The sequence below is a fragment of the Vicugna pacos genome, unplaced genomic scaffold (assembly GCF_048564905.1).
Source record: "Vicugna pacos unplaced genomic scaffold, VicPac4 scaffold_134, whole genome shotgun sequence".
NCBI classification, from domain to species: Eukaryota; Metazoa; Chordata; class Mammalia; order Artiodactyla; family Camelidae; genus Vicugna; species Vicugna pacos.
In genome coordinates, this window is record NW_027328814.1 from 95690 (window position 1) to 157362 (window position 61673).

General features: G+C 45.9%; 2 protein-coding genes across 2 annotated transcripts; both read right to left on the bottom strand.

The window, feature by feature from the left end:
• Window positions 1-7133: 7133 nt before the first annotated feature.
• On the bottom strand, window positions 7134-43214 carry LOC140695091 (uncharacterized). The gene is made up of 10 exons (XM_072958010.1): window positions 42938-43214; window positions 35512-35671; window positions 34831-35107; window positions 32154-32434; window positions 31549-31627; window positions 10558-10584; window positions 8692-8750; window positions 8342-8459; window positions 7682-7805; window positions 7134-7400 (listed from the first exon to the last, which is right to left on the bottom strand). Exons 3-8 carry the CDS (start codon window positions 34901-34903, stop codon window positions 8454-8456), a joined length of 525 nt encoding a protein of 174 aa, XP_072814111.1. The 5' UTR covers window positions 34904-35107; window positions 35512-35671; window positions 42938-43214; the 3' UTR covers window positions 7134-7400; window positions 7682-7805; window positions 8342-8453.
• A 13-nt stretch (window positions 43215-43227) lies between these two features.
• LOC140695090 (uncharacterized) lies at window positions 43228-55488 on the bottom strand. Its single transcript, XM_072958009.1, has 10 exons — window positions 55215-55488; window positions 55005-55096; window positions 51694-51780; window positions 51289-51359; window positions 50018-50105; window positions 47683-47815; window positions 47236-47289; window positions 46765-46961; window positions 44887-44996; window positions 43228-43490 (listed from the first exon to the last, which is right to left on the bottom strand). The coding sequence occupies exons 4-8, from the start codon at window positions 51325-51327 to the stop codon at window positions 46904-46906; spliced, it is 372 nt and encodes a 123-aa protein (XP_072814110.1). The 5' UTR covers window positions 51328-51359; window positions 51694-51780; window positions 55005-55096; window positions 55215-55488; the 3' UTR covers window positions 43228-43490; window positions 44887-44996; window positions 46765-46903.
• Between the last annotated feature and the right edge of the window lie 6185 nt (window positions 55489-61673).

Consider the following 61673-nt stretch of genomic DNA (forward strand, 5'->3'; position numbering starts at 1 on the left):
GAGAATGTAGAGACATCAACAAATTGCATGGAGGAAAGCAGTTTTGTAAAGATGTAAGTTCTCATCAGAATAATTCAAAACTTACTGAAAACTCCCATGGCAACTCCAATCTGATTTTTTTTAACTTGAGCAAAATATTTTGGAATTCTTCAGGAATAATAAAATCATAATACTAGACAAGAAAATTTGGGATGGAAGAAAAGAATGGAAAAAATTCAGACTGCCAATTATTAAATAAATTTTTACAATATGTAAGTTATGGTGCTGGAGTAAGAAAGGCAGATTGACAGAAGGGAACCATGAGCTCAAAAAGAGACTCTAGTGTACACAAGTATTTTGTAAAGGTGGGATTTCAAATCAAAGAGAAAAGTATGACTTCAGTAATTGTCCTGAGACAATCAGACAATCACCTAGAAAGAATAAATACTATTCCTCTCATAAGGACCACAAGATAATTTACAGACAGTGATGTAAATATAAAAAAGTACTAATAACAGCAAATACAACACTTTGCTCTTATTAACTCAACTAACCCTTACATTAACAAGTACTATTATCATCTCCATCTTAGAGATTAAAAAAAACCTACAGAGGAGATTTATTCCAGTATAAGAAATTATTTTTAAGAATAATTTCAAAGATAAAACACATAAGGAATACATTTATTATCATAAGAATATTTTGAGACACTACCAAAATAAAAATCCTCCTAAACAAAATGAAAGGAAAGAAATGACAAGAAAAAGCTCTGTGATACATGTTGTTGAAGACAAGAAGTTAATGTTCATAACATACAAAGAGCTGTCACAAACCAACAAGAAGCTCCCCCACTTAAATGTGTGCAAAGGATAAAAGGAATCATTCATTTTAAAAAAGTCAAATGGCTAATGAGTGAAAAATGCTCAATACCTCACTGGTCATCAAATGCAAACTAAAACAATGAAAAAGCACTTTTGCTCATCATATTGGCAAATATTTTTAAAAGATATTCTATCTAGTGTCCATCTGTGGGAGAAGAAACCATGAGCGACATTTTCAGAGGACGACATGTCAATGGATATGTAAACTCTGAAAAACGTACGTACACAATGACTCAACACCACTTCTAGGAATCGTTTCCTTTAGGAAAAAACAAATTAGGTCCAAAAAGATGTACCCATCAGGGCATTTACACAGCACTGTTTACAATGGTGGGAAGAAAAACTGAAGTGAAATCATATCCAGCAATAGAGAATTGGTTACATAAGTAATTGTGCATCTTTTCATTCCCCTATGGAAGGAATTTCTAGAGTTACTTGAATGGAGTCTGTGATGAATGTAAATGTCACATCCAGGGACTAAATTTCCAGAAGCCTTAACTAAGGGAATACTCATAAAAGATCACAGGAATGTCTGTACAAGAAGGATGCCAGTCAAATATCCTTTCTGACAGTGGAAAATGGAGAAAATTTAACTGTCCACCATCAAGACAATGATGCGGTAAATCACGACGAGCTGCGAGCAATGAGGGAGCCAGCGTTTCACCGTGGTCCAGGGCCTTGTCCACAGCATTCTCTCACCAAAGGTGTGCGTGGGAAAGAGACCACACCCGCAAATCAGGAGACCCCTCCACTCTATCTGAAAGGACCGGGTGAGTCTGGAGTGGGAGGACGTCTATGATATACACCTGAGTGATTAAAGCGAGCTGCAGAAAAACATATAGTATGGTCTCATTTTTAAATAAAGCATATATACACACACGTATACATGGAATTCTCATATGTGTGTATATATGTATGTCATAGGCATAAAGGTCATGAAATATATATATCAAATTTTCAACAGTTTTTACTCTTCGGAAATAAGGGGAAGGGAGGTAGGGCCTTCCTGTACCACCACAGTTCTCTTTTCAGTATTTCAGTTAAGTATACTTGGAATTTAAAAGTTTATTTAAGTCCGAAGTAAAATTGACAATGCCTCCACAAGACAGAATGCTATACTGGTCATCAAAAATCATGCCAGAGGAGATAGAATATTGTAGAAAAACATATAAAAAGCCAAATGGAAAATGGAGGTGTCCACACAGTAAACAGTCACAGAGTGCTCTCTGGTTTTTTATGACAGAGGTGATCCACACTGATGAAAATATACGTTAACGTCTTAATTATTATCTTTGAATAGCGGGACAAGGATAGCCTCTTTTGCCCCCCTTTTCAGAGTTATTATTTTAAATGCACATTCTTTTTCATCTGAAAAAAGCATTTTTGGGTGTGTAGTACTATGCATTGGAGAATAATACAAGAATACTTAGAGAAACAAGTAACTAGGAGACAAAGCAGCAGCATCACACAATGTAGGACGGGCGATCCTGATTAACACCGCGCAGTTACATAAGGACCCACAAAGTGAGAGCACCTGCTGTAACAGGGCGTGGCCCCCTTCTATTTGTCAGCAGTGTCTTCAGGGCTGAGGCAGTTCTGAGCACGGCCAGTGTCAGTGCTGGTGTCTTGATTGATGCTACTGGGGGTGAGGGCACCTGCAAGCCGAGAGGAAGAACAGAAATCATCCTCTGCCTTTTCTGTCTTGTTTCTTTGTTACTTTAAAAGAGAGCCATATATAAGATAAACCGTGTATCTCCCCAAATGAAATTTCAGTAATGAAACCGTTTTTAAAGACTTCACAGCTTATATTCTGCCTATAACTGTCTTTTCAACAAAGATCATATTTATTAAATGTTAATTAACTCAGTTAATTAACTCCCTGTTGAAACATTCTAGTAAAGAACATGAAATGCAGTATGTAAAAGAACCACACCTGCAGTGACTAGCTCAGCTGTCTTGACGGCAGTGCAGTCAGCCCCCACCATCCCGTGGCCCTGAGCTCCTGATGCTGGTAAGAGATTACGCTGCCGCCTCAGATGGAGAGAAACGGTGAAAGCATTTCTTGAACCCTACAGCACTGACAAAACATAACTGACAAATCCCAGGCCGCTTTGAGGCTCTCATTTTCTGTTTCTGGCCAACCCCCATCAATGAGCAGAACCACCCAATCCCCGAGCCATGGGACTCACGTGGGAAGCAGTTTTGGAGAAATTTCCAGGTATAGAATGTAACCAACTATACATAGAACTCTGAAAAAGAAAAGATGCCATACTCTGATTTTGGAAGACACTCAAAATATTCTCCTAAGCCTTAGTAGCTGGAAAGGCTGGGCTTCTCCTAAGTCACTTATTTATTTCACAGCCAGTAAGCATCTCCCTCAAATCCTGCTTCCCTGTGTCTGCTGGGAGCTTGAAGCACACTGCTGCTGTCGATCTTATAAGTCACATGGCAGAGACATGTGTCTCACGCCTGCAATCCTCACACAGGCTCGCCTCCTAGCCTCACTGTCTGAACTGGGCCCCATTTTCTCACCTGTTTATTTGGTATCTGTTCTTCTGTAAGCTACCTGAAATGCGTTTTGGAACATGTCAGAAGAAGCAGTGGGTTGAGAAATGGACAGATTGAGAGGTGAGAGATGGGCAGACAGAGAGAGAGACTCCAAGAAAAGGGGAACAAATAAAATTTCCTATGCAAAACCCTCTTCTAATCAGGGAAGGAAACCACCACGGAAAAGTGTGAAGAGGCAGGTAGCTTAGGACTGTTTCCTGGATTCCATGAAAAGTAATACCAAGAGATGAGAGGGTAGAACTTTAAATAGTAAAAGAAAAAAAGCACGCATGCTTGAAAAATATATCTACAATATGTACTTTCTAAAGAATAGACTGAAATCAGCAGGGCCCAATAACACTACACTTGGGTATTTACAGAAGTGAGAATCCCATCTCCAAACCACAAGGCATCCCTTCAGAGCACTGACAGTCTACATGGGGCGGTCATAAAGCCATCACCGCAAAAGCTATGCTACCCTGCACTTACAAGGAATGAGCAGCTGTGCTCAGGCTGCCCATGCGCATCATTTACACCCCACAGCACCTCTACGGGGGGGACGCCTAGCGAGCCCCGTCTCTGCAGGACAGAAAACCAGTTCTGGAGAGGCTAAGCCGACTTACCAGTTCTCCATCTCACAGGACTGGTCTCTCCAGAGCAGGACACGAACTCGGACCCACGATTGTAACCATGGTACTACAGTGCTTTGTGTGCTGTTTGTGTGTATAATACATTTGTTTCTATCATGAAAGGTTATTTAATAAATGATCGGTTGTCTTGTCTATCTCATTAGCTCACAATCAGTCTTTATACTGTTGAATTGTACTCTTTTCCCCTGAAGAAAGGAACGGAAACAGCGGGGGTCAGAAAGAGGTGGGGCTCCATTCTTTATCTGGGATCTCATCTCATCGAAGTCTCCAAACAGGGAAAAGGAGCAAATGTTCTCTTTATCTTTTAAAGAGAGGGCTCCAGTGATGGTGACTTATTCAATTACAAAATCAAGGCTGGGGAAAGGGCACATGCAGCAACTAGAGCAGTATCAGCTGTAGGAAGGTCAAAAGTGCTCACGGGAGGGCTCAGGGGGCAGCCTCATTTAATTTCAATCAATAAAACAATAACAAACTCTAAAAATACTGGCCTACAATGGATTAGCTCTTTCTTGACATCTAGCAAGTTTCCACAGCCCACATGTAACATTATTGGGAACCAGTGAAAGGAAGAGTCCACAGACAAGGAAAATCAATGCCACAGGCAGGCTGAAACCCAGGCTGGAGTTTAGGAAGAGAAAGGGCATAGTTAAGAACTGGGGAAAGGCTGGGGAAAAAAATCATCACAAGGACTCTCAAGCATCATCCAACAATCATATAATCATTCATTCAAGAGAGAGTTACTGAGGTCGTATTCTGTGCAAGATTGTACAGCGGGTGAAGCAAGAGCGCAGCGTCCATGGTGGCAGCAAGTTGCGGGGCTCAAATACACTTCTGATCCCAGTACCTTGCACACTTGTCCTCAATATAAAGGCAAAGATAATTAAAGTAAAATAATACTCTGTAAACTCAAAGCATTGTTGAAAAAAAAAGTTAAAGAAGACCTAAATACCAGGACAGACACTCCACACACATTCCCCTATCAAAAGAAAGTGCTCTTGGAATGGCAGTGCTCCCCAGAGCGATCCGTATATTCAACGTGGTCTCGATCACAATCCCAGCGGGCTCCTCTGCAGAAACTGACTATCTGCTGCTACAATTCATATGGGAATTCGAGGATCTCAGTAACCAATACGTACTTGAAAAAGAAAAATTTGAGAGGACTTATAATTCTCAATTTCAAACCTTACAACTGTATCTCCAGGTGAGATTAGAGGCCATTGTGAAGTTATTACTGTGTTAATCCTTATTTACTAAATTCTCTACAATGAATATTACTGTTACAATAAGAAAAATAAAAAGTAAGTTATCCTTTAAAACATGCACACCGATTCATTCATTGGGAAAAAATTATTCTATCAATTAAGAGATAAATATCTATTGAAAAAGGACAACTTAAAAACAAGAGTGCATTTGCATTTTTCATAAATTGAAAACTGAAAAGCACAAAGACGTCAAGTTTCTAGGGAGACCAATGCAACATATTAATAGTTATTTTCAGAAATTCTAATTTAACAATGAAAACTCTGGAAAGGGAAAATCGTGACTGAGAGCCAACTGCAAACACATGGAGAGCAAAGGCCTAGAAATCACAGTTCCTTTTACTCTGCTCCTAACACAATAGGAGAGGAAATTCCTCACTGAGGGGACAGTGGAATCCCATGCATAAGACAGGATACACAGTACAAACTGCACTAGAATTGGGGGTGATTTCCATAGAAGAATTCTAAAGTTACAAAATTGCTGAAAAACTATTAAAACACTGACAGAAAGATTAAAACACACAGTCATATATATTATATAGAAACATATGTAGTCTGCTCCCATGTTGCATTTAAATACAAATATATTTGTTCATTTATGGGCACTTATGACTTTATCCCTGGTAGAATATTTCAACTAAAACAAATAATCAATATAACCCTCCTTTTGTCAAATCTACTTGATAAGTTACTCTGCTATGTAAACATAATGTGTCTAAGATAGATCTAAAATTAGTGAAAAAGACCTTTGTATGGCTTCTTGAACTATTCTCAAAATTCAAAGCTTAATTTTAAAACAGATCTGAACAGTAATTCTATATTACCTTTCCCGTCGTGAAATGAACAACACAGTCTGTTGTCAAAATTCTGTCCTTACAATGATTCACGAGCACCGTATCCTCACAAAACTGCTGGACAGCAAGGCACTATCCAGACACTGTGACCCAACAAATGAAACACAATGAAGACAGTGACCCTATTCTGGAGGGTTTATAGTCTGTGTCAACACCAGGGTTTTATCTGATTGGTTTGATTTGTTGGCAAAATAAAATCAATCAAGTACTTTCTTCTTTGAGCATTCTATAAGTCATGACTCTGCTGTTAGTGTCATGAGCAGGAAAGACTTAAGCATGACTTGATTAGATCAACTAGCAACAATCATCACTGGAGAGTGAGTAATAAAGAAGTTAACTGATAGCAATGCTTCTCCCTACATGAGACCTAAAATAAATCGACACTGATATCCGAAAAGAAAATGAGAATTTGAGGTCCCCAATAAGAAAAAAATCTAACAAGAAATCAAAAAAGTAAAGATTTTTTCATTAACGTTTCCTGGAAAGATTGGAGCATGGTGGTGTTGAGCTCAGATGCTAGGGAAAAACATGAGGGTCTGAATTCCCACAGCACTGGGTAGCTTTGACACTAATATGTCAGTCAAATTCTCTGCACCTCAGTCTCCGATGCATAGACTGGGGACAACAACCGCACCCATCTCCTAGAACGGTCCTAAGAATTAAGTTATTTTATATATACAAGTTTTAATAAAATACATCAGATATTAAATATTACCCCAAAAGCACAAGGAAAAATGAAAACAGAGATAAATTGGAGTTCATTAAACTTTAAAACTTTGCTTCAAAAAACACCATCCAGAAAGTGAAAAAACAACACTCAGGAGAAAATTTTTTCAAATCATTTATCTGATAAGGAATTTGTGTATCAAAAAAAAAAATTCCACAGCTCAACAATAAAAAGGCAACTCAATTAAAAAATGAAAAAAGAATCTGAAAAGATATTTTTCAAGGAAAATATACAAATGGCCAATAAGCACAATGAAACGGTGTTCAATAACATTAGCTCTAAAGGAAATCAAGTCAAAACAACTAGGAGAAACCGCTTCACATTCACTACAATAGGTTAAAATCAAAAAAAGATTAACAAGCACTAATGAGGACACAGAGGAAGCAGAGCCCGCAGCCATTGCTGGTGAGGATGTAACACAGTGTGACCACTTTGGAAAACATCCTGGCACGTCCTCAGAGAGTTGAACATTTGGCTTCTGAATGATCCAGCAATTCTGCTTCCTGGGCACACAAGTAAGAGAACTGAAAACAAATGTTAACATAAAAACTCCTACAGGAATATTCACCATTACTTTTCGCCATTAATTTTCAGAGCCAAAAAACAGAAACAACCCAAATGACTATCACGTGATGAATGGGTAAATAAAGGGGCCCAGCCATACAGTGAAATATTATTCAGCAATAGCAAAGCATAGAGTACTGACTCAGGCCACAACATGGACAAACATTGAAAACGTTACTCAGTGTGAAAGAAGTCAGTCAAAATAGATGGTTCCACTTACATGAAGTGACTCGATTTGCATGAAATGTTCAGCACAGGCAAATCCACAGAGACAGAAGAGTGGCTCCCTGGGGCTTGGGGAGGATGGGGAAGTTGATAATGTCTGCTTATGCGTACTGGGTTTCCTGTTGGGGGGAAGAAAATATTCTAAGATTGACTGGGATGCACATTTCTGGGCATAGAGTAAAATCCGCTGTACATTTTAATGGGTGATTTGTATTAAAACTGTTAAGAACAAAAGCACCTCGGATTAGTACCTTCCATAGTAAATGCAAATTGCTAACATTTATTACAGGAAGAAGAAACTGCCCTCAGCATGAAAGCAGGAGATCAGCAAATATTAGTTAACCGAAATTGGACAAGAGCATTTCACTTGAAACTGTTGCTGAGTGTACAAGAAATATTCAGACATGACAAGGAAAATCAGTTTGACATCACGAAGAAGCATTCTGCTTCAAATGCAAATCAAGGATTCGGCAAGCCCAGCTGCTACAAATGACCAGAGAAGAAACCTGGTTCTTAAAACAAGCACCAGAGCCAACAAGGAAATGGTGGTGAGGAAAGCAGGCGGCCTAAAATCTGGAACAGTGTGCTACAAATAATTTCTCCACTGAAAATTCAAAAATAAAATGAAAGTGATGTAATGCTGTGTTGAACTCACGTGAATGGGCTTCCTGCAGTGCTTGACAGTTCTGTAACCCCGAATGACTCAGGAGAATCAGCATGGCTCCTGGGAGTCCCCAAGTAACTGCCCATCAGCACGCTGACCACCATCACATCTGCCAGGGTTGAATTGCAGAGAAGAGAGCAACCTCTGAAAGGCACAGGGAATGTTGACAAGGGAATAAAAGGCTGCGGTCAATCCTGGGACAGAGGCCCTGTGAGCAGAGGCCAGAAGGCTGCAGGTGAACTGGAGTGGCCCTGGGGCAGGAAGGGACCACAGGGGAGCATATCTCAATTATCTCCTCTCTCTCCCTCGGGTAGGAGGGATAAAGCCTGCATCCTTCTCACCTGGAACTGTGGGTTCTGGCTGGCGGAAGTCTTACCGACACGGAATGAATTTCTCAAGACTGTGGAAAAAGGAAAGAAAGCGAGAGGGATTAGGGAGCCAAATCCACGAGTCTCTCAAATGCTCCCATATTTATTGTGTATAATCAAAGTAAAAAGTCAATAACAGTTGTGAGATAGTAGGCAGGAACTTGGGGAAAGAAGGGATGAGACAGAGATTGTAGACTCCACCATGAGTACTAAGGCTTAGTTTACCTTTAGGGAAGTCATGGGCTGAGGGGAACAAGATACATTTTTTAGACATGTTCATTACAAAGCAGACCACCAGACCAGCCTGGTCCCTGTTTTGGGGATAATAGACTATCTAACACCACGCAGGCCTGGCGTTTATAGCTGAGGGCCTGGGTCATTGCTCTGCAATAAGCAGTGTGCTATCTATAACCTCAAATATGCAAGCAAGGCATTGTCTCTGCTTTTTATGGCAAGGAGACAGGAGTGAGGATGCACAGGTGTTTGCTTTAAAGCAGTTAATAAGCACATTTTTTTTCTTAAAGTTGACAGGCGGCTGCGATGTGTTACAACTTGTTAACTCAATCATGGGCTCCCACATGGAACCATTATGGAGGACATCCTAGGATGAAAAATCCTGGCTCTGGATCTTTTCCTGCCAGCTTCGGCCACTCCAGCAGGGTCTAGACACATCCCTGAATAACGATCCCACAGAACCACCTAAACTCTTAACTCCTGGTGCTTGAAACTTAATTTTAGCTCTACACAACTTAATGTAGAAAAGTTTCAGAAATAAAAGATATTATATTCTTTTTATATCTCATCATAAGACTGATTTTTCTGATTGCTCTAAGCTGCTTCTACATGGTAAAGCACCTAATTCTGCAGGTGAATTCAGTACTTTCCTTTGGGCATAACTAGACAGTCTGGGCTGTCTGACTTCTATTAGTCAAATAGCAATACACTTAATTGATTTCTTTGTTCATCAATTTCAGCCTGGAGGTGAGGGTCTATCACTATTTTCCTCAGCCCACCCTCTACTCTTTTCTCATCAGCATCTCAGGCCTCCTGAAAACAAAACAAAGCATTTGTTTCCCTTCATCTACACTTTCCACAAAAGCAACAGGAATCATCATGCCTAGAGAATGAATTCAACACAAATGTTAAAACAAAAATCTATAAACCTGAAGCAACTCCATCTCCGACTCATGATACACAATGACATGAGAGTAAGTGTGTCAGGTACAAAGCATGCGTGAGCCTGACCACCTCATTTCTATTCTTCAAAGGAAGGAAGGTTTTCGTATTTTTTATTATCATTCTTTGTCATTGTTTCTGATTAAGCCAAAAAATTTTTTATGAAATAATTAAGCACTGCAATAACAGATTTTCGCTGTATCAATTACAGAAGGAATTCAGAGGGGATAGGAAAACCCACCTCTGTAAAAAATGCAAAATTCCTTCCCCTGTTAAGAACACGAATACAAAATGCAACAGAATTCAAATTCTTGTGGAGAGGACAAAAGCCACAGAATCAAAGCAAAGTCATTATTATGACTCAATCCAAAATTCACTGGACAAACATGCTCAATGCATTCAAATAATTTTTAAGGCACACTGCAAACCATTCACTTAATTATCTACAGGCTAGAGGAAGAATTTCCCTCTATAACAGACAACATAAATCAATAGGTTGCCCCACCAAACAAGGAACAAACATCAGGTTTTTTGCAGTTCTGATAAATCAGCAAGTTTTAAAGATCAAAATCCAGAAATTTTAAACATTCATTCACACCAGAATGAATCAAGCACTTAAAAAAAATAAATAACCCAAAGAAACTAAACACATTGATCACGTACCTGGATCAATGAGAAATTCTTGTACAGCTGGAAAAAAAGAACAGTCTATAGACTTATACTTGAAAAATAAAACTACTTTTAAAGATAACTGCTAAAACACATTTCATCATTCATGTTGCCTTGAAAAATCTGAGGCACTTGTCTCTGATCAGAAAAGCAATTCTGAGTATTAGTATGTTACAATTCAGTGCCAGTTTGCTTTAGAAGAAAAAAGAAAAGCTACTGTTTCTCATCTTGCACAAAGTTTAAAGAACCTCCCTGCCTCTATCTCCTCCCATTTTCTAAGCTCATGCTCCCCAACCCTTCTGAAACAATTATGAGAACCTCTTATTCCCACCAATATGCCAAATCACAAAAGAGTATCAATTTATTTGTGTAAATATATACCTACACCTTGAACTGGAGGAGAAAGATTTCAGAAGGCTATATGGAACTTATTGCTACATTCCTGAAATCACACACATACACGTTCACAGAGACACAGACATATACAAACTGAATTACTGGGCACTTCACAAGCTAAGGACTTACAACTTCTAGAAGATAACTTTGTAGTTAGTTTAAAATACAAAACGGTCAGCTTTTGAAAGCCTTGAACATTGCAAAATCATCCAAATATCAATGAGATCCAATTAGCCTTCTCTGTAGAATGTAATTCCCCATGATGGCAAAGCAGACCCTAAGAAGTAGTGGATCCAAGACTCGTGTTTTTCACTAGCTATGATCGTTTTAAAACATGTAAACAGATTTAGAAAGGTATGCCCCATGACATTTATTCTTATTGAGATGGCATATGTATTCAATTGTCTATGCAGAAAATAGGACCCATGATGGTGTTTAAGAAATATTTTGTGTATTGAAATATTTATTTTTAAGTGCAGACAAGGAGGGTGGGTATTACTCCATTGTAGAGCACCTGTTGTGCACGCACATGTTCCTGGCTTCAATCCCCAGTACCTTCATGAAAATAAATAAATACAAGTGCTTACTTAAAAATAGGAATAAATTTATATAAAAAAATAAATGCAGACTAAAAAGCACTGCAATCTAGGAGCCACAATTATAATAAAAAACAAGTGTTTCTATCAAATATTGACTATACGCCAATCACAGAGACAACCACAAATCACACCTGACAACCATCACGTGTGATTCTCAGCAATCCTACTAAGTAGACACGGATGAGAAACCCGGCTCTGCGGATGAGGAGACGGAGCTCGGAGGAGCCGGGGACACTGACCGTCCTGCTCCCCGTGACACCGCGTCAGCCCAGGGCAAGCGCTGACAGAGCTGCACTGAGGGGACACCCAGCTGCATGGAACCATGGGGGATTGGGGAGTCCTAGAAAATACTCAAAAGTGTTCAATGAAAAACCATCTCAAATATATTACTCTGTGCCCCATCCTCTAAACACAGAACATGTCTGGGACCTTTTTGATGCCTCCGTGTCCTTTCTGCCATCATCAGTTACGTGCCCTCTCAGCGCGACCAGTCATGAACTGGACCCCATACGAAGTGCACTCAGATGGAAGAGCTTTAAAAGCTGTTTTATGAAGTTTGTAAGACTCTGTCTATTCCTCACACAGGCGGTCATCCAGCACTACTCACCGGTGCGGATGTACCACCTGAAATCACACCTTTCTGCTTTTTAAAATCCCTTCATGTAATACAGACTTTTAAACAGCAAAGAAGCAGCTCAACCACAGACAGTGGACAGCTTTTCACCAAATGGACTCGAACAGCACATCTGACAACCTGGAAGCCCTTGTCTTCTATTAAACCCACTTCCAGGTACTTCATCATTTTCGGATTGGTGGACTCGGCCTCTGAATGGCCTACTCAGAGAGATCCCATCCTCACATCCGGGGGTGGGAGAGGACCCTGCTGCTGGGAGAAATCAGTGAGGAAGGTGGACATCCTCCAGCCATTTCTGCACGGGTAGAAATGCCACATGCTCAGAAATTATACCGTCAGCACCCCTGGGCTCCCATGGACTGGTTTCACATTAAGCAAACTTATGACACACTGATGCAAGAAAACCAGAAATTTAATTTATTAATGTAACAGGAGATGTGAAACTACAAACCAGATTGAAATATCAGAGTTCAACCATGAGTACAGATTCTCCTCCACGGCCCAATCTCGGGCAGGCAGTCACATGGCAAGCGTGGACAGAAGCAGAGCAGGAAGGGTTTCTAGATTAACTCAATGGACTAAATTTCTGTTATAAGAACAGATCTACTGCCTGGAAAACAATTAATGCCAATCACGGGGCACACTCCATGGACAGTGGCTGAGACACGACTGTGAGCACCTGTATAACTCCACTTTCCCTGTCCTTTCTGGTCTAACTGATGCAGAGGTACAGAGATCCAGGGATGCAGATACCTGTAAACACCCAAAGCCCATCCCTGGGAGCCTGGAAACCAGATAGCCAGGATTTAAATCCCAGCTCTGCCACTTACTAGCTCTGTTACCTTGGCCAAATTACTTACCCTCTGTGTGCCTCAATTTCCACACTGTAAACCTGGGATAACAATCAAATCTTTCTTACTCACTTGTTGTGAAAATTGGAGGATTCATTTCTGTAAAACTCTCAGAAAAGAATGTAGCACATTTTTGGTGCCCAACAAATTTCAATTTAATAAGAAAGTGATTTACAAGTCTCCCATCTAATCATCTTCTGTGTTTCATGACTATTCTGAGTCCCAAAGGAAATCCTTATTTCCCCTCTTATAAACTCTTGAGGAGCACCCTTCTGTTTCAAGCCACCACCTGTTTAAACTGAGGGGGGATTCCCTCCTCCCCACTCCTCTGGTCCATGGGAGACTGCTTCTCCCTTCACACTCCTGACCACTGGCCCACGGCTAGCCCTCCTCACACTAACAGATTGAGGTGTGAGTCCGGGGAGACAAGCAGGGCATATGAAAGCTTTCCTTCCCCTCCAGTGTTGGCCACCCTTAGGAAGCAGCCGGGATGCTCAGTTCCATGGCAAGACAGTCCTGTGCATTATGGGTCAGAATCTCTCAAGGGAATGCTCGCTGTGGACCAGAGTTACCTGGAACTGCGTAAGTCTCTAATTCTGGGACATAGTGTCATGACACTCACTCTCCCACAGCCCTGAATTTCATGGAGAACGTGGCTTCATCAGTAATAAAGGAGACATTTATCGCCTGCCTGTTCTTCTTTGTCATCTCTCAGTTGGCTGCTGGACACAACATGTGTATAAGTATTGGGTCCCCTTAAGCCCCAACATATATGAAGTAACAAAAATTCTGTGGCTTAACATTGGTTCAGGGCGACTGTGTAACTGTCCTGACTCTGCTGATGCTAAATTATGTGTATAGGAACTATGGAACCTCCTCAAATATCTTTCATCATAAAACCAGCTTTTCTTATTTTCCTGTTTCTCAGTAATTGCCAAAGACTATCAAATGATGGCTTCACACCAAATAGCAGTTAAGATTATGAGCCCTCTTGTCATACACACTGTGCTAAACACTTTACATAATTTCTAATTCTCACAATTCTACAAAGCAGAAATGAGTGTCCCCATCTCACAGACGAGGGAAAAACTCAGAACGAACTGACTCAGGATCACGTAGCTCAGTGGCAGCGCGTGCACACAAACCCAAGTCAAAACACCACACCCCTTTGTATATGTACCAAATCTCCTACCACCCATTGACACACAGCGGTGGGGATAATACTTAGGGAACTCAGTACACTTTTCAGCTTTAAGGTGCTCCAGAGGCCGCTTCTAGCTCTTTTATAAAATCCCGGCTCACTGGTTTCTAACACTGCAAGAAAAGTCCGATGTTGCAACTGTTTGCACAGGAAGTCTGAAATGTTCACAGCGAGATGATAGAATAAAACTAAGACATAAGCAGAATAATAGTTCCAGGTAGTCAGACATAATGGACATTGTGCTACCCTGAAGCATTAAGCAAAGGAATCAAAAAAAAAAAAAAAAAACGTTTAAGACTTCCTTTACAAACAGGAAAGTTAAGACTGTAAGAAGGTGCAACAGCGCCACCTATGGCTTAAAAGGCCTTCCTGGTTGCCTGGAAAGGTGCAACACAAAAATTGCCTGTGGATCAGAAACAAGAATCAGATAACTAAAAGCTTATGTAGTACATACTGCTCTCCTAGTCTTCATGTCTTGCACTGTAGCAAAAACCAACAGACCTGTACTAGGCCTATATTCATAAAAGTCATGTCTGTATTTTTCCAACAGGAGGTAATCTAAGTATCTTGCAAAATACTTCTCAAAGAGCCAGGAAATCATAGAAGTGTATTGAAATACAAAAACATTTATTTACATATTAAAACAGCATGAGCTTTTTTCTATTAAAAAAGCTGACATGTCAAATCAATGTTTTGATATTTTAAAACCTATTAAGAGTGCAGAAAAATAAATCAAAATTTTCTTTAATCACAAAAGAGAGAAGCTTATTCCCTGAAAATGATCAATGTGGATTTTTCTAAACTTAATGCTTCTGGTCAGAGTCCTACGAATTTAAATGTCTGAGTGTATAGTTACACGGCAGCATGAACACTGAGTTGTAACAATACACATTCTGTGTAAATAATCTTCAAGGTCGTCTGCTTAAGTCAATTTAACTAGTCCCTGTCTCAATAGAATGATACAGATTTCATTAAAACTTCATACTGCACGCACACACACACACAAAACCCTGAATCCTTGTTACTTTAAGCCATATTCATATATATCCATATTGAATATGCATCAGAAACAAGCCACCCTCTTTAGTATTCACAGTTGATCCTTCTAAACTATCTGTCATTGTGACAGCACATTTTTACTAAGCAGCTCTTGGATGCTTTGTATACAAGGCGTCTACCTCTCACAGTCAGACATGGTAAACGGCATCACTCAAATTTCACAAATGAGGAAATATACTTAAGCCATGGAAACAACGTACATATTTATCATCAGGAAAGAAAAGAGTAAAGATTTTACTTTCAATATGCACTGACAAACTTTTCCTCCATACTAAGACTACATACATAAAACAAATTCAGTCATTGTAAATTATTCTGTCAATAAACACCACTAGAGAAAAACAAGCAACATCATTAGCAATGATTGGACTTTCAAAGCCCACTCCTATTTTGCACTATAATCATTTTTAATGTTTTGTTTTTAGTGCTTACATAGCACTAATATAAAGAAAACATAAACTATTTAAGTCATTACCTGAGAATGCAACATTTGTGAAAATGTACAATTTTAATTTATGCCGCTCTGTCTCACATTCTCACTGGTGTCTCTCCTTTGAAGGCCTCATCAGGCTGAGATCGCCAAAATCGGTCATTTATGGACTCACAGGAGTTCGGGAAACCACTCAACGGGAGGCTGATCAGAGGAGAAATTGAGAATGCATCCTGTGCAGCCTGGGTTCCAGCACCGAGCTAGGCACCGCCAGCTGCGTTTGATTTGGGACAAGCTGCCCACCTCTCAATCCCTCAGCTGCAAAAAGGAGACATTGATACCTACCGTCAAACACCTGCTTTGAAGTAAAACATGAGAAAAACAGTTTAGCCTTTGGTAGGTGTCCACTCACAGCAAGCTTGGTCATTATGATGATGAGGATTACTTTTAATAAGTTAAGCTAGACCAAAAATTAGAAATCACCATAAAGGAGAAACATTTTAACTCAATAAGCATTTCCTTTTGAATGGATTGATAAAAGTTCTAATGATTTTTTTAATAAACCAAATTTTGTCCATTAATTTTAGATTTACCGGTTTATGGACAAGTCTCCAAAAAAAGAATTAGAGGCCTCTAACCTCTGAATACTAAGAAAGTAAAGTTTAAAAAAATTATGGGGGAGAGTATACCTCAGTTGAGAGAGTATGTGCTCAGCACGCATGAGGCCCTCAGTTCAGTCCCCAGTAACTCCATTTAAAAACTTTTATTTAAAAAAAAGGAGAATTAAAGGAAAAAGATGGAGGACTACAGAATTTTTTTAGAGAATCCACTCAGATTTAAGATGGGGAAAAAATATCCATTTCTCACAGGAAATCTTGAGAACTATGTAAACCGGATCTGAGTTGTCTAGTCTTTAACATTATTCATGAATTCATATTACCAAGTCTTAAAACTACCTGATAACCCACAGTGGTGATAGTGATCATAAAACCTGACAATGCGGATCGAACTCTGGCTAGGACTGCTCTGTTCTGACATCTCTGCCCCTGAGGCCTCACCAGGCTGAGAGCACTAAATTTTGTCATTCATGAGCATCTCGTGTAAGTCTTCCATTTATGCTTCTCAGTCTCCTCTCACCAGCCCCTCTGAGGGAAGCACTGTTATCATCTTCCCCACACGCAGATAAGGTCACTGAGGTACAGAAACTAAACCTGCTCCAGATCACATCGGCATTAAAGGACGTCTGTATTTCTGCTGTTTTGCGATTGACAAAGGAATCTGAGATATCAATACAAGATAGACTGTTAAATAATCAAGTCTGTCAGCTCTTCACCTCAAAGAGCAGATACTATAAATTCCTGATGTAGGATGAGGCTGCCGCCACAAAATGACTCAGCTAGAAATTAATATCCAAGATGAAGCAGCGGATACACATAAATATTCATGACTGTCAACTCCTCTCACGGGTCTTGGCCCTTCACTGCCTGAATGGGGGTGAAATCCCCACCCGTGTCTGGGAGGGTAGCGCGGCTCTTCCAAGTCTCACCCAGGCTTCACAGGCTGTTTCCCCCTACAGACTGTCCTAAATGATTAAAAAGCTCACAAGATTTTTACACCAGCCAAAACTGAAAGACATTTCTGCATATGGAGCACTTTCTCAGGCTTAAACCATTTTTGCCTACACTCAGCAAGGGGGAAAAAAGAAACATGACTCTGCAAAGTCTCTTAGCCTTACCACTCACAGGAGTTGAATGGTCTCAGCACAAGATGACCCTTCACACTACAGGATGAGAACAAAATAAAGCCGCCCCAACAACAAGCACTCCCAGAGACAGCGCTCAGCAGTCTTCTGCACACTCACGGTTGTGCAGCCCTCACCACCATCTATTTCCAGAACACTTCATCACCCCAATAGAACACCCCTGTCACTAGCAGTCACTCCACAACCCCCCTCCACCCAGCCCCTTGCAACCATCATCTGCTCTCTGCCACTGCATGAGCCAATTCTGGGCATTTCTAAGATCACTGAAATCAACAATATGTGGCTGTTTGTGTCTGGTTCCTTTCAGTTAACGTGCTGTTATCAAGGCTTTCCCATGTTGAAGTGGTATCAGCATGTCTCTTTTTTTTTGAAAATGTTAAACTTTATTAGAAGGTGGTAAATACTATCAAAAATAGTAGAGTGGGGTATAAGGGATGGGGTTTCAAAGGGAAAAGGCCGGGTTGAGCAGTCAGGGTGGACTACCCAGAGCAGATGGCTTTTTTCATATTCCCCTTTATTTATTTTTTCTTTTTTATTCACTCTTATGTCTGAATAATATTCCACTAAATGGAGATACTACATTTTGTTCTTTCATTCAGCAGCTATATATGGATGAGGTCCAGAGGAATGAGTGTAAGTGGTGGCTAGCAGGGATGGCATTTAAGCAAAGGGCAAGATGTGCTTTCAAAAAAAAAAGTGAACAATCAGAGGCACAAGGAAATTCAGCGCGTTTCTGAGAAAGTGCATGGTTGCTTCAGTAGGACTGCCATGCAGGGCTGTGGGGGATAGTGACAGGAGACACAGTGAGGGAGTCACCTAAGAATATCCCCACTGCAAGCAGCTCAGCCAATTCTCCTCCCTCATCCTGTATTTTAGAGACATTTTTGCTAGCTTTTCTCTTATTTCAAGTAACAGTACTTTAGTTACACATCTGATCATCTGCATCAGACCACATTAGCTCCAAGCCACAGAAAATCATTCACTGACCGGAGCAGCTCCAAGACATAACATTGATGGACCAGGGAGTCCTGCAGCATCCCATCCTGCAGGCACAAACCACACATGTTCCCTGGTGATGTCCGGAAAGTAAAATGCATGGAAATATCTCACTGCTGCTGCACGACATCTGCCCACAAATTGCCCCCAAATCATGCTGGCACAGCACTACTCAACCCTCGCACTACCCCCCCAAAAAAAAAAAAAAAGAGAGAGAGAGAAAAGAAAAGAAAAGAGAAAAAAAGAAAAGAAAAGAAAATATAAGAAAAGAAAAGAATAAAGCTAAGAAAGCAAATTTAGGCTCTTCCATTGAAAACCAGCAACCATCACTGCCAGTATCTGAGCTGGAATGATCCTGACTTCAAAAACCACTGTGCAGTTACTATTCAAATGTGACAGACATATATGTATTTCACTTAGATGATATTACAATAGGATTTTTCTTTTCAAAATTTCCAGTTGCAACAATAGCACAAGAAAGTTTATGTTTCATTTTTTAAAAAAAATCAATTATTTTCCACTTTGTTAATTTTGAATCTATTATTATTTTATAAAGGGAGCTATGCTGCAGATTATAAACCAAATATCTGGCTTCTGCAAACAAGACCTATATGACTTCACTATTTCAGAGCAAGCTTTAATGATGCTTTCAAATTGGGGGCGCTCACTAACAGCTCTTTAAATACTGTCAAAGATGTGCTATTATGTAATGCAAAGGGTCTACCTACACATCAACTCAGAAACCAAAGAAACTACACGAAAGCCTTAGTTTATCATTTTAAAATATTCCTATTATTTTGAATATTAAATTTCTTAAAAGATAAGATATTTTTTGAGAAAGACATCAGTTGTATTAAATTTCCTCTCACCAAGAAAGCAATCTTTATCAAGAATTACTACCCCTATGAAAATCCAAAAGACAGGACGTTTCTAGCTAAGTTAACTTACAGATCTCAACACAAGCCTAAATCCTATCTGCTCTCACTTGAACGAGCCCAGCAAAGTCCTGGGCTACTCTGGAACTTAGCTCTTCTGTTCCATATGTTGGCAGAGCTAAGATCATCACACAAGGCAGGGAAGGAGAGAAGAGGTAAGTCCACCTGGCGGCCTCCATCTGTTTACTTCCAGCCACAAGGTGTCGCTAGAGCGACCCCGCTAACAAGCCCTCCACACAAGGAAACCCGGCATCCACTCTGCCCCTGCGGTCCCCAAGCAGTCCCGACGCCCCTCTCCCACTGGTGGCCTCCGAGCCTGTGAATGGTCTTCTAATGACCCTCCCAGTTGGTGACACCCTCCCCCTCTTCCCCGCTACACACACACACACACACACACACACACACACACAGCCAAGGCAGCCTTCCCAAAGCACAAATTTGATTACATCTCCCCCACTTCAAACCCATCAGAGGCTCCCTGGTAGAGTTCTAGCCCCACCCCCGACCCTGCTTGTCCATCCTCACCTCAGTACCAGGTCCCCAGTGACCTCAGGGGCCCCGTGACCTGCTGCTACTTCCCACTAGCCTCCAGGCTCATTTTAACTGTTTGTCAAGGAAGTCTTCCTTCCCTCCAACCTCCGCACTTTGGATTAGGTGCCCTGCTGTGTTAATAAAACATTTTAATCTAAGTCAACTTCTGACACTGCTAAGCTCTCAAGAAGCAAGTACATTTTGCTTACTACTGTAGGTCCACCCCGTCTCCCCTAGACACTCAGAATTGCGTGTGTTGTGAATAAAAGAATGAAGGGGTGGGACTCAAAAGGACAGGCAGAGCTGCTCTCCTAAGGGTCACTTCCTGCTGACACCCTTCACTGCCTCTTCTGTGTCAGTTCTAGTAAAAACCAAGCTCCTCCAAAGCCCTCCACCCCTAGGCCCTCTCCAGTGTCCTTCAAAGCAGGGTCACCCACCACCCTGGACCACACAGGGCAGTCTCCCCGAGTCCTCACCCCACAAGCCTCCAGGCCTCTACCCAGGCTGCTCCTGCCACCTGAGTCACCCTCTTGATTCCTTCCCCTGGCTGACTCTTACTCTGTCCTCAGAACTGAATGTAGAGCCAATTTCTTCCAGGAAGTCCTCCCTGATGATGTCCTTTAGCTCTTGGCTGGCTCCATCTACAGCAACACTGCTTGGCGACCAACTGGTATTTGTCCACCTGCTCCTATGAGACCATGACCTCTTGGAGGCCACGTGGGAAAAAGGAGTGAGGTGACAAGAGGGGTGGGAAGAGCAAACAGGAAAGTCGCAGCTCAAGTCCCAAATTCAAGGATTCTGTCTCAGATAAAAAGAATAAACTGTTTCATACGTGTGTCATTTGGCTATGATTTTTGTGGCTCATGGAAAACAAGAGCTTGGTGTTCAAGCCTGAAATCCAAGTTACATGCAAAGAAATGTATATATTCATATCCAAAGGAAACCAGAGCTGCTCAACAACACTTTGCAGTTAAAATCCAAAGGAACTTTGATAAAGGCAATCTCCCTCTCTCTCTTTATTTTTATTTATTTATTTTTTTTTGGTATCATATAGTTTTAGAAGTATTTGTATAACTAAGTGATGGCTACAGCCTATGATTCTGCACTGGAGTGTTTGGGGCTAAGGAAGCCCAGATTACATGCACTGTGTAAATGCAATCACACCAACACAATGACAGGCGCCCTAGTGGCTGAGCTGAAGTTCCAAAGCAGAGAACCTTATGTTGGAAGACAGCTCTCAGTAGAAAGTAAGAAATGAAATGTTCTGTACTCAATCTCATTAGCTTTATGAGCCATTAACAGATAGTATGTCTTGTCTAATGAAACCCCAAAATATATTGTCATCTTCGATTTTCTCCATCTGACTGTTTTATGCTAAATTTGGATATCAAACCCTCACTCCATACGGAAAGCTCAGGCCTTAGCTGCAGCACAGTTACATCCCGTGGAAGAAAGCCGATCAAGGGAGAACAGGAGAGTTTCCCTTCAGAAGCTGCTAAGTGTGGTTTTGCACCTGTATGTCATTTACAACCACGCCATCGTCAAAGGAGTAAGACCTTACATCTGTGGGGCAAAAAGCACTGCGGTGGTTCTGAACCATGAAAGAACACTGAGCTTTGTGCAACAGTCCTGAGGCACTTAAAGCGTACTTTCTCTGAAAGGCTCCGAAACTGACTCACTTCACCATTTCAGGTACAACCGGAATTAGTAGAGAGAACATGCCCTTGAAGTCTGACAAGGCCCTGCTGGAATCCTGCTACAGCATTTACTAGCTGCTAAATGAACCAATTCCTTAAACCTCTGAGGAGGCTTCCCAATCTTCAAAACGGGGCTGCCACCGCCCACTTGGGAGGCATGGATGTGAATGCAACACGCAAGTAGGGCGGCCGACTGGTACGTGACACGGGGCCTGGCTAGTTTCCCTCCGCTGCCCTTCTCCCCCTTTAAACTTGCACTGTTCCCCCTGGTAAGGGTGAAGCCCCAGGAACAGACTGCCCGATTCTTCTGTATATCCCCGGATACATACCTTACCCTTAGGAGGTCAGAAAAACAACTGCCTCCTCCCCAGTCACTGTCAATATTCTTAAGAGTCTGGGTTTTTTTAACTCTATGTTTCAGGGAGACTATTCAAGAATTGTTCAACCACCGTTCTCCAGGTTGGCTCCTCTCCCAACGCCCATCCCTTCTTACCTCAAATCTTCTGTCTGATTGCCTTTTGTTCGTGGGAAAGAGAGTCCGCTAGGGTGCGGACTCCCTAGGCCTCCCTCCCTTCATCACAGGAGAGTGTGACTACATTCTCCCAACTCCCCACTCCGACTCCAGCTTCTGAGGAGTTTCCCCTTCTGGACCCTGCAGCCTCTGGATCGTCCCAAGACGCGCACACGTGGCCAAAACCCTCTCTTCAGATTTCTTCCTGGGTGGGCCTGCCCACCCCCCAGAACCTTAAGGATAAATGCCATTGCTCTGAAAATCACAAACGCCGCTGTCTGACACACCAAAGCTGCATGGTCCGGGCTTTCCTCCAAACCAGACACAGCCCTGCCCCCCCTCAGACACAGTCTGCACCTCTTGAGATGAGCTGATCCACTTGCACGGCTGTGAACACCAGCTAAGAATGACGAATCCCAATGTGTATCTCTAGTCCAGCTCCTTCACCTGAGCCCCAGGCTCATAGACACGAGTGCCTCTTGGAAGTCCTAACTTGGATGACAAATGGCATCTTAAAAATGCCATATGTCAAAAAAAAAAGGCCTTATGTCCACCATTTACTCTAGACTTCGATTCCTGGCAGGTACCTCCCAGGCTCCCCATTTTAGTAACAGCCCCAGCACCCACCTAGGTGTTTGAGGTCACATTCAATTTCCACTGTTCCCTCCACCTGGCCCTGCCCTGGAATCAGTCTTGTTATTTCTGTCGCTAAGCCAGTCTCAAGTCTGGTTCTGCAGGGAGCACGATGGAAACCCACAAGCTCACAGCAAGGTGCACTGAGTCACAGTCCTCCGAAGGGCGTTCCCTGGAGGTGGAGGCATCTCCTGCTGCCAGTCACCTCAGAAGGCACTGGATTCTCACAAAGAAGGACCAGAAGAAGGGACTCAAGGATCTCCCGTGATCTGAGGTTTGAAGGGCCCGAGGTCTGGGGGAGCTCCTAGTTAGCTGACACTCCTGTCAGTGAGCAGATGAGGATGGTAGGAACCCAGGCAAGTCTTTTCTCGCTCCGACCCCTTTTCTCTCGGGAGCCACGGGAAAGGCCAGTTTCCAGGGCACAGACCGGCCATCACAGATCCCAGCCTGCATTTGCCAACCCAGACAGCCTAGATTCCTACTTGCGACTCTTACTTCTGTTCTGTTCCCCCCCAGAATGTGATGGACTCTTTCAGAAAGTCTGGACTGTCTCAAGCGAGACCAAGTCAGTGAAGGATGAAGTGTCCACATTTGGACCAGAGCATGAAAGGAGAAACAAGGCCTCATGTCCAGCATGACGGTGGTGGCCAAGCCCTTTCCCTGGGTGAGATGAACCAGGGTCGGGGTGAGAATGCAAGGTCCCTTCACGGCTGACAGGGGTGTTGGAGACTCACTACCGCAAAATAACCACACGGCCGTCAGTGGTGGACATCAGCTGCAACAGACACAGAGTCAGCTATTTACTGCCAAAAAGGGGTAAAAGTAAAGGCCGGTGCAGGGAGGCCTGCACGGCTGCTGAGGCAAACCACAGACCCGGCTCTGAATGCCCACTGGCTGAAGCAGAGAGGAAGCTATGGTCCCATTTAGGGGTCCCTGTGTCCACCAGATCCAAGTGAACCAGCTCCTTAGGACAAGGCAATGTTTTCCTGATACTTAGAAAAACCAGTCTCATAAAGGGAACAAAAGAGTGCCATGGTTTTAGGCCCGCTCCTGCCCCTCTATGAATGCAAAGTAAAGTAAATGGCACTGGGAAGGTGAATGCAAAAAAAAAAACCAAAAAACAAAAAACCGGTGACTGCTTCCTCCAACAGCGTCCCCTGCAGCTGCTCACCCCCGAGCCGGCCACTTCCTCACCAGTGACCGCCGGCCAGGAAGCGCCGTCACGCACGTCACACAGCGACAGCCAGGAACCGTGTGCCGAGCACGTTTGTGTAAAAGCCAGAATCAAGCAAGGTGCTGCAGATTTTGACTTTCCAAGTTTAAATACTCCATGAAAAAAATCCCTCAGCAGCCGCCTAAATCAATTCGCATCTCACTTCTTCAAAACAAATAAACAAAATTAGTAAGAGAGCATTTGTTACCAAATATAAGGACGAACTAATAGGTTCCTCAAAGCAAGGACTTTAACATATATCAAACTCCAGTGGGTGATGTGCTAACATAGCAAAAATTCCAAAAAAGTAGAAAATAAGATGACTAGGATAATATACGAATCATGGCAACTGTTAAGTTTTTGCTTTTTATAGCGATGGAGACGGCACAGAGGGCGATCTGGCTATTCCAATGCAGGGTGTGCACAGCCCACATTTTCAGACCGAACAACATGCTCACGGGGTGGTATAAGGGATAAAGGAAAATAGAAAAAGGAATAGAGGAACAGCCAAAATTAGAAACACACGAGAACAAAAATGACTTTGACAGCATTTACAAGAAATTACGTGAGTGTGATGAGGACAGGGACGCGGGGACGGTGAGACCCACCCTCACCTCCTGATCCAGGGAAGGCAGGGGCCTGAGGGGAGCGATGCTGCCGGGGGACCCCAACGTGGTCAGCGCCCCAAACCAAAACTTCACCTAGATGCGTGTAGACAGCTTTTGAGCTACAAAATGTGGTCGCATTTCAAGCTGGACAACTTTACTCACTCCCACCAAGAGGAACAGGGGAGAATTAGGTTCTGCTCCTGAGCCAAAGCATTGTTTAAAAAATTAATGACTGTGTAATAGTAAAAGCAACAATGGAGTAAAAGTCACTGGAGGAGAACGTGCTTGACCCGAGCTCACTGGCCACGTTATCTCACTGACGTTCAGATGCTGGCTGAGCCCTTATGGTACCAGAACAGACAGACCCACCAGGAGGGAGGTTTAATGTGCTGCTGTATTTTGATGCCGGCAGCCATGCCTGGTACACGAGGTTCTGGGTAAACAATGGTGACAGTGTCAACCACTATGGGCTAAGCACACATCCAGCTACTCCGCCAAATCCCAAGGGCAGACTTCAAAATGCAAAAACAAGCTGGCATTCTCTGTTGGCTCTGCAGAATCAGAGCCAAGCAGTTGCTGAGCAAAAATGTCACCAGTGCCTCCTATGACAAAATAGGAGGCACTGGCGTGGGGCTGGGGCAGGGCTCCAGGCTTCCACTGATCACCCACCAGTCTGTCCAGGGGGTGAAGGAGGTCCCTGCTTTCATTGCACCGATGCACCTACCTTGAATGACGCCTTAGGACTCAACAGGAGGTGACAGGTGAGGTGAACGGAGCCAGCCTTGGTGTAGCACGGTTCTGGCAGCTATGCCCTCAGCAGTGCCCAGTTTCCTAAACCTGACACCTCATCTCCAAGGAGCAGAAGTGTAGTGTGGGCATGTAGATCACAGGGCCCTGTGAGGACAAGTACAGATCATGGCCACGACATGCCTCTCCCCTTCCTTAAGCCATAGAGGAATGTCCGGGGAGGAAGTGAAAATTATTCCAGAGCCTGCCAGGCACCACACGCAGGTGGGACACGGATCCCCTGTGTCTGTCATTCACAGGACTGGTGTGGATTTTCTTTTTATCAATTCTCTGGCATCTTCTCCTCCATCTTACCAACAACAAGAAAGTAGAATCTGACCTTAGAATCACAGAGAATCACAGAGCCCCTCCTGCACAGCGGGCCCGGCAGCACGTGCCATGTCCTCCGACCGTCACCTGTGGGACCGCCATGAGCGCTCTCCAGACTCAAGGCCCGAGGCCGTAGGCCGGGGAGACACAGCTCACCTCACTCTCCCCAGTAAAGGGGGACCACCTCTCGGCAAAGACGTCTCACCCTCTTCTGCCCGAGGGACAGCTTGAAAGATACACAGGGAAACATAGTAGAGGGTGAGGGGTTAGGCAGCCCAGAAGAGATCGTCTGCACTTCCAAGGCAGAGTGGGGTCTTTGACCTAATCACAGGGACAAAGTGAGGACGAATTTTTCCCTGCTGTGTCCCATACACCGTGACATGCCTTTCCCTGCGTAAGGAGCTAATTCGGAAGCCCCTGGCAGTGTTTCTGATGCCCTAACTTGGCATGGTGGCTGTCAGGCAGGGGAGAGGGCCTGAGCCGTGCTGGTGCTGGGCCTGGGAGGCAGGAGACATCGGCTCCACCCTGAGCTCAACCAGCACCTCGTTCTGCGTCTCGGGATTCAGAGTCTCATTTATAAGCAAAGGGATGAAACTGTCCCAGGACAGGCTGTCCAACAGGAATGAAATGAGAGTCATGTAAATAATGTTTCTCAGTTGCCACGTTTAAAATGTAACAACAAAAAAAAAAACCAAGTAACTGATTTTAAGAACAGACCTTACTTATTCTACTGTATGTAAAATACTATCATTTTGACGTGTAATCAATATAGAAAGTAACAAGATAGTTTATATTCTTTTTACTAGACAAGTTTCAGCGTCTGATGTGCATTTGACCTACAGCACATCTCAGCTCAGACCGGCCTCCTCCCCAGCACTACTAACAACAGTAGCTGTGGCTACTCTATTGGACAGCAACTCCAGGGGTCCCCCCAAGTGTCCTGGCTGAAAGAGGGGAGTAAGTGTCCACACTAACCCTAAAAGGATCTCTCTGAAACAAAGGCGGATTTAGTTTTAAACGTCTGAAAACCGGCGGGCTACACCTCCTTCCCGCCTTGGCTACAAGAAAGCCCTCCTCCTTGATGATCCCATTCTGGATGTAGGGAAGCAATCTGTCACACAGCCAGGGTGGCCCGGCCTTCAGGTTGACTTGCCTGCTGTCTGTGTCCAGTCCCACGAAGTCCTCCTTCTCAAATAGGATGTAGAGGAGGGGGGTCTTCTCCCCAGAATTTTCGGGGTCCCCATCCAGCCACTTGGACTTGGGCAAGATGAAGAGTGACTCAGTGAAGTCGTCGATCCTCTTCTCCACCACCCTGCAGTCCTCGTAGATTGAAGGCCACGTCGGTGTGCGGCTGCTCGGCCACCTCCCCATACAGCACAAAGACAAAGAGCTGAGAGTCGTAGAGCGTGGTGCCATACAGCTCCTCTGTGCGTGGAGCTTCTAGAAGGTCTTGGCCAAGAGGCAGTCAGTAATGGTGACAAGGCCCATGACATTGCGGTGGGTCTGGAAGTCACTCCATCCATTCTCGGGCGCATAGAGATACCTATAGTAGATACAGAGTGCCCACTGGGAGCCGCATGGTCTGATCTGGCTCACCAAGGAGATTCCATTATAGATGCAAAAGAAATTCTCTAAGATGATCCCCACGGGTTGGACCACAATCGGGAGAGTCTGGTGGTCCTCAGCGCACTGCATGTAGTCAGGGGCGTTCATGTTGCAGGCGCTGCCGAGAAGGGAGGGTAAATCGATGTACATACTGTGCTGTGGGCTGCGGGCCTCACTGGGATGCGGCGACCTGGTGTGCACCAGCCAGAAGGCAAGGGAAGTCCAAGCAAATCGGGGATAAGTTTGTCCTCAGCGTCTGCACATGGCTACTGAAGCTCAGATCACATTACCCAGCTTTTGGTCTAGGCTTCCATCCCCTGCAGAAAAGGATCATTTCTTGTTTTCTGTTTCCAAGCACCTAGGCAGGCCCTGATGCAAAGTCGGTGCTCAAAACTGCTGAATAAATGAATGAATAAAGGAACTGCTTCCCCACCCCTCAGCAGGATATAATGCAAAGAACCATAGTAGGATCAAAATATCTGGATTTCAACGCCAATTTATTTGAACTCCTAAGGTGCAGAATAATGGGTAAGAAAACTTGCTTTGGGGAGGAGGGTACAGTTCAGTGGTAGAGCACGTGCTTAGCATGTTCAAGGACCTAGGCTCAATCCTCAGTACCTCATTTTAGAAAAATGAAACAAATAAATAAACTTAATTAACCCCCTCAAAAAATATTTTCTCCATTCAAAATTCAAAAAAAAACCACCTTGCAATTGACACAACATTGTAAACTTGACTATACTTCAATTAAAAAAAAAACTACTTGCCTTACAAGAATATATCTGGATTATGGAAGTTTGCAAATGTAAAATGCCTAGGGTACCATTTGCATAAGAAGAAGGAACTGTACAAATGTACTATCCCTCATTTATGAGCTATTTTTCCTTTGGGGAGATTATAACCTCTCAGAGATATTTTTCTCATATTAAAAAAAAAAAAGAAAAAGGAAACATTACCTGATTCTCCATACTGCTGAAGAATCAGATAACCCTATGAAAGCATCTGACCCACAGAGTTTATTCAATAAATGTTTGTTGAATGAATGAATAAACAAGCAAAGTGAATGCTGCTCCCTGCCACAGACCATCATAATGGTACTGCTTGGAAATGCCATGCCCACGTTCCACCCAAATCTTCACTAACCACGTGGGTGACCTGGGCAGACCTGTGTGCTTCTCTCAACACCAGTTTATTCATAAATAGAAATGAGGGCAATAACACAAACCTAAAAGGGTTAGTGAGTCACGAATGAATAGTACCCCAACTTTGCAAGATGGAACTATTAAAGAAAATTGGGCAAAGAGTCCATAGGCCCTCTCCATATTATCTCTTACAACTACATGGGAATCTACATTACATCTAAAAATAAAAAGTCTATTATTTTAAAGAGGCTATTGAGTTTAAATCAGCTCACCGTCTCAAATAAGGAACACACAGTACAAATAAGAGAATGCGCAGCCCATGAGATGCACTCAGTAAATATTCCCACTGAACCCACTGGTCCCTCCAAATTCAGAGCATGAGGATGTGTCCTCGTGGCCAGAGGCCACTGCACCTGAAGCTAAAAAAGCTAATGGTCCCCACTTTCAAAAGCCCCTGCCACCAACCTAGGTCTAATTTTGTATTTGTAATTTTTTTTCTTTTTATAAAATAGAAATCCCCAATTGCATAGCCTTCAGGTCACCAAAACCTGACCACAGAGATCATGATGGCAACCCTCCTTGGTGAAACAATAAAATGAAAAGCCATTTCCACAAGACCTGTGTGTAAATCTACTAGGGAACTTCATCCTGGACTGAGAGGAAGAGGACTGGGGAGGAGGGGGCAATCTGAGGCACACAGACCCATGGGCCACCTGTCCCACGATGGACATTACACTCAACCCTCACCCTCCAGGAACTTCAAAATACACACAGACAGAGTGATGTGGACAATATATATGTATTTTTAAAGAAATTCCGACTCTCTAGCAGGTCTTGTATCTACCGAGACACAAATGGCTTATGTGTATAATGTTTCACAAAAGCCTTAAAACATTACCACCCCAACTTGACACATTAAGAAACTAGGGATAGAGGTTTATCACATTGTGCAAGATTAGAGAGATGCCACATCAGACACTGTATTTAAACCCAAGCCTTTGCTCCAGTGCTCACACAAGAAAGTGTGACATACTGCCCCTTTCCTGCCCTCTCCCTGCAATAAATCTCTGAAGAGTCTTTTCTGTGCCACGTGGAATCACAATCACATCAATTTACCACAAAGAGCTATGTGACTCCTTGGAGGACGTGTCAAAATCTAAAGGGTTGTGATGGGAGGAGAGATTTGAATTTTCTGTTTCTCAAAGGAAACATGGCTTTAAAAGAAACTGAAAACCACTTATCTAGTCTAAGCCCTCATTGTGTAGAGAAGGAAATGGGGGCTCAGAAGAGATGAGGAAAGGGACTTATTAACAAATATTGCCTCAGTGCAGCACCAAGCCAGCCCTGGGCCCTTCTGGGGGAGTACCTGGAAGGCCCAGGAAAATGATTGTTAGAAAAAGGAAAGAGAAGAAGCATACAAGGCCCTGTCTCTACACCACCATACCATGAAGTTCCACCAAATTATCCAGTATTGGGTGCAGCCAAAATTTAGGTGGGCTAAAGAGGTTATAGAAACCTGGAAGTCTCAACCATAGTGGAAATTCCAACATTTACTGTTTTTTTCCAAGTTCAAGCATCAGTTCAGTGGGCGCTCCATACGAGGGACTACACGAGGCCTGGAGTTCTCCCAAATACAGATCTCTATTATCACGTGTGCAAACCACACACAGGCCCACCAGAAGAAAAACGCCCACACATAAGATGGAACTACTGAAACAGAAAAGAGCCAACCAGCATATATTGCTAGCAAAAACGGTGCTGCTAGAAATAGACTCATGGACATAGAAAGCAAACTGTTGTTAGCAGGCAGGAAAGGGAGGATTAACAGATACACATTAATAAATATAAAATAAATGACAAGGACCTACTATATAGCACAGGGTACTATTTTCAATTTCTTGTAATGTACTAGAAACAATCTGAAAAACATTTATATACATATGCATAAGCTTATAACTGAATCTCTGCTGTACATCTGAAGCTAACATGGTAAATTTACAACACTTCAATAAAAAATAATTTTATATAATAAGTAAAAATAAAAGCAACGCCATAAAAAAAAAAGTAAAAGAACACGGTAATCCCCTTAGCTGTAGGTGGTGGAGAACTCTGCAAGCACCAAGTCCACTCGAATACTCCAGCACTGGCGGTCTCTCATTCTAACCATCAGAGAATCACTTGGCTTCTACGAGGTTACTTTTCTCTTCAGTGAAAGGCTACAGTTCCATCTAATGATGTATTGAATCTCATCATTCACAAACCCAAGAATTAATGAGGATTTCCCAGAGGCCTGGCTCTGGACAGATGAAAAGATAGGGTCCCAGATATATTCATGTGTAGAAGAAGTTTATGCCATAAAGACATTAATTCTTCCTGCTTTGATAGACAGATTCATTGCAATTCTGATTAGAATTCCTCCCAGATATTTCATGGAATGTAACAAGTTAATTTATGGTCAGGAACAGCCAAGAAACTTCTTTAGAACCACCACTGGGAAGGGGTGGATAGGTCATGCATTTCAACTGGTCTTTCTGATGTGATGAAAACGTTCTGGAATAATAATGGTTGCACAAATGTGAATATGCTAAAAGCTGCTGAATTGTAACATTCAAGTGGGTGGACTTCATGGTGTGTGAACAATATCACAATAAAGCTGTTATATGAAAAAATCCTTCTTGCCAATTATTTTTCCCTCTATACTACTAGTCTGTCCCACAATTTAAGTAAAACAAACAAACAAAAAAAAACAAAACAAACCAGATTTTGCCAGGAGCTCTTTAGGAGTGCAATGTCCCTGGGTCTCCAACGCCTCAGGTTGTGCTGTTCCTGTTAACACATAGTAGCTGGGCTGGACTAGTTACGGACTATAAGTATCTTTTTAAGATCGACGGTCTCACGTTTCACCCTGGGAGAGTGAATGATGGAGGATGAGACAGCCTCATGCCTTCAGCTCATTTTTAACTGAACCAAGCCCTGCTTTCACCACTGTAATCCCTCTCAGTATAAAAACATGTGACATCAACAAGCACCGCCATCATAACACCTGAAAGTGTTCAAGGTACTTACCTGGGGCAGAAATCCTGATCAAGGAGACAGAAGCTCCCTCAGCACTGCCGCTCCCTTTTCCCGACTCCACCTGGAGAAGCTGGGAGTTACAGCCGCGGGCTCTCAGCCTGGGGAGCAGCGCCCACGCCGCTAATCTGGACCTCAGGGATCGGGAAAGGGAGAGGAAGGCAGCCCCGGGGTCGCGGGGCAGGGAGAGCGGGGTGGGGGACGCGGGCTGCAGCCCCGCTCGGAGGCCAGCCCCAGCCCCAGCCCAAGCCGCCCGCCCCGTCCGGGTGTGCAGACCCCGCCCGCCCGGGACACAGCCCGCCCAGTGGTGGGGACGGGTCGGCGGCCTAGGAGAGGAAGCCCGGGAGGGGAGGACTCGCCGGCGGGAGAGGGGAAGCGGATGCCAGCCGCGGACTGAGGGGAGCCCGGCAGGGTCAAGAGGCGGCAGGGGCACACCTGGCCCTGGGCAGCTGTGGCCGGGGCGCCGGGGCAGGTGGCGCGGGCAGAGGGGTCTGGCCCGAGCAATCCAGCTGAACACACGCTGACTGGCGCCCTGGGGGGCTGTGACACGCCGACCGCCCTCCCGCAGCCGCCTCACCCCTTTCCCGATATCCCCTCACCTTGCACTTCCACAGCCAGAGGCCCCGGCCCCAGGCAGTAGCCAAAGGCCTACAGGGCGACAGAGCTGAGAAGCCATTGGGGCCGATCCCCGGCTCGGAGCTGGAGCTTCCAACCCGCGGTCCAGCTGGCAGCAACTGCGCATGCGCAGGAGGGCCAGCGATCCGCTCTGGGTCCTGAGAAGGAAGGGGAACCGAGGGAGGGAGAATAGGGGAGGAGGAGGGGAGGCGGGGAAAAGTGGAGGGAGACACATGGACAGGAGGAGCAGAGGGAAGGCAGTTATCTGGAATTGGGAGGGGAGTAACAGAGATGGGGAGAAAGCGTTTTACCTCTTGTGGCACCCCGAAGGAGGCAGCAGTCCTGCCTATACACCCTTCTCTTACCCGTCATTGCCCACAGCTCATATTTTACGTCCCTGGCCCAGCCCTCCAGCTAAGGTCTCTGCAGAAACCCTACGGGTATCATACCCGTTGCCCCCACAAGGAGCTAGGTTTACTGTTGCTCAGGGAACCAAGCACCCGCAGGTGTTGTTTCTCAGAACTACCTTGGGAAGAGTACATATTCCCCTTTTACACGCTGGGAAACAGGCAGGCACGATCTCTGCCTTAGCTCCACTGTCCCAAATGTTGGGCTGGCAGGGAGCGGGAGGTAAAATGTCAGAGCCCCAGAAGGAGCAGACTGCCTGAGTGTTGGTGTAGAGTCCCCATCCCTCCTGGGTAAACCACACCCCAACCTCGGGGAATAATCAAGGGCTCACCGTAGGCCCCTGTGTGTGGGAGAGCTGCCCTCAGTCCCAGTGTCCAACTTGCTAGGTAGGTAGAAGTGTTATTCAGTCCAAATTCATTCTCCTCAGTGCAGGACAGGCCAGTAAGTTGGGAGACCAAGTGTTGGGGCATGGAATAGCAAGTTTCTGTAGACCTAGATGGCAAACTAATGTCCTGGAAAACCATCTCCCCAAGTCAGAATTCAGGCTGCTTTCCTATGTGCTTGGTTTTTGCAAACTTCTTGGTGTAGGAATTCCTTCTTGTTAGAATCCTTTGTTCTTGCAGCTATCTCCCTGGGTCAGATCCCTGTAAACCTCCAACAAAACAAACGTTATTTTCTATTCTGCAACGTGTTATCTTTATATGATTGGAAAAGTGTTAAATACCCTTAAAGGTCAGAGCCTTCAGAATAGGCTCTCCTGTATATTTTAGGCTCTAGGCAACATTGTTTTACAAGCAAGAAGAAGCCTAGGAGACAGAGCACAGGGTTAAAGTCAAAGGAACAGATCTAATATGGAGTCAGATTTCTTCTTTTCTATTACTGTGGCAGAAGCCACTTGAGGATTTAAATCCCTTAAAGTTAAAAATAAGTAAAACTTTAAAGGAATTTACATACATTGGTGGGAACTTGCATAGCATATCTGGAAAAGCACACAAAGGATTGTAAACATTGGCATCTCCAGGGAGGCATGTAAGAACAGAGGATGAGGGAAAACTTCTTTCACTTGAGTATTTTTTGCTCTGTTTGAATTTTTTTAACCATATGCATATATTTCTTTTTCAGTTAAAATAAATGTGTAATGGAGCAAAGGAGTAACTAGTTCAGCAAATACAGCAGCCATAGACTCACTGAGTCATCATTTTCGATTTAAGCCAGGAAGCATTGATTGTCTCTCTCCTATGTGCCCAGTGCTGTTTTAAAACTCTTTTATATATTTTTTTAATAAAATAATAACATGCTATCCCTCACCCCTGCTCAGGGCTGGTGGGAAACCACCTGAGTTTTTATTGAGTTGTTTTCCAAGGAGTAGAGATGAGTTATAAACAGAACACAACTTCAGGGCAAAACAGGCGGACTGGTTTTCCAGCAGGCCAGATAGCGATGACGGGTTTTCAATAGAGGCGCACAGAGGCTGAGAGAGAAAGCCTCCAGGACCCTACAGAAAGCTGCCCACAGTGCCTTCTCCATGGCACTACTGAAATAGGAAAGAACAAATCTGACTCCATATTAGATCTGTTCCTTTGACTTTAAACATGTGCCCTGTTTCCTAGGCTTAGTCTTGCTGTTTCTGCACCTTTTGTGAAACAATGTTGCCTAGATCCTGAAATATACAGGAGACCCTATTCTCAAGGCTCTGACTTTGAAGGATATTATCACTTTTCCATTCGTATAAAGATAACAAGATACAGAATAGAAAATAACATTTGCTTGTTGGAGGTTTACACGGATCTGACCCAGGTGAAGAGCTGCAAGAACAAAGGATTCTAACAACAAAGAATTCATACACCAAGTTTGCAACAAGCAAGCATTCCCGCTTCCCCTTTTTAATATATGAAGAGCCTGAATTCTGACTTGGGATGATGGTTCTCCAGGACATTGGTCTACCATCTTCTCCGCTGGCTTTACAAATTAAAGCCGCTATTTCTTGCCCCAAATCCTTGTCTCCTGATGTGTTGGCCTATAATGCACGAGTAGAACAAGCGTGGACTCGGAAACACAAACATACATTGAAAGTACGCATTTGGTATATTAAATGACCTGCTTCCACTCGTATTCCTGAGGTTTTCTTCTCTTGACCACTCCTACTATATTTATGAAAAACCTGTCATGTGGACACATTTCCTTCTCTAGCCACTACCCTTCCATGTAAAAACTGATGCCAAGAAGGCAATGGAAGTTGCTAGAAGGTATTACCTGGCCAAAAAAGAGCAGAAGTGGGTTCTGGCTGATGTTCAGGAGCAGGCCGGGGCACCTGACAAGATGTCATAAGTACGGATAGACAGCTGGGCACCAAAGGAGAAGCTTCTAAACTTCCATGAGGGAATTGTTGGATAGGAAGGAACAGTCCCAGACTATAGCTCTGATCCCACCACGAGCTTCCTGGGCAAGGCTGGGCAAGTCATTTAAATTCTCTAGACCCGTGCTGTCCAACACGGGAGCCACCAGCCACATGCAGGATAATGATGTTATTCTGTAGCCAGACAGAATTATAAATAAACACTTTATTGCAAAGGGTCAGCAGGTATAATATTTAAAAACATTATTGGTTATCTTGCCCTAACAAGTTATTTTTGTATGTCTAGCTTTCTGTGGGTTGTAATGCCTGCAACTAATGTTTCCCTTACAGTGAGGTATTTTGAAATTATAAGTTACTGGACACAGTACACTCATATCACAGTTGAAAAAAAACTGATCTAATTAAGCAAGGTGATCTGACTTAGTAGTTATGAGCAGGGGCTCTGGGGCCAGCCTGCATAAGTATTAATTCTCACTCTCCCTCCAGGGAGTTCTGTGTGAATCTTGGACAAATTATTGTTGCTGTTGTTGTTGTTGTTGTCATTGTCATTGTTATTATTTGTGCCTCTTTTTCCTTACCTTTTAAATAGCGAGGAAAATGTAGACTCTATCCCCTACAGTGTTGGCAGGATTAAATGAGTAAACGTCTGTGCTGCCCACTTCCCTGGGTTTCAGCATTCTCCAGGCAATCAGTGCCAAACGCAGTGGCATTCTCCACTGTCTTCGTCAGTCTGGGATTCTGTAACAAATTACCGTGTGTCGGGTGGCTTAAACAACCAGCATATTCCTTATGGTTTGGAGGCTGAGGCTTTCAAGGTCAATGTATCTGGGAGAGGATTGCCAGCTCGAAGATGGCTGTCTTCCCACTATCTTCATGGCCCAGAGAGGAGAGAGAAGCAAGCACTTTGGGGCCCTGTATAAGAACACTAATACCATTCATGAGGGCAATACTCTCATGACCTCATTTTATCCTACTAATCACCTCCCAAAGGCCCCATATCCTTATATCATCAACCTGGGAGATGAGGTTTCGACATATGGATTTTGAGGGGATGCATTCAGTCCACACATCGGCTAACTCTCCCAAACATGCAGTCATCAAACCTGTAGCTAATTTCAAAATAATGTTTATATCTCTCTGCCCATTTCCATTCCTACATCTACTAACACTGAAGCCCTGCTACATTTTATTTCTTATTTTCCTTGTAGAGGTTTAACTGATTCCTCTAACTCCAAGGATTCGCTCACTCCAGTCTGCTTGACAGCCCTGCCAGGTAGGACTTCCTTAAAACACCTTCCCACTTCACCTGGTTGTTTTTTAGGTGTAAATGTCAGAATTCTCTCCACACCCCATCCTAGACCTTTAATCCCTTACACTACCGCTCACTATGTTATTTTCCTATTACCACTGTAACAAATTCCATTAAGCTTAATAGCTTAAACCAGCACAGACTTATCAGCTTATGGCTGTGGATGTCAGAGATCCAACACAGTTCTCATTGGGATAAATTCAAGATACCAGCAGGGTTCCTTCCTTCTAGAGGGTCTAGAAGAGAATGTTTCCTTTTTTTTTTCCAGTTTACAGAGGTCACCCACCTTCCTTAGCTTGTGCCCCTCAACTTCCTCCATTTTCATGGTCAGCAGCCTTTCTGAACATTGCTCCATCGCTACACCTCCCTCTGATTTTAAACTCAGCTGGGAAATATCCTCCATTTTAAGGACCCCTGTGATTACATTCAGCCCACCTGGACAATCCAGACTACTCACCCTATTGTCTCATCTCAGGATCCCCTTGTCCCATCCCACTCAGGCAGTATGTATGTGGCTGTGACATTCACCTTGTGTAACATTTCCTCATGAGCAATTTATGGTTCAAGGCACTTATAAGTGACTTTTTGTTTTTCTTCCTTATCCTTTCTACATTCAGTTTGTCTGGTGAGATTATATGAATCCTTTTTATTTGTGCCCCTGCACTAATCTATAATAATGTATCATGGGTTTAAAGGCTAACTAATAGACAATTTAGGAGACAGAAATCCTCTAAGATTTTTAATCCTAAAATATCTGTCATCCCTTTTGCCATGTACAGTAACATGTCACAGGTGGCTACCCTGTGGCCGGGGAGGGACATGATTCTGCCATCACACTCCCCTCATTCTTACCAATGTGCTGATCAACTAACCAAGGATCTATGCTCTCCAACTCACTCACTTCCTCCTCCTTTGCATTGACTATCCTGTTCCCACCGCTTCCTTCATTCACCACATCAGGATTTCATGACCACATTCTCCCCTAAATGAAATGGGTATCTTGCATCTAATGCCTGACAGCTGTTCTTATTGTACATGCACACACTGACCTACACATAATCCCGTCCATCTCTTTATTTTCCTAGAATCTTCCAGAAGAATCAGTTCCATGATGATAATGATGATACTGACAATGATGACAGGGGCCTCTCAAGGATTCTGATAAAGAGGGAATCGATAAAGGGAGGGAATCATTGCAAAATTGCCCCAGAAACAGGCTTAAAGGTAAATAACTCTTATAGTGTTTAATGAAATTGACTAATATTTAACTATTTTTAAGACTTTATATCACTGAATTTAAAATTTTAACGGGAATTTTCATTCACCACTAACCAAGATTCAACTCTGGGACCAAAATCTAAGGATTTCTGTCTTCTAAAAAATTGTCCACTAGCCTTTTAAACACGTGATCCTTTTAAAAAGTTTAGTGCTGGGCTGAAAATAAGCAGGATTCATATAATCTCACGAGACACAGTGAATGTGGAAAGACTAAGAAATAAAAATAAAAAGCCATTCATAACGTCTTGAACTTTACGTTGCTCACAGGGGAAAATGTTTGCCAATGTGTGTGTCACATCAACATGACGACTGAGTGGGATGGGGAAGCTGATCTTCCTCATCAGTCATTTATGCTGATTTGTTAGATGCCAAAACAGTTTCCTCATTGAAATTGCTTCTAACAAGTATGGAAGAATTTAGGTTCTACCAAAAGCAGGCTGAACATTTTCCCCTGCTTTCAGGTCTCTGGACTGAATGTCCCCACAAGAAGGACATGATTATGTTTCATAGGGAAGTCTTCCTGAGAAGCAACAGGCTTTTCTAGGGCAGAACTGCAGGGCCCCCCATGGAGGGCTGGAGGAGGTCTAGAGGGGACACTGGAAAAATAGCAGGAGTGAATTCAGATACTGCTGCTCAGGTCGCCAAAGACAGCATTGCTATCTCTAAGGATATGACATTCTCCCAAATTTTCCATGAGTGAAGGAGCCTGTGAACACTAAGCAGGTTGTTAAGACACAGCAGCACATAATTTGCGTGACAACACAATTAGAGTATGATTTGATATTTGCAAAATAACTAGCCCATTGTTCTTTGAAACTGCAGCAGTAGCAATAGAAATAAAAAAGACTGAGCCGTCTTGGAGACAACAATCAATAAACAATTCTAAATCTGCAGAATTCCTTGACAGTATTCAAGCAATGAGCTAGATGTGTGCTGCAGATACCTCTTACTGCAGGGCTCACTCCTGCAAAGCATAGAACTAGTTTCTCAGCACACAGAGGGAACCAAGTCAAGATTCCTAATCTTTTGAGATTTACTAAATGGCTGGAAAGATCAGACAAGTACATACAGGCAAATATGATTAAATGAAATCAAATAATATCAAATGTGATTTGAGCACAGACGAAAGGGAAATTCCTTTCACCTGGGATCTAGAGAGACTTCTTCAGAAAATGTGGCTCTGGAGACGGCCAAAGACATGGGTGGAATTTTGGCAGAACAGGATGTAAGGAATTTAAAAACTTATTCTATAATTCATATAAAAATTCAAAGGATCCCAGAAATCCAAAACAACTTTGAACAAGAAAAACAATGTTGGAAGACTTGCACTATCTGATTTTCAAACTTTTTTTTTATAAAGCTACAGTAATCAGAAATTAGGGTGTTGGTGTAAAACAGGAAAATAGAATAATGGAACACAATAGAATGTTCAGAACTAAACCAAGACTTATACAGACAATTGATTCTCAAAAAGGATGCTGTGGAGAAAGGATCTTTTCAGCATGTAGTGCTGGAACAATTAGATAGTGATACGCAAAAAAAAAAAATGAACTTTGATTCACACCTCACAAAATATACAAAATTTACCTCAAAATGGATGATAGATCTTAATAGGAAATCTAAAACTATAAAACAGCTAGGAGAACAAGCATAGGCTTAAGCTTTATGGCCTTGGGTTTGGCAAATTTTTCTTTGTTATGACACCAAAAGTATCATCTATTTTAAAAAGAAACTGATAGAGTGAACTTTATGAACATGAAGACTCTTCAATGCTCTTCTAAACACTGCTAAGCAAATGAAAAGACAAGCCATAGACAGAAGCTATTTGCAGATCATATATCTGATAATGGTCTCTCTTTGTATCTGATCCAGAATAAAGAGGTCTCAAAATTCAATAATAATTCAAACACCTGAATGAATGAGGCCAGAAAACACACTTCAGTAAAGATATCCAGATGGATAATAAGCATATGAAAAGATGCTGATTAAAGGTGTCATTAATGATTAGAGAAATACTTTTAAAAACCACAGTGAGATACTAGTTCACATACATACTAGAATGAATACAGTTAGAAAGACTGACCTTACAAGGTGCTGGCAAGGAAGTAGAGCAACCAGAACTGATACACACCACGAGGAATTTACAATAGTACAACCATTTTGGAAAAGTCTTTAACAGATTCTTTTAAAAAGGTAAACACCTATGTACCATATAATCCAGACATTCCTCATCTGGTGCTTTAGAAAGGAAAAGCATATGTCCATACAAAGACTTATAACCAAATATTCACTGCTATTTTATTTATAATAGCACAAGTTGTAAATAACCCATGCATCCATCAAGAAGTAAATGCAGAAAGAAATGATGGTCTATACAAACACTGCTCACAATAAACTCTTCAGTAAAAACTCAGCACTAAACAATACTCTACTATAAGACAAATAAGCTATTAATACAGCAACACAGATGATTCTCAAAATAATTACACTGAATGAAAGAAGTCAGACAACATAGAGTAGATACTGCATGAATCCATTCATATAAGGATCTTGAAAATGCAAACCAATATGTTGTGATAGAAAGCAGATCAATGGTTCCCAGGGGAAGAGACGGGGAGGGAGGGAGGGACAAAAAAAGTCAGGAGAGGAGCTTTGTGGGTGATGGGTATGTTCACTGTCTTGAGTGTGGTCATGGTTCCTTGGGGATATTCTTACGTCAAAACATATTAAGCTGTACACTTTAAACGTGTGAAAATTATTTTGCCAAGTATACCTCAAAGCTGTTTTAAGAAAAAAGGCACTTTAGTCCTGATCCACCTCAGCGCCTGATTGGAGTGACATGATCAGTCCCTCACACTGTCTGCCTAACGGGAAGGTAGAAAAGCTCTCACAGAAGATAACATGGATTTTTCATTTGCAATGTCTGCCATGTAATAAAGAATTTCTAGACATGCAACATGTCCAGACTATATGACAGATAACATGAGAATAAGGAGCATTAGACAAAGGATGCAAACCCCAGGTGATGTAGGCATCAGAGTTACCAATAAAGGCTATAAAATACTTTTAATATATTCAAGAAAATAAGGAAATGATGGGAGAATAGATAACAGGGTAGAGACTTTCACCAGAGAAATATACTGGAATGTATTTTTAGGAAAAATCAAACTGATACTCTAGAACTGAAGCTTTCAGCTCTGGAAACAGGTAAACAGAGCTAATTAGGATCCCTTTTAAGTAAAACTTTCAGTAATTCTGGGTAAAATATAACAACAAAGTAACACAGAGCTAACTATGGAAAGAGAAGTTCCCTGATGACAATACAAAGAGGACACTTAAAGCCCAGAGTGGTCATCTTGTGAGCTGATGCCACCGCACCCTGGAGGGAAGGGGTTTTCATCTGCACATAAATAAGGATACAATGTCCATGTAGGAAAAAGGGTCCATACCAGATGTAGAAGACTCTTCCTCTATATCTATATAGTCAGAGACAGAGATGTAAAGTGGCAGCAGAGGTCACAGTGACACAGGGCCCTGGGCCAAGGAGTGTGAGCACCTCTGCAAGCTGGGAAAGGTAGGATGATGAATCCCTCCCAAGAGCCTAGGTGTGGAACTTAGCCTTGGCCACTCCTTGGTTTTAGCCCACTGACATTGACTTTGCACTACTGCACCCTAGAACAGTGAGAAGATGAATGTGTATTGCTTTAAGCCACTGAGTCTGTGGTCCTTTGTTACAACAGCAATAGGAAAGGAACTCAGGAACCAATATGAACTTGAACCACAGGCTGCCTTCTGTGCTGGCAGGGAGTCCTTTGTCTCTGATCCTGGGGGAGTGTCCTGTCCTCTGGCAGCATCCACAAACTACCTCATGCTAACTTGGCAGTTTGCAGAGGGTTAAATCTTATCCCTGCACAGTTCTTGATATTTAGTTAATAAAAATGATGGTGTCATCATGGGTATTTTTCCATCTTTTAAATACCCTTCAGTCTTCTAATAAAGCTACTTCTAATTAAGAGACCATGTAAATAGTTTTCAATCTTCATAATAAATAACTGTGGTTTTATCTGGTTACTTAAATTATGAATAATAATGTTCACATTTGTAAAAGTTATTAAAATCAACATTGTTTAATGAAAATATCATTTCTTTTCGCATGAACATGTATTAACTACAAGAAATGTTCCATGCTTTCTTCTACGATTTACTGTTAGAGCCTTAAAGAATAATATTTTCCTCAAAAGATATTACGGCAAAGGGATTTCTTTTGGTGGAACTGTTCCGGCATCAAATCTGGTGCATGTCTCAGGCCACTGGCAACATAGAGATGATAGAAATTAGGAGGCATTATAAACACAGAATCATTTTTAAAGGAATTAAAAAAACTGGATGTGTGTAAACAAAGAATCAGGGAATATTCTGGTGAAATAAATGTATTTTTCAGCTTAAGCAAGACATGGGGTGAATAAATCTGAAATGAAAAAACCACCCAGAGATTAGCAGCGAGTCATGCATGCAGTGTGAATGATCAAAACCAAGTTGTTTCCAAACCAGTGTGCAGGCTTGATGCCTTCATGAATCAAATCTGTGTGGCACCAGGCCACCTCGAATACATGTTGATGAGGTATTTATAAGCCCTTCACCATCCCAAATCAAAGCCCACGCACGAGCCACAAGACCATCACCTACACATTTGGAAAACACACAACATGGTGAATAGCACTTTTCTTGTTCAGTAGCCGGTGGCAGCGAACTGTCAGCAGACAGAGATACAGGGACACAGAGGCACCTCCCCTCACTCAGCTGATAAACTTCCGTGCATCCCTGGGGACAGGATTGTCATAAAATGCACCATGGATTGATCCTCCTCCTAGGAAAGGAACCGTAGTGCTGTCATTAGGTTTGAGCAGGGGTGGGTGGAGGATCTCAGAAGAGTTGTTTCAGCACACCAATAGAATTCTTGGCCACCGTGACCACGAAAGACAAGTCCCCTGCCATCCCGGTAGGCACTTGGGCTCCTGACAAAAGCTGGGCTCAGTAAAGGGTTGAGTAGAAGGCACAGACCTGAGGGATGCCCCAGCAATAGGCAGGAGGTAGGGCCTGGTTTATACTGCTCTGGGTGTATCCCAGACTCATCCGAATACGAAATCAGAAATTTGCAAAACAGCAGAGCTGGGGTGGATCATCTACTCCAGACTCCTCACCTTACAGTTAAAAGGGTGGCAGCCCTGACAGGCAAAGCAACGTGCTAAAGGCAGAGCGTGGAAGTGGCAGTGCCAGATGAAACGCAGCGTGCAACCCCCGTTCAAGGCCGCTGACTCTGACGACGGGGCCAAGGTTTCCAATGAGGAGAATAAGACAGTGTAAATACTTTGTTCCCCCTAAAACCCCAAATGTTTTTTAAAGGCACAAAAACTCACCTTAACTAGATCTCTTCTGAGGGGGCTCTCTTCTGCTTCTTCGTCTTTCTGTCTCCATTTCCCTCTCTCAGACACAAACACATTCAGTTTTGTGAAAGGGGACTTCCTTCCATACAAAGACAGACTTCACATCTTCAGAAAGATACCTGAGAAAGCACGTTTCTCAATTCAAGTCTTTGTGGGAGTTCTGGGCAACTGGCTTATTTTCTAGAACAATCGGTAGTTACAAAATCAGGAAATCATCTTCCACAAAGGCAGAGTTCTGGTCCGTGTTGATAAAGTTGGGGATGTCACATTTCATGAGTCTGTTCGGCTCCTCCTCTGGCCACCTGCTGCATCTGATGGCTTCCTGGAGCCGAATAACACTGTAAAGGGCTATGGTAGGGATACCAGCTTTGGCCTCGTCCAAGTGGTCCACTTCATTGATGTAGCAGTGAAAGAGGGACCTAGATTCATCATTGCACTGCCAGAGAACACCTTGGGCAGCAGCGGTCTTCCAAAGTCTGACACAAAGCTGTTGAGTCTAAATCTCTTCTCGGGAGACTCTGCATTGCTACAAAGAAAACCAAAATAAAATATCGTTCACAGTGTAGCTCGGTGACCTGAAGAATCATAGTTTTTGCCATCTACTGAGAGTAAATCCCTGCACAGAGCATGCTGACATGCACTGGAATTGAAAGACATCACTTCTGAACACATAAAATTAAACTCAAGGCAAAAGTCTAAAGTGAGGGCCCATGGACCATCCTAAAAAGACATCGTTCCCTGAGAATCCTCAATATTGGTGCCTCGCACACCAGTGTTTCTCCGTGGGACACTCAGATCTCTTCATCAGGATTCGTTAAAGTGCTTCTTAAAATGCAGAATCCTGGGGTGCACACCCTCAGAGTCTCCAGAGGTAGCGACTGGTAGTCTGTATTTTCATAGCCACCAGGATAACTAAACATGCTCAGGTTTAGCACCGCAGTCTACATCGGGTCACCTGAGCATCGACAATTCTGTCTCACGGGATGGGGGGTGCCATGTGTGTCAGGGTGCTGTCCTACCCATGTGTCTCCCCTGATTCTCAGAACTGACAGTGCTGCCCCATTGGGCACGAAATACCACCGTTTCACAATGCATACGCAGGGCGCCCGACTGAAAAACAATCAGTGATAGGAGAGGGGACAAAACTCAGCTTCCTGTTACCTTGTTTCACTTACTGTGGGACGAGTGATCAATTCAAGGGTAATAAATCAGTGAATGAGTGAATAACATGACTCGCGTTAGTCCCACGAGTGCCTGGAAGAGCAAGCCTGGGCACATTGAGAACCATAACAGCCCATCTACTTAAATGTCATCCTCCACAGATCTATGTAAAGGTTACTTCCACCCAGGCAGTGACTCCAGAAGGGCAAGAATCATGTATGAACACACTCTCAAATCCAGAACAGAACCTGACAACAATTAGGCTCTGGAGTCTGTGTTTAGCGAGTGTGGAATCTCAGTGATTCCAGCTCTTACACCTTGCCTTCCCATCCCACCACACACGATATGGCCCTTATGTCCAGTTCTCCCGGGGCTGGGGCCACGGAACCCATTTATAGGACTGGAAGAATCTGATCATTTAAACCATCCCCCAGATTATCATCAAGAGTCACCTGCATTTCAGGGATCAGTAATCCCAGAAGCTTTGCAGTTCAGGCAGCTGAGGGATTTTTATATCAGCTCTGTCTTCTACTGTGACTGCCTGGGTGACATCAGACAAGGAATTCTGAAAAGCCTGAACTTTTCCTTTCAGGAATAATCTAATTAACAAATCTCGTTGACCACTCAACAAATGTGATGTGAAGATCAATGATTTTACACAGGAGTACAACATTCACTAGGTCGTGGATTTAGAATCAGAGGAAAATCATTTTAGAAAGATTGACAGAATGTAGCTTTAATGCGAATTTAAGTATTCTTACCTTTCAGTAAATCATCTTCCCCTACTTATCACTTCACCCAAGTTTAAAAGATGTCTGAGAACAGGGATGAGTGTGCCAGCAATCTGAGACCCAATAACCTAAAATGTCACCTAGGAAAAAGAGGGGAGTAACACATTTTTAAAAAGCATGGCAAGGATGGCGGGGCCATCCCCAACCCCAGACTAAGAAGCTCTGAGTAATAGCTTTCCTGCCTGCCTGGGGCATCAGCTGATGTGAAAATCCACCCAGAAACCTCACTGTCCAGCAGCTCTTCCATAACACAGGCTACACTTTCTCAGAATTAAGAATTGCGTCCAGTAACCACTTCGCTGAAGAATAAAGACAAAGGAGAACAAGAGAGTTCTGCCCCTCCCAAGGGAGAGCCCAGACCTCGGGCTGCATGCACTGCGCCCACCTCCCTGGAGAAGAATAAACTGGAGAAGGGCGTTCTGCGAAACTGGGGCAGCAAAGGTTGAGATGGGAACAAATTGACCAGCTGGCCAGGGACAGCCCCCTCCGTCGCTGCCTTGGCGGCTGCCTCAGCCCTCTCAGCCCATCCTGCCCACCTCTGGTGGCTAAGCTGTCAGGGAAATTGCTTTGCGATCTGGAGCAACAGAGGCTGCCCACAGGCCAATCTGCGGAAAAGATGGGCGCGAAACCCCCAGCTCCCGAGTGACAGGCTCCATACCCCCGCCAACACCCCGACGCCCCCGCACCCTACCGCAACCCCGGGGAAATATGACCCGAAGAAGTGTGACCTGGGAACGAGGGGCAGCAGAGGCCGCCCCCACGTCAGGCCTGCAGAGAGATTGGAGCTTATCCTCCAGCTCTCCAGGGGCAGCCCCTGTCCTCTCCACCTCCTGATCTCACCGCGCCCACCTTCCAGGAGCAATCAGACCAGGTGTGGGGTGTCAGGCGAATCTTGCGCCAGAGAGGACGTCCCCAGGCCAGGTCAGGGGAGAGGAGAAGAAGTGGCCCCATTAGGCGGGGCAGCCGGCCGTCGCAACTGCCTCTGCCCCTTGACCGCATCGGGCCCGTCTCCCAGGAGCAAGCTGACCTGGAGACGGGCATCCGGCTTCTTGGGCAGCAGAGGACGCCCCCAGGATTGGTCACGGGGAAGAGGAGAGCAAATTGACAGGCTCCGCGCTGCAGGTCTTCTACCCCCGCCATCGCCACCCCCGCACCTTAAAGGCACCGCCCAGGGCGCCCCTCCCCCAGCAGGCTGAGTGGGACAGGTGCGTCTGGTGACCTGGGGCAGGAGAGGCCACTCCCACACCAGGCCATCGGGGAGACGGGAGCCAATCCACCAGCTCCCCAAGGCAGCCCCTACCCCCGCAGCAGCCACCACTCTTGCCCATGACCTCACAGTGGCCTCCTCTAGGGAGCAGGCTGACCTGGAGATGGACGTCCGACGAACTTGGGACAACAGGGACCGCCCCCAGGGCAAACCATGGGGGGAAGTGGGAGCAAATGGACAAGTTCCATGGGAAAACCTGCCGCTGCTGCCACCACCCCCAAAGTACCAAGTCCAACTCCCGGGGTCAGGCCGACTAGGATACACGCGTCTCATAACACAGGGCAACAGCGACCGCCCCCAGGACAAGACGCGGGGAAGATGGGAGCAAATGGTCCGCTCCCCCGCTGCAGGCCCCCGACCACCGCCACCCCTGCACCCTGACTACCCTGCCTCCCGCCCCCAGCAGGCAAAGTGGGACAGGGGTGTCCCGGGACCTGGAGCAGCAGAGGCCGCCTTCAGGCCACGCGGTGCAGACATGGAGCTAATCCACAGTCTCCTCCGGGGCAGCCTCCCTATGCCTGCAGCCACCACCTTACCAGCCCCCTGACCGCACCGCACCCATCTCCCAGGAGCAAGCTCACCTGGAGTCGGACCTGAGGCAAATCTCCGGCGGCAGACGTCGCCCCCAAGCCAGGCCGTGGGGGAGAGAAGAAATGGAGCAACTCCCTGGAACACATCCCCTGCCCCTGCCGCCTCCGCCGCCGCCTCCCAGGAGCAAGTTCATCTGGAGACCCGCGTCCCGCCTCTAGGGCAGCAGAAGCCGCCCCTGGCTCCGCCTCTGGGGAGAGCGGAGCGAATTGATCGGCTCCCCCGCGGCAGCCTCCCTCCCCCCGTGGGTCCCGCACCTTAACGGCCCCGCCCCCACTCCGCACTCAGCAAGCTGAGTGGGACAGGAGTGTCCGGCGACCTGGGGAAGAAGAGGCCGCCCCCAGGCCCAGCAGCCGGGACAAGGCAGCTATTCCACCCGTTCACCAGGGGTAGACCCGCTCCGCCCCTCTGCCGCTGCCACTGCCTTCTGACCTAACCGCCCCACCTACCAGGAGCAAGCTTACCTGGAGTGCAACATCTGGCGAATCTCCGGCGGCCAAGCCCCACCCCAGGCCAGGCTGCAGGGAAGAGAAGAAATCGATCGGCTTGCCCGGGCAGCCTCCCAACCGCCACCGCCGCCGCCGCCGCCGCCGCCCAAAAGCATTGCAATAGCCTACCGGGGTCAGGCTGACTGCAAGGATGTGCACTTGCCTTCTTATCCTGGCCAGGTCCCTGAGCACCTCCCTGCATCCCTACACTCCCTGCACCTCTGCACCCCTGCTACTCTCTGCAATTCTGCATCCCTCCACCCCCACATCCCCTGAAATGCCTGCGCCCTCCACAGCCCCTGCACCCCTGTCACCAGTTACACTTTTGCACTGCTTACACTCCTGCACCCCTGCATGTCCCACACACCACCTCTTGGGCCTTTGGCAGAGTCTCTGCTGTTAGACCAATGCACAGTGACTCACTCTTTGCCAGTATATGATGCATCAGTGGACGTCAGGGTTTGCCTGCAGGAAGGTACATGTTCCCGGTCACTAGCCTGGGCCACTAGGGTGATCTCTGTGAGGTCACCCAGGACGGGTTCAGAGATGCTGTTCTCTGGGAAGAGAGGAGTTGAAACCGGTCTTGAGGGCAGAGCTGTGCTCACCAGGCCGTCCACGCTTCATGTTTTACACAGGGCTTCGGAGAAGTGAAATGGATCCGGCCAAGTAATACCGGCCTGCTGTGAGCCCACCTCAGTCCTGGGCTCTGAGTCAGACCGACTGGCTCCCTCAATCAGGGCCCAGTTTGGGCACCTGAATGGTCCCTTTGAGGCATCCCAACAGTTCTCAGGATGAAGTCTGGCTGCTTCCACCCCATGGCCCTCCCTCCTACTGTGCTGGCCTCAGGAAGGTTCCTTATATGGGGAAGAAGGCAGCCCACACCCTACCCCACCCCTCACCTTTCTCTAACCCAGGCTGGTGCTCTCTCTGCCCCTCAGAGTCTGGGAAGCCATCCCTCTTCAGTTATGTCCCTTCTGAGATGGACTTGCTTCCACTCAATTCTAGGCGAGGATGCACCATGGAATGCACTGGGTAAGAGAACCAAAATAAATAATTTCTTCTGTGAGGTTGTCTGTTTATCTACTGGGGCTGGGCTGTGTGTAGTTTGCTACAGCTATTGGTGTGAGAGGCTAAAACAGCCTGTGTGTCCTTGTTTTCATCTCCCCGCTGTCTTTGGGTTTTCCCTAGACACTCCTGAGACATTTACTTCTGTTAGTATTATTCCTGTTATTACACACGGGCCCTACTGACATGGAGGTAAGGTGTTGGGGGAGCGGGACAGAGCAGGGCATCTGCAGTCCTGTGATTAGTTCTCATTGAGCCTGTGCCCTGAGCTGTGACCTCCACAAGTGTGTCTCTTTCCCCCCACCCCAATTTGGGTGACACAGAAGGGATTTCCCTTCTCCCAGGTTGGTTAGGCTCTGGTAAAATAATTTCTCATTAAAAAAACAAACAAAAAACAACTTCCCCCAATGAAACAGAATGTTCTGGGTGTATTTCAATACAGTTATTTTCTCCTCTCCAGGCAGGAAGCATGAGGAGTTATCCTCTGACCTTCATTCTGAGAACAGGACACGGTCCTGGATGTAAAATACATGAAAAAGAGCATGGGGCCCCTCTGACTGGCCCCCTGGAGTTGTCACACTCTGATTTCCCCACACTGAGCCTCCTGCTGGCCTCAGGGACCTGTTAAATCTGCCTGCCCCCAGGGTTCTTACAAAAGCAGGTTCTGCCTTGGGAGCTGTGACTCTCCAAGCCTGCCCGCTGTTCCCTTTGCAACCTCTCTGGGTTGGGAGCAGCTTTCCCCCTCAGTCTTCTGGGATCTAAGAAGAGCAGTGGGTTTGCAGCTCCCTCAGATTTGGTGTTATTTTCAGGACAGGAGGAAGAACTTCTGAGCTCCACACGAGCTGGACCAGAGGCTGGAATCCTCCCTTCCTCTGCCACCGTGCAATCAGTGGCTGTGGTTCTAGCCGAGTTTCTGAAGATGTGGACTTAAACACACATATCCCAGCCCTCACAGGAGCACACAGTCCCATAAATCCCCCTAGTTTCCACTGGTAACTATGGAGCCGATGGGGACACGGGTTTCGGGACCACAGAGGCCTGACTGCACGACTTGCTCCGTGGCCTATTTACGTGGTTGCTCCGGGCCTTGTCTGAAGTGGCTTGTTTACCACACCTGGTACGTGGGAAACACAAAATAAGTACTAGAACCTTCACTTTTTCTCCCTCCAGGGCCTTCAAACGTAGAAAGTAATAAGTGAACTCAGACAGCCTAGTCACCACAATGAGGTCCGTCCAGCCTGGCTCTCCTGAGTGATGGGCACTGACTTGCACCTTAACTCGGAACAGTAGGGGAACTGCCTTCCTCTAACTGGGCCTCTCCCCACACCAGGCACGCCCGCAGCTCAGACGGGGCCAGCTCCCCAACTGAGGTGTGTGCTGGTGGCTTCAGTGTGACCTGGCCCTGCCGGGACATGAACCTGCAGTGAGTGAGGTGGAGGGTCGGGTGGAGGGGGGTCCCTTCTGGGGTGGCAGGGGGCCCGGTAGCACCCCTCCCAGCCTGGTGCCTGGGGCTCCCTAACACCTCCTACAGCTCCTGGGTTGGCTCCGGTCCTGGCCACTCCACACACCCTCCCAGTATCTTTTCATTATGTCCCTTTTCTGCTTTTATCAGCGAGAAGTGGCTTCTGTTGCTTGTTCAGTGAAACAGTACATCGGGAAACCAGACTACTTCTAACATCAGTAAAATACCAACCTCGGTCAGCTCGCCGGGCAGACCGTGCAGCACAAAGGCCTGAACAGGGCTGTGCGAACGGCTTACGTGAAGGGTCCTCAGCATCTGTCTTCAGAGATACAGAAGCTGATGGTTCAGGTAAAACCTCAGGGTGGGATTGAGGAATCCAAAGCTGGTTGGTTTCAAAGGCTAACTGGTCAGACCAGACCCCTGAGCTGTGGTCAGAAGCCTGGCTCAACGTCACGCAGACTCAGCGCCCTAAGTGCCGGGTGGGGCTGGTGCTGTTCCCTTTGCAGGCTCTCGTTGGGGATTCACTGTAGCCCCTTAAATACAGCAGAAATTCCAACCCCATTAGCCCCCACCCTGAGTGTTCCATGACACAAATCCCGGGAGTGTTTAATTTTCATCTTTGTTTAGGAGGATGAAGGTGGTTCAAGAGAAGACATAAATTCACACTTAGTGACACAAGGTCACAGCCAGTACTTCCTCCACGGAGAGCTATGTGCTCCCACAGTGGTGGCTGGGGGCTGGGCAGAGACCCTCTGCTGGTCCCAGAGGGACTCGCTCATCTGGCCACAACTCATGGGTTGGACAGAAGATCCAGAGGGTGACAGAGCATCTTTCCTGGGAATTTGGAACTGACACATAGAAATCAAGTTCACTCATCTGGAGTTTGGCGGAGGGGAGGGGCGGTGGTTGGAAATCAAATGAAACCAGAGCATGAGAGAAACTTAGAAGTGAAAGAGCGAGAGACAGAGAGACTGAGCTTGTGAGAGCAAATAGTCAGAAAGAAGGCAAACAATCAGGGGACAGAAGAATTCCAGCTCCTGACTGTGTAGTCTGTCCCAGCCCATCAATGACCCCGCGAGATGTTTAATAACATTCCAGTTTTGCAGATTAGGAAACAGGCTGAAAGAGGTGGGGGCTGGGTTTGGGTGCACAGTTACTTCAATTGCCACTGGACCCCACACTTCCCATTGCCTGAAGGCACCCTAATCCTCACTGGGACCCCTGTGGTCCCCTGACAGCCCAGCACCCTGATCAAAGGGACCCTGCGGGAGTGGGAACCCCTCTTGAGTGTGGAGAGTTCCCTGCCCCGAGATGCCATGCATCAGCAAGCTCCCGCTCACCCCAGGTTAACATCAGCCCAGCTGTACAGTCTCCCAACCCGCTTCCCTCCCTGCCAGGCACCCCCATCCTTACCACCGAGTGTACTGCAGGAATTCAGGCACAGGGATGCCCAAATCAACACGAGCCCATCGGCAATAGAAAAAGCAGACTCCCAGGCCCACCTGGGTTGCGAGGGGACAGAAGGTGTCCTCAACTTTCATGTGTCTAAGACAATCTTCTTCAGCTGGAGGTTCTAGAGAAAAATAAAAGGTCCAAAACATAGTTCGGTGAGGAATTCCTCCAAGGACCTGACTCCAGTGTCTACAACCATGTGTACCTACCCCCGGAATTGGGGTGAAGGTGGATTATTGATCAGCACAACCCCTGGTGGCCCAGCTCCTTGGCTTGGCTGCCCAGAGGGGGCTGGGGGAATGGGTAAGGCCAGGGCACTCAGGAAAAGCACAGAGGACCTGACCTCTCCCTTCTGCACTCGTAAACCCTTCCCCAAATCTCAAGGCATTGGACAGAGATCCGCCACAATAATGAGATGCTCCCATCTCTTCACTCACTCCTGTCGGTTCACTTACATGCTGAGCATCCACTGGGTCCCAGGACAAGACACATAGGATGGCTGATGGGACAGGCTTGGTCCTTCCCCCTGGAACCTGTTCAATCTGATCAAAGAATGATCACTTATAAAGAGTTTCTCAAAATTATACAGAGACCAAAGACCAACTGCAGAGTGAACCAAATTTAAAAATATATATGAAGATCCCCCAGTCTCCCCGCCTAAGGTTAACAGCATAAAGCAAAAAGTTCTTGCCTTTAATCAGCAGGGAAGTTGTCACCCCCTCTCAGGTGGAAAGGAGAGTTATTCTTTGAGCACGTCACAGAAGTGCTCCATCGGATTGGACCAGGGCATCTACATTCATTCAGCAAATGTGTATAAGCTCCTACTACATACGGGAATCTCCTAACTAGACCGTTCCCAAGGCTCTCGGGCTTTATCAGTCAACAAAATAGACATGACTCCCCATCACTGGGGGCTCAGAATTTTAGCAGAGGAAACAGGCAGCATGTTGGGGTAGCAAGGGTTTGGATAAATTTTTAAAAAAGAGTGATATGAGCAAACTCGGGTGATGGCGGTGGGGTGGGAGGCAGGCAGGAGAGAATAAGGCAATCCTGGCAGATCTCACGGAGTAATGAACTTGAAGCAGAATAGATCCGGAGGAAGAAGGAAGAGCCGGAGCCAGAGGCCCCCAGAGTGAGGGGGAGAGTGTGGGCAGAGAGGCAGAGCACGCCGGGTCCTGAGGCCTTTGTGACGACTTTGGCTCCTAATGACATGGTGACCCGTTTAGTGAGTTTTGAGGGGAGGGGTGATGTAGTCCAACTTATGCTTTTGTGTTTGTGTTTTTTGGGGGGAAGTAATTTATTTATTTTAATGAATGTGCTGGTGATTGAACCCAGGATCTCAAGCATGCTAAGCATGCGCCCTACCACTGAGCAACACCCACCACCCCCAATGTATGTTTTTACAGGCTCCCTCTGACTCTGTGTGGATGAGAGATTGTAGGAAAGCAAAGATGGAAACAGAAGGCTATTGGTATCCAGGAAAGGCTGAAGGTGGCTCTTAGGAGGGCGGGGAGCAGAGAGCAGGTATTTAATTAAGACAGAATATCCAGAATTTTCTAACAAGCTGGATTTGCTGTCTGTGAGTGTAAAAGAAAGAGAGAGAAAGGACATGGTTCCAACATCTGGGCCTGGACAATGGGAGGGATGTCCTCTCCGGATGGGAAAGGGGATGGGAAAAGGTGGGGCTGAGCAGGTGGAAAGGGGCTGGTATCAGCTCAGTTCTTCAATGTCATGGTTAAGGGGTGTGTTACATATTGCCACAGAAGTGCCTAATAGGTAGAGGAATCTGTTTTCTTTTTCTTTTTAACATTTAAAAAATATAATTAAACATATTAATTGTATTACGTGAATGATTTGGGAATTTTGTTTCATGCCAAGTTATATGTTATATATAGCCAAATGGAGCATATATCAAAAAGGGGAGAAATGAGGGCTTTCACATAAACTGACTGTCCGTAACGTAGGTAAAATTTCAATAAAACCAGTCTTCAGGGCAAAAACCTCATCTCGGTGTTACATAAAAATAAATGAAAAACGACTATGTTGATGTACCATTATTTCATGTTACATAATAGCCCCAATCTAACAGTGTTTAACTATGAGGCTTGTAGAAATACTATTCGCTTTATTCACATAAATACAGAAGTGCAGAAATGTTCTAAGGTAGAATTAGCATCTTAGTGGAAATAATACATATTTGAGCATTTTACATGATATATATGTACTGATTCAAAATTTGGAAAAGTAATTTCATAGTAGAACATATGTATGAATGTGAAAGCAAGATGAATGAAAGGAAAAGAATGTGATGTGAGTCTCAGGGATAAAGGCTCAGATGGAAAGGGGAAATCAGGGAATTTTGGAGAAATCGAGAAATTGATGGCATGCCAATTTCCAAGGCTGGGTTGCTTCCACCAAAGGAATAGCAGAGAGAGAGAGGAGAGGCCCAGGAACCCACCCTGGGGAACACCCACAGTATATGTTTGGAAAAAACAGGAGACATTGGCAAAGGACCAGCCAGCAGGCCAAAAGCAGAAACAGACAGAGAGATGGGCTGGGGGTTGAGTGAAGCAGGAACACGGGGTAGGAGGGATGGAAGAGCTGGGTCAAATGCTGCCGAGGGGCCAAGCATGATGAGGAGTCAAAATTGACCACTATATTTAGCAACATGGGGTCACTGATGGCCTTGACAGGGCAGTTTCCATAGAGCGAGGGATCAGGCGAAAAGCCAGAATGGGTGTAAAAGGGGATGGCCCAAGAGAAGATGCAGACAGTGAGTTTAAACAACTCCTTAAAGATTTGCTGCAAAGACACAGGGTGGCAATTGGTGGGGGTGAATTAGGGTCAAGGAGTGCTGTTGGTTTAAGAGGATGGACGTTTATATACTGATGGTGCCAACTAGCAGGAGAACAAAATAGATGAGGCAGTGAAAGAGAGGATGGTTTTGGGAGTGACAACCCAGAGAAGATGGGAGGGATGGGGCCTCGGGGACTTTTGGAGGAACTGGCTTTCGATGCCACTTTTAATAAGCGGTGGGGCACCGAGAGTGAGGTCACAGACATCAGAAGGCGAGCGGATGTGCTGGGAGTTGCTTGTGAAATTTCTCTTCTGTTGGCTTGTTTGCTTGTTCAAAGTAGAAAACTAACCTTACCAGCTGAGGAACAAGGAGGAAGAAAGAGTTACTGGAGCCATGAGCAGAAGATAAGAAAGAGCCTTCCAGGGAGAATGGGACAGTAAAAAGGGCAGGGGGAGGCGGGGGAGTGCGCTCCCAGAAAGTTACATTTTCTCTTTGACGTCCCCAAATGTGTGACGTGTTATTACCCTTCCTGCTGTCTACAAAATAAAAATTAATTATGGTTCAGAGGAAATGCTATTTCATTCTAAGAGGCTGCCTGTTTCTCAGGAATGGTCATCTTAAACTGCAAATATTACAAACAATGTTGAAAAGATGAACCTGTGTACCTAAAATCCCCTATTTTCTATTAATCTGTTTACTACTTAGTTCCCCTATCAATAACACATAACAAATACTGCCATGATGGAGGTACACCGATGCTTAAAAGGAAATGAGATCTGTATCCTTTTGCTAAATTCCATGGCTTCCTTAATATGCAGTTCCACTTGGAATTTAGGAATGTCTGGTATAAGAAGTGAGAAACAGTTTGAGAAAATCCCGGCTCAGAATTATACATCACAACCACATCTCACAAGTATATACAGCCGTAAAAAAGTTTAAAAGCAAAACTCCGTAACTACTCTTAAAGACCTTTGCAAACCTGGGCCTGCCAAGATGTTTCCAAACTGGAAAGGAACTCCAATCTCTTGCCTGGTACCGGACCAGAGGCTGGCCAGCCTTTTCTGTAAAAGCAAGAGAGTAAATATTTTCAGTTTTGCAGATCATTTTGTTGTAACCATGCAGGTAGGCAATAAGAAAGCTAAGAGCACTGGGAGATAGGAAACAAACGGGCATGCCCACACTCTCCCTTCCACTCAGGGCAGCTTCTCTGTGGTGGGGAGCTTTGCCACAATCACTTGCTTCTTTTTTCCATTGGTTTCTTTGTTTCCACCTTACTGCTCGAGCTCAGAACTTCAGGTGGGCCTGGTCCTTCAGCATCCATGCAGAGAAGGCTGAGCGGGGTTGGGAACCCCACCTGATGGAGAAGAGAGATTACTGGGAGGGACATTGTGGAGGCCACCATGACACGAGACAATCACACCTTCCGGGGTGAAAGGGAACGAAGACAAGGGAAGGACACAGTAGTGGGACCCCTAGGTCGCCTGCCAGGCTTGTTCTCCCTCCACGGCAACCATGGGGGCCTGGGGGGTGTTGGGCTTCAGCTACGGTGATTAGGATGAAGGGACTCAATATAAAGGACCCTCCAACTCCTCACTAGGTTCCAAACGCAGCCCCTCTAAGTCCACCCTCTGAGTTTCTGGAACTCTGCTGGAAGAATACATGAGCAGGCCAGAACCAGAGCCCAAGCCAAACATGACAGGGGCCTCGTGGGGCTGTAACCCCATGCTCAGTGGTCGGGGACTCCTTGCAAATCTGCAGAAATTCCTGTTCCACTTCATTCCTGGGAGAAACCCCAGATCTCTTCCTGCTCTGTCTGTTCTTCTCTTGAGGCTATTGTCCTGGAGGGATGCTGAGTCCTTGAACCTGGTCCTCCAAACGTACATAAGCAGCCTGTTCAATAAAACAAATTATGCACTTTTTCACATTTGCCAGTTTTTTGATTCCAGAAAGGCTGTGGGACTCATTCTCACAGTCTCCTGTGCCCCCACCACATGGTGGCCCTCTGCTCATGTAAACACGATTTCCCACAACTGCACCCTGCCTCCCAGCTTGTCAGAGGGGAGTGTCCCACAAAGACACAGGTGTTTGTGAGGATCCTGTCCCCCAGCAGAAAACCTGCTCCTGGAGCCACGGTCAGGGATCTGGCCTCCTAAGCCGCTCAGCTCTAATTCAAAGCCTAAAGTGGGGGCCCCGAACATTGCTGAATGACTTTCTGAATCACCTGGACTGGAGGGGACTGATTTTCTTTCCAGGAATGGAGGTAGCGCAGCCTCCATTTTCAGGGCTGACCTTGACGATGGATCTAGTTCCCCCGACTGCAACACAGGAAGGAGTGGCCCTTCCATCCCACAGGTTGGAGACCCAACCCAAGGGAGTACTGAAGCAGTGCATTGCTGCCAGGTCCAGCATCCCTGCAGAGTGGCCTCTGCCCTTGAATGACCCCCTTCCCAGGGCCTTTCTTGCCCGGACACCACCACACCCCAGGCTGTGCCAGAGCTCTGGGGCTCTGCGTGTCCAGGGCACACAGGTGGCACCTGAGCCAGGTGTCCCCTGGGCCTCAAGGGAGAGAGGTCTGCTTCTGCATCAGGGGAAGGTGACCCCACAAGGCTGGCAGGACACTCTCAATATGGACCTCCAGGAGCCCTGGGAGCAGTTTCCCTGCAGGTGTTAAGAGCCATCATCAGGAGGGCAGGCCCCTCTTTGTGCAGACCATCCAGCAGTGCTGGGCCCACGTGCTGACCTCAGAAATCTACATGCCCCCACGATTCCCCAGGCAACCTCACAACTTCGTCACTTGGTGACCTGGGTACCACGAGCTCCTTGGCCATCCCATGAGGGTGGTCCTTGCAGGCATGGTCTCCAGGTTCTCCCGTTGAGAAATCCCCCTGGGTTTCTGTGGTCACAGAGCAGACACCAGAAGATTCTAGTCCTGCAGTGACCCCCACAGCAGTCAGCTCCCCTGTGCATGTCCAGGGACAAATGACAGCAATTTATTGCCAGGAACCGTGATTCCATACTAAGTTCAGGATCCTGGTAACTCACTCTGCACCCCAAAAAGCTTCCATGAGAAATGTGTGTATTGGGATGTCTGTGCCCCTAGAAGAGCTGTTCCTGAGGGTTCCTGGGACCCTCCAGCCCCTCTCAAGGTTCTCAGATCCTGGGTCTAAATTTCTATCTGCCTCTTTTGGTGTACGGCCACCTGTGTCTCGTGGTCACGGGTCACTTTATTGCATGACTTGGCATGTTCTTAGTGCTCGTCCTCCACCCCTGCACTAGACTCCCAAGATGTTCCCACTGACCCTTGGCTCCCTGGGTGGCTCAGGGGGCCCTAAGTCTGCACCCTTCACTCTCCTCCTCTACCCCCACCTCTGGGGCCACCCCTAGGTGGACTTGGAGGTGTTTGTAAATGAGTCTTACACAAGGACATATCTGGACAAAGCAGGACCCCACCCCCGGAAAACTCACCTGCTCCCTTCTCAGAAGAGGACCCCACAGCCCCACATTGCCTCCCGGGGTCTGCTCAGGACACAGTCCCCCAGTTCTGGGCAAGGTGTCTCCCTGGAATCCTTGCTTCCAGGAAGAGTCTCTCTGTCCTTCTTCAGAGTTTAGAGGTGTTCCCATGTCCCTGACCACCAAGATGCCCAGCACAGTCCCTTCAGTGACCTGGAGAGACAAGGAACTTATGTGGCCACAGGTCTCACAGGACACACCTGCTGGGACCCCAGGCTAAAGGGCTGTCCTTCTGCCTTCTCAGGTGTGGCTCCCGTGGTAACTTTTTGCAGGGGGCCCAAACGGGGAGTGTGGCCCAAAGCAGTTCATGGGGCTCTCTGGGCAGGGAAGACTTGGGCCAGGTGGCCTTGCCTGGTTTCCCTGCTGGGCCACTCTGAAAACCCCCGCTCCTCTGGCTGTGGCTGGAGGCCCCTCAAACCTCAGGGCGGGGCTCTTTCTCTCAGCCTCCACTGACTCCAAAGCCACGCTGGTGCTGGCGAGGGGAAAGAGCTTTCTTGCCTTCTTTTGGCCAAGTTGCCACAGGTGGATGCTGCGGGGAGCTGGAGAGAGAGGTAGCACTTGCTCAGATGTGAGTGGTTAAGCAATTTGACACCCTGTCAACTAGCCTTAAACATTGGAATGAGGTCTTTCCCGGTAAAGCTGGAAGTTACTTTCAGTAACTTGTCTAAAGATTTCTTTTTTTTTTCCACTTAAAGACTCATAAAACCTCTCCCAGGTCATTCCTGGTATGGACCATTATCCAGGGATCAATCAGGAAATGCAGGAGGAGAGGGGTGGGGGTGGGGGAGAGGGGAGGTTAGATCAGAGCCCACGGAGAGGAGATGCCCCTCCCAGGAGCCTCACACTGGGCAGTGGCTTCTGGCATCCAGCTCTCCTGTTCTCAGGCCCATTCCATCTGCGGGGTTTTCCAAAAACATAATGGTGGAAGGGCCATGGAGGACACCTAGAACTTCCAGAATAGACAGGGGGAGCAGAGTTACCATGCTGGCCCTGGGTTTGGAGACAGACCTGCAGTGGAGACCACAGGCTTCTGAGAAGCCAGTTTCGAAATAAAGGCAGTATGCACTGGAATACCCGGCTCGAGAGAGTGCTTCATCATAGACATGTAATTTACATAGTTCTCACCACTAAATTCTGTGTTCCCAACACGCTACATGAATGACGGCTTCAACACACATTCATTTCTGAGATGTGAAAAAGTGTAGAGCCGCTCTTTCATCCTGCATAATGGGCATGGCTACACTTAAGAACACTTACCAAGATTTCTCAGCAAGAGCCAATTTCGAAATAAAGGCAGTTTGTGCAGGAAAACCCTGTTGGAGTGAGGGCTTCCCCATACACATGTAAGTTATAGAGTTCCCCTCACCATGAAACGCTGTTCCCAACATGCTACATGCATGAAGGCTTCGACACACATTCAGTTCTAAGCTGTTAGCATGTGGAGAGCCGCTCTTTCATTCAGCACAAAAGGCATGGTTACACCCAGGAAGATTTACCCAGATTTCTCAGCTGCTTCCTTCAGCCAGATTCAAAATAAAGGCAGTTTGTGCTGGGAAAGCCTGTTGGAGCGTGTTCAGAGCTGTTTCGGGCTCTGTCCCAGCTGGAGGGTGCAAAGCCCAACCTCCAGAAAGAGGGACCAGGACCCCACCCGCCAGGTGGTGTTGCCTTTGTAGGGGAACAGTGATCTTTGGGTAAGATATATTGCGGCTCTCTCTAAAAACTGCTTTGACTTAAGTTTGCATCCTAGTCACCAGTTCCAGGACAACAGGAAAGGCATACCCTACATCCCTTTGCACTCAACTCTTCCCAAAAGAGCAAATATTTGTCCATGAAAATACCAGCTGCTCTTCTAAGGCCCACTAAATACCCAGCAGTGTGGGCGGTGCACTCTTGATCAGGGACAGGAGGAGAGGGAACAGCGGTCCTCCTGCAGGCTTGGCCTGGTGTGGCAGCTGCGCTGTGGGTGCGTGGTGGGGAGGGAATGCAGGGAATCCTGTTTGAGGGGCCTCTGTGCACGCCTGCATTATAGTCTGAGGTTTCATACAAAGGCTCCAGGCATCCTAACTGGTTAGATACAGCCCCCACCCTTGGGCTGGAACCACCAGGACATAAGTACCTGTAACAGGGACGGTGCCTGGTGTGGGGAGAGGTCATGGGACACTCCGGGGGCAGGGGCGGTGGTGCTGGGGAAGGCAGGGGATGCAGTGAAGGGTGGAGGGAGCAGGGTCCTTTGCTTGGGGGTGCGAGTTCTTTGGGAGACCACAGGGAATGGCACACATCATCCCCACCCTATACCCCAAATTCCTAGCCCCGCCAACACAGGGGCTGCTCTGCACCCTCTCAACGTGGCTCTCCTGTAAGACCGCACCCAACCAGGCATCTGGCACCCTGCCCTACCTCCCCTCTTGGGACAGATCCCGTCTTCTTGGAAACTGCCTAGCAGCGCGTATTCAAGGCCGGCAGCCGGCCTGGCGGATCTGCACTTCAGGTGCCCTACCTGGCCAGCCGTGCCTGCCTGGGCTCAGTCCTCTATCTTGCCCACAGGTAGCCTGGGTCCACTTCCGGTGCAAGCGGAGGCCGCGGAGCCCAGGCTGAGCCCCGCACACAGACAGGTGAGGGTGCCCCCGCCCCGCTGCCCCGCCGCCGCGCCCACTGTTGGCAGCATTGCCCCAGCCTCCGGCCGGTGCCACCTGCAGCTGAGGACCTCCGCGCAGCCCCGCCCGCCCCGGCCCCGCCCAGCTGCCCCATAAGCCTCCCCCCACCCCCGTCCTGGCCGCGCCCTTGCTCCCATTGGCTCCGAAAGTTCTGCCCTTGCACGTCTAGCCTCGGGAGGACGCAGACGCAAGCGCTAGGGGAGGGCCCCGCGGCGTTGCCATGGATAAAGACGCCGCGCTCCTCGCGGGCTGGCGTGCGCTTCTGGGGCAGGCAGCGGGCTCCGGAAGTGTGCAGCTGCCCGGGGCCATGGCGGTGTTTGCTGCTGGGGATGGCGGCTTGCTTGGCCGGGCCACTAGTTCTGGCCGCGTCAGTCGGCGGCCGACATCCTTTCTGGGGCGGCGTCTCACAGACGGTAAACGTACGGCAGCGCCGTTGGCGGGGCCAGTGGACATGGACCGGGGTGGGATCCGGGTTGGTGTGGCGGCCGGGGAGGGCTGAGGTCATGATGGCAGCCCTTCTTGGTGAAACAATAAAATGAATAGCCATTTTCACAAGACCTCTGAGTAAATCTACTAGGGAACTTCATCCTGGACTGAGGAAGAGGACTGGGGAGGAGGGGGCATTCATGGGCACAGAGAACCATGGGCCACCTGTCCCACGATGGACTTTAGACTCACCCTCACCCTTCAGGAACTACTAAATACACACAGACAGAGTGCTATGGACAAGATTTTTTTTTTTAAACAAATCCCTGAATCCCTAGCAGGTCTTGTTTCTACCCATACACAAATGGCTTATTTGCATAATGTTTCACAAAAGCCTTAAAATATTATCACCCCAACTTGACACATCAAGAAACTGAGGTAGAGAAGTTTATCACATTCTACAAGATTAGAGAGAGGCCACGTCAGACACCGTATTTAAATCCAAGCCCCTGCTCCAGTGCTCACACTAGAAAGTGTGACATACTGCCCCTTTCCTGCCCTCTCCCTGCAATCAATCTCTGAAGAGTCTTTTCTGTGTCACCTGGAATCACAATCACATTCATTTTCCACAAAGAGCTATGTCACTCCTTGGAGGACTTTTCAAAATCTAAAGGGTTGGTTTGAGAGGAGAGATTTGCATTTTCTGTTTCTCAAAGGAAACATGGCTTTAAAAGAAACTGAAAAGTAGTTATCTAGTCTAAGACCTCATTGTGCAGAGAAAAAACCGGAGGCTCAGAAGAGATGAGGAAAGGGCCTTATTAACAAATATTGCCTCAGTGCAGCACCAAGCCAGACCTGGCACTTCTAGGGGAGGATCTGGAAGGCCCAGGAGAATGAGTGTTAGAAAACAGAAAGAGAAGAAGCATACAAGGCCCCGTCTCTTCACCACCATAACATGAATTTCCACCAAATTACCCAGAATGGGTGCAGCCAATATTAAGTTTGTCAAAAGAGGTTATAGAATTCTCAACCATAGTGGAAATTCCAA

What these genes read in the sequence shown, in the direction of transcription:
- LOC140695091 (XM_072958010.1), bottom strand. Translation starts at nt 34,903, where the DNA reads ATGACATCTTGTCAGGTGCCCCGGCCTGCTCCTGAACATCAGCCAGAA. An exon ending in TCTGGCTGTGGAAGTGCAAG is followed by an intron (nt 31,628 to 32,153) that starts GTGAGGGGATAT and finishes TGTAACTCCCAG; the next exon opens with CTTCTCCAGGTGGAGTCGGG. An exon ending in GATCAGGATTTCTGCCCCAG is followed by an intron (nt 10,585 to 31,548) that starts GTAAGTACCTTG and finishes CTTTTTTTCCAG; the next exon opens with CTGTACAAGAATTTCTCATT.
- LOC140695090 (XM_072958009.1), bottom strand. Translation starts at nt 51,327, where the DNA reads ATGAAAGTTGAGGACACCTTCTGTCCCCTCGCAACCCAG. An exon ending in GCATCATATACTGGCAAAGA is followed by an intron (nt 47,290 to 47,682) that starts GTGAGTCACTGT and finishes TCTTCCCTGCAG; the next exon opens with CCTGGCCTGGGGTGGGGCTT. An exon ending in CGCCAGATGTTGCACTCCAG is followed by an intron (nt 46,962 to 47,235) that starts GTAAGCTTGCTC and finishes CGCTCTCCCCAG; the next exon opens with AGGCGGAGCCAGGGGCGGCT.